This window comes from Macaca thibetana, chromosome 5 (assembly GCF_024542745.1).
Source record: "Macaca thibetana thibetana isolate TM-01 chromosome 5, ASM2454274v1, whole genome shotgun sequence".
NCBI classification, from domain to species: domain Eukaryota; kingdom Metazoa; phylum Chordata; class Mammalia; order Primates; family Cercopithecidae; genus Macaca; species Macaca thibetana.
In genome coordinates, this window is record NC_065582.1 from 24947325 (window position 1) to 25019413 (window position 72089).

Sequence of the window (72089 nt, forward strand, 5' to 3'; positions counted from 1 at the left end):
ACATCATCCTATGCATCTCTCTATATATCAAATCACCTTACATTTTTCATATTTGATATGTTCAGTTGTTCATATTTAATAACTTACCCCAATTTTTTTTTTTTTTTTTTTTTTTAGCTGGAGTTTTTCACTCTTGTCACCCAGGCTGGAGTACAATGGCACAATCTTGGCACAGTGTAGCCTCTGCCTCCCAGGTTCAAGTGATTCTCCTGCCTCAGGCTCCCAAGTAGCTGGGATTACAGGCATGCACCACCGTGCCTGGCTAATTTTTCTATTTAGTAGAGATGGGGTTTCACCATGTTGGTCAGGCTGGTCTCAAACTTCTGATCTCTGGTGATCCACCCACCTTGGCCTCCCAAAGTGCTGGGATCACAGGTGTGAGCCACCGTGCCTGGCCAACATATCCCAAATATTTTAACGGGTTAAAATGGGCTTATTGATCCAACACTACAACGGTGAAAAAAGAAAAAATACAAATTGACAGATAGCAATACCTAACAGAATTGGGTATTCATCCAATGGTAACACTTAACTAGTTACATGTACTTGGTCAAGTTAATTTCTCTGAGTTTCACTTCTCAGAAAGTAGGAAAAAATACTATATTACGTTTTAAGCATAAATGAATAAATTAAGACACCTGCCACAGTACTTGGCATTTAACACATATACAGTAAAAAGTATTATAGGCTGGGCACGGTGGCTCACACCGGTAATCCCAGCACTTTGGGAGGCCCAGGCAGGTGGATCACCTGAGGTCAGGAGTTCAAGACTAGCCTGGATAACATGGTGAAACCCTGTCTCTACTAAAAATACAAAAATCAGCTGGGCATGGGGGCAGGTGACTATAATCCCAGCTACTCAGGAGGCTGAGGCAGGAGAATCACTTCAACCTGGGAGGCGGAGGTTGCAGTGAGCTGAGATCATGCCATTGCACTCCAGCCTGGATGACAAGAGTAAAACTGTCTCAAAAATAAAAATAAATAAAAAGTATTATAAGACAATCTCAGAAAATCTCAAGAGCACATACAAATTTAGGTGAATCCATATAATTCTATTATCCCATGTTATATTTTATTACATGAAATACATATATATAGAGAGATATGTATATTTACTTGCATATAAAGCACATTTGGCCAGGCATGTTGGCTCACACCTGTAAGCCCAGCACTTTTGGAGGACAAGGCAGCAGATCACTTGAGGTCAGGAGTTCGAGACCAGCCTGGCCTCATGGTAAAACCCTGTTTCTACTGAAAATACAAAAATTAGCTGGGTATGGGTGTGGTGGCATACACCTGTAATCCCAGGTACTTGGAAGTCTGAGACAGGAGAATCACTTGAACCCAGGACGTGCAGGTTGCAGTGAGCTGAGATCATGTCACTGCACTCCAACCTGGGCAACAGAGCAAGATTCTGTTTAAAAAAAAAAAAACCCAAAGCACATTAATATTTAACCTAAAAGTTGTTATGTCTTATAAGGTTGCTAATCTTCAAATGATTGATAAAGGCAGTAACTTCCAACAGGTTCACTGTAGTAGTGGTGTGCTTCAAAAATTTTCCTATACTAATTCTGGAGTAAGACAGAAATTTCAGGATTTTAAAATATATCCTTTACTTTAAATAGTCAGCCCTCTGTATCAGCAAGTTCAGTATACACTAACACAATTGACTGTGAATACAATTGAAAATACAGTATTCCTGGGATGCAGAATCTGCATCCATTGGTCTTGAGCATTCATGGATTTTGGTATCTTCAGGGTGCCCTGGAACCAATACCCTGTGTATATCCAAGGATCAGAGTACATTTAACTTGTGAAAAATTTGAACACAGAACTACAGAAAATAAGGACAATGACCGGGCATGGTGGCTTACAATTGTCATCCCAAAACTTTGGGAGGCAAGGTGGGCAGATCCCTTGAGCCCAGGAGTTCGAGGCCAGTCCGAGCAAAATGGCAAAATCTCATCTCAACGAAAGGGAAGGGGAAGGGGAAGGGGAAAGAAAGGGGAAAGGAAAGGAAAAAAAAAAAAAAGGAAAAAGGAAAGGAAAGGAAAAGAATAAAAATTCTTTTAAAAGAATAAAAGAGAGGAGAAAGAAAGAAAATAAAGAATACTGTCTCTTATAAACCGCTCTTCCCACCATCCCACACTAAGCGAGGATATGGTAACTCCCAATTCCTAACACTTTTTTTTTTCCCCACACGGAGTCCCACTCTGTCTTCCAGGCTGAGGGGTAGTGGCACGATCTTGCCTCACTGTAACCTCCACCTCCTGGATTCAAGTGATTCTCCTGCCTCAGCCTCCCGAGTAGCTGGGATTACAGGCATGTGCCACTACACCTGGCTAAGTTTTGTATTTCTAGTAGAGGTGGAAAGGTTTCGCCATGTTGGCCAGGCTAGTCTTGAACTCCTGGCCTCAGGTGATCTACCCACCTCGGCCTCCCAAAGTGCTGGGATTACAGGTCTGAGCCACCGCACCTGGCCTGCTAAATACTTTCAAATGGGTACTTTTGAGCAGAGCAAGAAAGACAGAAAGTGCATGGGAATAGGGGTGAGGTTGCATAGGGTGTTCAGTGTCAGGCCTCTGAGCCCAACCTAAGCCATCATATCCCCAGTAACCTGCACGTATACATCCACATGGCCTGAAGCAACCGAAGAGCCACAGAAGTGAAAATAGTGCTTAACTGATGACATTCCACCATTGTGATTTGTTTCTACCCTACCCTAACTGATCAATGTTCTTTATAATCTCCCCCACCCTTGAGAAGTTTCTTTGTAATTCTCCCCACCCTTGAGAATGTACTTTGTGAGATCCACCCCCTCCCCCAGAACATTGCTCTTAACTCCACCGCCTATACCAAAACCTATAAGAACTCATGATAATCCCATTACCTTTGCTGACTCCTTTTTCGGACTCAGCCCACCTGCACCTAGGTGAAATAAACAGCCATGTTGCTCACACAAAGCCTGTTTGGTGATCTCTTCACACGGACGTGTGAAACACTCAGAGACTGGAAAAAACTGAGGCTGAAGAAATTTTAAGAATCTTGCCCAATGTCAACAGTTAGTAAACTGCAGAGCATCATTACAAAAAATTGTCAAATCAGAAGAAAAAATATATTTTTAAGAAAACATGTATAAAAAAGGACTCTAGCACGGGGCAAAGGACACGACAGGTATTCACTCCAGGTATCATTGTGCCCTCCTTTCCCCAAGCATACACACAAATCAGTCTTCTCTACTATTTAAAATCAGGACATTAAGTGAACACAACAGCTCTGCAGGCATGGTCACCACGCTCGTTTAAACCACTATGTCTCTCTCCTAGATACACAATGGTGCCTCCAATTTCTTAAGTCTGTAGCTAAATTGATCTTCTGAAATACAAATAGAATCCTTTCATCTTCCAAGTGAAAACATTCCACTGGTCTTTTATTACTTTATGGAGGCAGTTCTCAAATCTTACCTTGCATTATAATAACGTGGAGGTCTTGGTATAAGATTGCTTGGGCCACATCTCCAGCTTCTGATTCAGTAGGGCTGTTTTTTTCCTAAGTTCCCAGATGATGACGCTGGCCTGCGAACTGTACTTTGTGAACCTACGCTTTAAGGAAAACAAAGCAAAAAGATCCATTAAGATCTAGTTCGAGTTTTTTGCCTAGCTCCCCATCATGTCATATATCACCGTTATAATGTGATTTTACAGCTACTCTGCAATTCTTTACCTAACGTGTAAAAATCCCTCATCAGGCAGCAAGCTTATTGGTGGGAATATGTCTCTAGCTTGTTTAAGGAATAAATAAAACCTGTGGTAGATTCCAAGCTCTCAGTTTCAAGCGTCATCATACTGGCTGATTGTTAACATGCCTGCACCTAATGCGCCTCATCTACAAAGTAGAAGTAATAATTCGTACCTGTAAGACCCTTGTGAGGATTAACGGATGCTTACATAGGTCAAGGGTGCAGGCGATGTAGGCTGGTGGGTTCTCAACTGGCAGCTACCACTTCACTCCCTTAACTCCCGAAACCCCACTCCCAAACACGTACATTAACTCTTTGAAGAAACATGGCCACTTCATAAACCCTAACTTGGATCGTAACATTGAAAGCTTGATTGATGCAGGCCCACCACCCCCATTCTAACGCTACAATCTTGAATTTCTCACAAAAGCCTCGCCAGAGAATAAGGAGATCCAGTCGTGGGCAGGCAGCGACTCGGAGGTCTGGGCACAGAGAATGTTCAGGAAGCCCCTGCCCAGTTAAGCCTCCTGTCGAGACCCTTCTGGGCCTTTCCTCCGGCTTTCTCAGCTCACCTGAAGCACACAGATCGGTAACCCTGGCCACAGGATAGACAGGAGCCACCTAGCCGGCGAGGAAGTACTCAAACCCCAATCCCACCAAGTTCGCGGCTTCCTGCCTGGGGCTCAGCCTGCGCGGTGATTGGCGGTTCCTCCGGAAGTGGTTGGGAAGGCTCTGCGCATGCTCTGTGACCCGGGGTGCAGACACCGTGTGAAGACTATGAGAGCTGGGGGCGCCCTCCTCTGTGATGAGGGCCCAGTTGACCCCAACTAACATTTAATTCCCCTGGCTATCTTTTCAGATTTTTTTTTTTTGAGACGAGTGTAGCTCTGTCACCCAGGCTGGAGTGCAGTGGCGCGATCTCGGCTCACTGCAAGCTCCGCCTCCCGGGTTCACGCCATTCTCCTGCCTCAGCCTCCCAAGCAGCTGGGACTACAGGCGCCCGCCACCACGCCAGGCCAATTTTTTTTGCATTTTTAGTAGAGAAGGGGTTTCACTGTGTTAGCCAGGATGGTCTCGATCTCCTGACCTCGTGATCCGCCCGCCTCGGCCTCCCAAAGTGCTGGGATTACAGGCATGAGCCACTGCACCCGGCAGATCTTTTCAGATTCTTATAATTTTTGATCAAACTTGAGGGTCCAAGTAAGTCGTATCATTTTTGATCAAACTTGAGGGTCCAAGTAAGTCTGCAAGTTGATTTTAAAAGCTTCACCAGCACAGCACCCTCCCAGATGGTGAGAGAGTGGAGAGCTTTGCAGGGTCAACTGCTTCCCATAGCCTGGGGTCACAGGGTGGAGTCCTTGAGCATCCTTTACCCTTGAAAGAGGAACAAACTCCCCTTTGGATTAGTTTGCATCTCAGTGGATGAGTGGGTACATCTAGCGTGCCCTGTGGTATTGTGCCCCACCCTATGAACTCAGGTTCACCTGAGGAAGTGACGTCAGGCAGAATTTGAGGGATGAAGAGGCATTCGTTGGATCAATTCCACCGTTAGAGTTCAAGGCTGAAGGAAGAGCTAATGTGGAGCCTCTCAACTTTAAAGAATTTAGCATGGTGGCTCACACCTGTAATCCAAGCACCTTCTGAGGCAGAGGTGGGAGGATCACTTGAGGGCAGGAGTTCAGGACAATCCTGGGTAACATAGCCAGGCCTTGCCTCTACAGATGATGATTTTTAAAAACTTGGTACAAGAGGAACTGAAAGAGGCCATTTGGCTGGCACTAAAACGTAGGGAGGTGTAAGAAGTAGAAAAGATGGAAAATAGCTTTTGTGAGGCTGATGAGATGGGCGAGAATGAATGCTGCAAGGCCCTTTAGGCAAAGTTGAGGATTTTTGCTTTTATCAAATGCAAAGGAAAGCCGGTCAAGCATTTTAAACATGACGTAATAATAATTTGAATTGCGAAATAATGACTTTACAATTCGGGAAAAAGACCTGTTGATGCCTTTAATAGATCCTAGAAAGGGTGTGTGGTGGGCAGTTAAATAGAGGTGTGACCTAGAAAATCAACAGATGAAGTCTAGTTCCTAAACTTTTGAAATTCCAGTGGCTCCTGAAAAAGGAAGAAAAAGAAATACCAGTAGCAGCAGCTTCCCCCATATTACTTTGTGGTGGGGTGGGTGCATGGTATGTATGTATGTATGTATGTATGTATGTATGTATGTATGTATTTATGCCCAGGCTGGAGTGCAGTGGCGCCATCTTCGCTCACTGCAACCTCTGCCTCCTGGGTTCAGCCTCCCGGGTTCAAGTGATTCTTCCGCCTCAGCTTCCCAAGTAGCTGGGATTACAGGCCCACACCATCATGCCCAGCTAATTTTTTGTGTTTTCAGTACAGACGGGTGGTTCACTGTGTTGGACAGGCTGATCTCGAACACCTGGGCTCAAGCAATCCACCCACCTCAGGTTCCCAAAGTGCTGGGATTACTTACAGATGTGAGCCACCATGCCCAACATGTATATTATAGTATTTAAACTGAAACTGTGCACCCGGGCATGGTGATTTCTTTCCCCGCACAGTACATGGCGTTACCAATTACTTAAGATTGCTGGGCACGGTGCTCATGCGTGTAATCCCAGCACTTTGAGAGGCCGAGGTGGGCAGATCATGAGGTTAGGAGATCAAGACCATCCTGGCTAACACGGTGAAACCTCATCTGTACTAAAAATACAAAAAATTAGCCAGGTGTGGTGGTGGGCACCTGTAGTCCCAGCTACTCGGGAGGCTGAGTCAGAAGAATGGAGTGAAACCGGGAGGCGAAGCTTGCAGTGAGCCGAGATCATGCCACTGCACTCCAGCCTGGGTGACAGAGTGAGACCCCGTCTCAAAAAAAAAATTAAGATACTTAAAAGATTATAAATCATTCTACTATAGACACATACATATGTTTATTGCAGCACTATTTACAATAGCAAAGACTTGGAACCAACCCAAATGCCAGTCAATGACAGACTAGATAAAGAAAATGTGGCACATATACACCATGGAATACTATGCAGCCATAAAAATGAATGAGATCATGTCCTTTGCAGGGACGTGGATGAAGCTGGAAGCCATCATTCTCAGCAAACTAACACAGGAATGGAAAACCAAACGCTGTGTGTGTTCTCACTCATAAGTGGGAGTTGAACAGTGAGAACACATGGACAAAGGGAGGGAAACAACACACATCAGGGTCTGTTGGGGGGTAGGGGATGTGGGGAGGAATAGCATTAGGTCAAATACCTAATGCATGCTGGTCTTAAAACCCAGATGACGGGTTGATAGGTGCAGCAAACCACCATGGCACATGTATACCTATGTAACAAACCTGTACGTTCTACTTACGTATCCTGGAACATAAAGTAAAACTAAAAAAAAAAACCCAAAAAACAAAAACATCACTCAAGAGGCCAGGCATGGTGGCTCACGCCTATAATCCCAGCACTTTGGGAGGCCAAATCACTTGAGGTCAGAAGTTCCAGACCAGCCTGACCAACATGGTGAAATCCTATCTCTACTAAAAATACAAAAATTAGCCAGGCCTGGTGGTTGGTGCCTGTAATCCCAGCTACTCACTCAGGAGACTGAAGCAGGAGAATCACTTGAACCCAGGAGGCAGAGTTTACAATGAGCTGCTATGGCGCCACTGCACTCTAGCCTGGGTGACAGAGAGACTCTGTCTCAAAAAAAAAAAAAAAAAAAAAAAAAATTACTTAAGATAGAAAGAAACCCTATCAACTGGGCGTGGTGGCTCATGCCTGTAACCCTAGCACTTTGGGAGGCCGAGGCAGGCGGATCACCTGAGATCAGGAGTTCGAGACCAGCGTGGCCAACATGATGAAACCCCGTTTCTACTAAAAATACAAAAATTGGCTGGGCGCGGTGGCGGGCGCCTGTACTCCCAGCTACTGGGGAGCCTGAGGCAGGAGAATCACTTGAATCCGGGAGGCAGAGGTTGCAGTGAACCTAGATGGTGCCACTGCTTTTGTTTTTTGTTTTTGTTGTTGTGGTTGTTTTGTTTTTGAGACAGTCTCACCCTGTTGCTAGGTTGGAGTGCAATGATGCGATCTCAGCTCACTGCAACCTCTACCTCCCGGGTTCAAACGGTTCTCCTGCCTCACAGCCTCCCGAGCAGCTGGGATTACAGGCATATGCCACCATGCCCAGGTTTTTTTGTTTTGTTTTGTTTTGTTTTTTGTTTGTTTGTTTTTCAGTAGAGACAGAGGTTTTACCGTGTTGGCCAGGCTGGTCTTGAACTCTTGACCTTGTGATCCACCTGCCTTGGCCTCCCAAAGTGCTGGGATTACAGGCGTGAGCCACTGCGCCCGGCCAAGATGGCACCATCTGTACTCCAGCCTGGGTGACAGAGCAAGACTTTGTCTCAAAAAACCATCTGTACTCCAGCCTGGGTGACAGAGCAAGACTTTGTCTCAAAAAAAAAAAAAAAAAAGTGAGAACCCCATCAATATGGCACTGAATCCTCCTGCAAGGCTGACCACCCCTCATAGGGTACAGTGTAATTTAACAGGATGGGGCCCACCTGCTACATGCTAATTAACCTGAAGCAATGTGATTCATTTAATTATTCTTCTGGACCAATTGCTCTTAAGAATTATGTTCTTCCCTACAAAAAGAGGTCAGAAGCAATCTGGCTTTCACCCATACTCCTTCACTGAGACTGTTCCAAGTTTATCAATTATCTAGTTTTTCAGCCAAGGAATATTTTTCATGCCTGTTACATTCTAAGATGCTTTGTAGCCTTGCTCTGTGTCTGTTCAATCTGGATTTAGCAGATTACTCTTCCTCTTCCTGTCCATATATATATGTAAAGTTCTGGAAGGACATATGACAGACTTTTTACAGGTAGTCTGAAATATGTACGTTTGTGTATATATGTGTGCATACACATATGTGTGTCTGTGTACTTGTGCAGGTTAGAGGAAGAAAATAAAGAGTGGTGGTGAAGGCTTAACTTTAAACCAGGCTTCCAGGAGTTCAAATCCATGCTCTGTCATCTTCTACCTTGTGTGACCTTAGCAGGTTATCTTTTTCTGCCTTTCTCATCTAGTTAAAAAAAAGAAGGGATGGGGCAAAAATAGTTCAACTTACTTCTTAGATTTGTTGAGTACTAAATGAATTTTCATGAGTGAAAGCACATTGAACAGTGACTGGTGTGGTAAACGTAGTGTAAAATACACATAAAACATATTTTGTTAACATAAATACATACCAATTGTTTATAAATTCTAAAAAATTTTTCTGTTTCTCTCTGAGGGCAGAAGTAAGATTACAGAGGGAGGATATTTGTGTACCATTTTGCTCTGTATCATTTTGAGCATTTTTTAAAGTATCAAAATGTATTTTCTATTTGAAAGTAATTTTTGAAAGAAAAAAAAATCAAGTTTTTTTGATGCAATTATTTTTAGAATAGATTGAAATATTCTGCTTAAATATGGTGCTAAACAAAAGGAAAAGGAAGAGCTGTGTGTGTGTGTGTGTATGTATGTGTGTGTGTGTGTGTGTGTGTTTTTAATTGAGACAGAGTCTCACCCTGTCACCCAGGCTGGAGTGCAATGGTGTGATCTTGGCTCACTGCAACCTCTGCCTCCCGGGTTCAGGCAATTCTGCCTCAGCCTCCTGAGTAGCTGGGATTACAGGTGTATGCCACCTCGCCTGGCTAATTTTTTGTATCTTTAGTAGAGATGAGGTTTTACCATGTTGGCCAGGCTGGTCTCGAACTCCTGACCTCGTGATCTGCCCACCTCGGCTCCCAAAGTGCTGGGATTACAGGTGTGAGACACCGTGCCTGGCTAGAAGAGCTGTTTTATGTAGATACTTTTTCTTTTTAAAAGCAGTTAAAGCTGCCAGGTGAGATGGCTCATGCCTGTAATCCCAGCACTTTGGGAGGCCGAGGTGGCAGGATCGCTTGAGCTGAGGGTTTTGAGATCAGCCTGGGAACATCTCGAAACCTCATTTCATAAATATATATATATATATATACACACACAGAAGGTTTTTAAAAAAGAAAAAAGTGTTAAAACAATAATGTTTACGTTTCCTTAAAAGGGAGGGAAGGAAAGTTGAAAGGGATCGAATCCAAACTTTGTTGAATTAAGTGTGAGTCATAGACAGAGAAGTACACGGGTCTATGGCTAAACTATAATGATCACTATGCTGATGTGCCTCGTAGAGAAGTTATAAGTCTCTGTCCCAGAAAATAGCCTCCAATTTTTTAGTTGCAGGTCGCAAGACTATATTTTGTTCCATTACAAAATGTGTGACTTTAATAAATAATTTAAAGCTCCCTCTTACATCTTAGAGCTTAAGCCCACAACTTGGCAGCCACTTGGATTGGTATTCTAAGTCTACCATTATACTAACATGTGTGATTTTAGGTGACTTTTTATTTTTTATTTTTTTAAGAGACAGGGTCTCATTCTCTTGCCCAGGCTGGAGTGCAGTTGCACAATCATAGCTCACTGCAGCCGAATAACTACACCCAGACCATCCTCCTGCCTTACCCTCCCAGACAGCTAAGACTATAGGCATGGGCCACCATGCCTGGCTAATTTTTTTTTTTTTTGGTAGAGATTGGGGGCATCTCGCTATGTTGACTAACCTGGTTTTGAACTCATGGCCTCAAGCAGTCCTCTCACCTTGGCCTCCTAAATTTCTGGGAATATAGGCATAAGCCACTGTGCCTGACCACTTTTGTTTTCTAAGTTTCTATTTTCTCATTTAAAATAAGCAAAATAATTCTTAATCTCACAGTCATTGCGAAACAGCTTTGCAGGGATTGAAGCCCTTCCCTCCTCCTTCCTTCTTTTTTTTTTTTTCTTCCTTTCTAACAAGTGCAATTACTTTTTTAATTAAACAAAATATCTTAAAATTTTTCCTGAAGGGCTTAGACACTATAAAAACCTAACTCCAAAAATTCTAATATGGAGAATAAAATCTATCTTCTACAACCCCATCATCTGGAAGAGCTTCTTAACAGAAAGCGTCATTTTTACTTTTTCCTTTTTCTTTGGGGGAGAGAGGGAGTCTCACTCTGTCGCCCAAGGCTGCAGTATAGTGGTGTGATCTTACCACACTATAGCTTTGACCTCCCAGGCTCAAGTGATTCTCCCACCTCTGCCTCCCAAGTAGCTGGGACCACAGGAATGTGCCACCATGCCTGGCAATTTTTTTTTCTTTTTTGTTTTTTTTTTTTGTAGAGACAGGCTTTTGCCATGTTGCCCAGGCTGGTCTCGAACTCCTGTGTTCAAGTGATCCACCTTCCTTGGCCTCTCACAGTGCTGGAATTACAGGCATGCACCACAGTGCCCAGCCTTAACACAAAACATCCTGATTTTCTGTGAAATTGCAAGTTAATCTTCAGAGGTAGCTACAGTAGGGAAAATAAACAAGAAAAAAGTTTTTGGCTGGGCACGGTGGCTCATGCCTGTAATCTCAGCACTTTGGGAGGCCGAGGCAGGTGGATCACCTGAGGTCAGGAGTTTGAGATCCTGGCCAGTGAAACCTTGTCTATACTGAAAATACAAAACTTAGCTTGGCCTGGTGGTGCGTGCCTGTAATCCCAGCTACTCGGGAGGCTGAGGCAGGAGAATGGCTCAAACCTGGGGGCGGAGGTTGCCGTGTGCCACTGCACTCCAGCCTGGGTGACAGAGACTCCATCTCAAGAAAAGAAAAAAAGTTTCATTAAAGTTTTAAAAAGTGACAAGTTTAGAACTTTTTTCATTTTTTCAAAGCTAATATTGTTAAAAGATTTTACCAAATGCTAAAGAATTAGAAATATTTTTGCTTTTGATTTACTTGTAGTATTTGAACTCTTCATAACATTTATTATTCAGTTTATACAAGTCATATTTAGGTATGCATAACTGTTTGAGTTATGAAACACAAATGCTTTAGCCACCAAGTGGTATGTCAGTAAATTAAAAAAAAACAAAAAACAAACAATACAAAATATTTGTTTACATCACATTGGGAGAGAAAATAGTGCTGAAATAGACATACTAGCATAGCCTCCCAGGAAATGTTACATTAAAAATAGGAAAACTGAGAAATGGAGCTGGATTTGAACCTGGGCCATGGACTCAAATCCCATACTTCTAACACCAAGTTATGTCACTTTCCTTCTGGACATGAAAATAGTCATGAACCACTCTACAAATAAGAAACATATTGGCCGGGCACAGTGGCTTATGCCTGTAATCCCAGTACTTTGGGAGGCCGAGGTGGGCAGATCACCTGAGGTCAGGAGTTCGAAACCAGCCTGGCTAACATGGTGAAACCCCATTTCTACAAAAAATACAAAAAATTAGCCAGGCATGGTGGCACGCGCCTGTAATCCCAGCTACTTGGGAGGCTGAGGCAGGAGAATCACTTGAACCCGGGAGGCGGAGATTGCAGTGAGCTGAGATTGCATCATTGCACTCCAGCTAGGGCAAGAAGAGCGAAACTCAAAAAGAAGGAAAGAAAGAAAGAAAGAAAGAAAGAAAGAAAGAAAGAAAGAAAGAAAGAAAGAAAGAAAGAAAGAAAGAAAGAAAGAAAGAAAGAAAGAAAGAAAGAAAGAAAGAAAGAAGAAAGAAAGAAAGAAAGAGAAAGAAAGAGGGAGGGAGGGAGGGAGGGAGGGAGGAAGGAAGGAGGAAGGAAGGAAGGAAGGAAGGAAGGAAGGAAGGAAGGATACACATTAACAATTAGCAGTCACTGATAAGTACTATTTATTAATCAATAGTAAGACAAAAAAGTAGCAGGCAGAGTCCCTAACCCCACTCTGTGAGGCTGGGAAGGGGTCCCTGTGGTGAAGTTGGGAAGAGATGCAAGCGGGGGGAAAGGATATAGGAAGAGGTCTGTCTGGGGAAGAGAAGCAGGGGCAGTCAGCCATTCACTCCCCCACCACTTGACACTCCCATTTCTTGTCATGGCCCTTAAGAGGGGAGCACCTGGATCCCACGAGACCACAGTTGCAGGGCAGGTGGGTACCTCGGGCTAGGCCAGTGAGTGGCCCTGCTCCCCAAAAATCCCTCCTGACCCTGTTCCCACTGCAGGAGGTATCATTGCACTAAATAACACCATGGCCTGCTGTCACCTCCTGTGGCCAAGTGATCAAGTGGACAGCACTGCAGGGTGTACGGAGACCCTCTCTGTGGGAAGGGACTCACACTGGGTCCATGTGATCTCTGACAGCAGAGACAGACACCATCCATTGCTGAGCCAAGGCAATGTGTGAGCACTCTTCATGCATCAGCTCATTAATGCTCCCTAATGCCCCATGGGTTTCATGCTGTGTGACCCTGTTCATGGATGGGAACACTGAAATGGAGGCTCTGGGTCTTGTCCAAGATTTGAGCTGAGATTTGAATCCAAGTGGACATCCTCAGCTGGGGCATCAGTTGTGGCATCCCTAACAAGCCAGGCCACCACTCGCCGGTCTGTGCTGATGAAGCCTGGATAGAGCCTGGATTCAGGACGATGCACACAGGACATCACCATTTAGACGGGGCCCCTCCTGTTCCCAAATCTCTCCACTCCATCTCCACCTGCCTCATCTGGGGGATGAGGGGCACCTGCTGGCCTGCCTCTAGGAACTTCTTGGTCCCCACTATCCACACCCTCCCCTTGCTCTCCTTCCTTAGAAGCACAGGATCTAAAGCTGCCAACTCTGTACCTAATGACGCTGAGATTAAGAAGGAAACACTCAGCCTGGCCAAGACATCTTTCCGCCAGTTACCTGTCCACTGCCTCAAGACTCCAGGCATGGAGCAGAGAGAGAGGCTTAGCAGGGGCTGGGATTGTTCATGGCCCTGGGAGCCAGGAGGGAGCCAGGGCTGCCCTGGGGTCAGGGGTAGGGGCTGCACTGAGGTACAGTGAGAGAAGTCACACGAGGGGCAGGGACTTTAGAAGACTCCTGAGGAGCCAAAGCTACATGGCAGAAGTAATAACTATAGTTATACCTTAGAAAACACCTGTTGGGTACTAACACTTGGTGAGGCTCTACACACTTTTTTCTTTTTTCAGGCGGAGTTTCACTCTTGTTGCCCAGGCTGGAGTGCAATGGCATGATCTTGGCTCACTGCAACCTCTGCCTCCTGGGTTCAAGTGACTCTCCTGCCTCAGCCTCCCAAGTAGCTGGGATTACAGGCATGCACAACCATGCCTGGCTAATTTTGTATTTTTAGTAGAGATGGGATTTCACTATATTTTGGCCAGGCTGTTCTCAAATTCCTGACATCATGTGATCCACCCACCTCGGCCTCCCACAGTGCTGGGATTATAGGAGTGAGCCACCACACCTGACCTCTACACAGTTTACAAACTGTTCATATCACAGTTTAAAGCGCCATGTAGGGCGCAGGCAGCAGCAGCAGCGTCAGATTCTGCACACTCTCAACAACCCTCAACTCACAGTCCCAGGACTGCAGAGCTCTTAGGTGACTAGAGCAACACGCTGGCTTGTCTCTAAGTGTGTCTCCTCAGACACATGCCCGTCAACAACCAAGTGTAGGCTGTCTGGCCCCACTTGGTGTGACTGTAATTTGAGGTGCCACCAAAATGACAGTCTAACACCAAAGAAGGACAATCTTGGTGGAAGGAGAGGCCAACCAAGGAAATCAAGTCTACAGGCCCTTCCAGAGCAAGAATGCAGCTAGTCAGGAAAGCAGATGGGTACCCAAGACTCCTGGGGCAAGGGGACTGCCCCTGTTCTTTTCCTGGGGTGTGCCATCCCCAGCCTCGACCAGGCCTCCTCTTTTATCCCAGGAAGTTCACTCACCCTAAGTTCCACTCCCTAAGCCCAACAGCAGCTTCTAGGGCTCCTTACTGGCCATAAAGCCTCTTGGAACTGGATTCAACAAGGTTTATACCCACTCCTGGGGTGCGGAAAGAGGAACATTTTTCCAATAGAGTAGCCAGAGGTCAAAATTTCCAATCTTCCCAAAATGTCCACCCATATAGCCCTGCCCCGCAAGCCCCTTCACAACGCAGCCCACGGCTTTCTGAGGTGCCCCGTGGCCAAGATGCATATTATTCATTCACCCACCCCGGGATGTGGAGTCCTCTATACTTGCTATGAGTAGGGCCACATCAACATGGGGACCTTGCCTTTGCCACTCCCAAAATGGCACCACTGCTTCTCACATCCCCCCATGAGCTTAGTCACTCCCACATCAGCATGTCCCATAATATTCTTTTACTTTCTCCTATTGAAGACTTTTTTTTTTTTTTTTTTGAGACAAGATGTTGCTCTGTCTCCCAGGCTGGAGTGCAGTGGCACAATTATGGCTCATTGAAGCCTCAAACTCCCAGTAGCTTGGGACCATGGATGCATGTCACCACACCTGGCTATTTTTTTCTATTTTTCTATAGAGATAAGGTCTTGCTATGTTGCCCAAGCTGGTCTCGAACTCCTGGACTCAAGCGATCCTCCTGCGTCAGCCTCCCAAAGTGCTGGATTACAGGCACGAGCCACTGTGCCCAGCTTGAAGACTAGTATAAAGTCACTTACATGGCAAGTGCCACAAAACCAAGCTGATATGAGGTATTAAGGGGACACTTAAAAAAATAGGGAGTGTTGTAGTAATTCTAAAAGTGTTCAGAATCAGGAGATGGTGTGGATAGTCCTTGTGAATTCCTGATGCACAATCAGATGGCCGACTTCCAGATGGGGTTAATAATACTTTCTGCAGAGCAGTTGACAGGGGCCAGAGCCTCAAATCATCAACCTCACTTGAACTGTCTTACTCCTTGGAATCCAATAATACGATTTATAGTGAAATGAAAGCTTAGATGCAAAAGAAGCCAGGGCTAGAATCTGGTGTTCTTTCCATGAACACTTTAGCAAGTGGAAGCCAAGAATGGAAAATGGGCTACAGACACGGAGTTTGGGGAGTGAGGTCATTTTGGGAAGTGAGAGTGAAGGGAGGAAGCAGAGGGCTGAAACTCAGGCCCCAATATGCCTAGAGAAGCCTCTTGTTATTGATGAGATTCAAACGAGTGATTTTTCCTTTTGCCAAAGGCTCTAACATGGTTTAACTAATTTTCTCCTTCCTTCCTTCCTTCCTTCCTTCCTTCCTTCCTTCCTTCCTTCCTTCCTTCCTTCCTTCCTTCCTTCCTTCTCTCTCTCTTTCTTCTTTCTTTCCTTTCCGGTGTGGTGGTGGTGGTGGTGGTGTTTTTTTGAGACAAGGGTCTTGCTCTGTTGCCCAGGCCAGAGTGCAGTAGTGCAATCTGGGCTCACTGCAACCTCATCCTCCTGGGTTCAAGAGATTCTCCTGCCTCAGCCTCCTGAGTAGCTGGGATTCAGGCAGGCACCACCACACTTGGCTAATTTTTGTGTTTTCAGTAGAAACGGGGTTTCACCATGTTGGCCAGACTGGTCTCAAAAGCCTGATCTCAAGTGATCTATCTCCCTCGGCCTCCCAAAGTGCTGGGATTACAGGTGTGAGCCAACGCGCCCGGCCCTCTCTCTTCCTTTCAACAGGGTATTTCTGTTGCCCAGGCTAGAATGCAGTGGTGATCATAACTGACTGTAGCCTTCAACTCCTAAGCTCAAGTGATTCTCCCACTTCAGCCTCCCCAGTAGCTTAGACGACAGGCATTCATCACCATGCCTGGCTAATTATTTTGTTTTAGAGGTGAAGACTTGCTATGTTGCACAGGCTGGTCTCTAACTCTTTGCTTCAAGCAATCTTTCTGTCTTAGATTCCCAAAGTGCTGGGATTATACTTCGGGTGGGTGAGCCGCCACACTCATTCCTAATATCCTGTGTTTATCTAAAACTTTGATGTTTTATTCATCATGTGTTTTCCGTGGGTGTTAATTTTTTTTTTTCCCCAAAAATGGAGTTCAAATGTTAACTTGATTGCGGAGATTTTCAGCACACTCTTCAGTTTTGTGCTCACTCGTTCTAGACCTGTCCCTGAACGGAGGGTAAAATGATTCAGGATGGGACCGAAGACTTCACTGACCACTAATTTCAGTTTTTCTTTTTCCTTCTGATCAAATGTACAACAAACAATGATTTTTGTTCCTCAAAGGAAGCTGTAAGAACGGCAAAACCTGAAAGAAGGGATCAGCCTTTACAATTCTCTTTGGTCCACTACCCTCCATCTGGTCTACTCACTGACTCACCCCTGGGATCCAAATTGGGGTGACACCGTTACTACTGATCCCCTTAACCATCTTGATCAAGCTCTGTAAAAAGTCTTTTCCTTTGTGTTCTGAAAAATGTTAGAAATTACAAATAACTTTTTTTTTTTTTTGGAGACAGAGTTTCGCTCTCATTGCACAGGCTGGAGTGCAATGGCGTGATCTCGACTCACCACAACCTCTTCCTCCCAGGTTCAAGCAATTCTCCTGCCTCAGCCTCCTGAGTAGCTGGGATTACAGGCGCCCGACACCACGCCCAGCTAATTTTTGTATTTTTAGTAGAGACGGGTTTCTCCATGTTGGTCAGGCTAGTCTTGAACTCCTTACCTCAGGTGATCCACCAGCCTCAGCCTCCCAAAGTGCTGGGATTACAGGTGTGAGCCATTATGCCTGGCCACAAAAAACTTTTAATAGAAAAATAATTAGGCCAGGTGCAGTGGTGGCGGGCGCCTATAATCCCAGCTACTTGGGAGGCTGAGGCACCAGAATCGTGTGAACCTGGGAGGTAGAGTTTGCAGTGAGCTGAAAGCATGTCACTGCACTCCTGCTGGGGCAACAGAGTGAGACTCTATCTCCAAGAAAAATACTTAAAAGAATAGCAACCCATAAAAATTGTTAAGTTTAAAGAACACAGATTTGGCACCTCTCTGGTCTCATTCACCTCCCAGTGAATAAAAGATAGCTGTATATCAAGGACCTGTTCTGGTATGTAAACAAGCATATGTGCCACTGGTTATTGAGTTTTGGTAGATTTTGAGAGAATCTTTGCCCTTGCTCTGATAATCTTGAATGACGTAAAAGATCTGCAGTGGTAAGGGATGTATCGAGACTGTTCAGTCTTAAATGCCTCAATTAATATGAACAAACACTGGAAACACAGACAGGTATCCTATACTCAACACTGAACACTTCTTATACAAAGTAAGGACAGCCAGACATTCAAATCACTGAGTGTTTTATTGAACAATTAAGAAATGTATAACCATTTCATTACTTTACAATGGTAAAACCGATTTGTAACTTTTTCTGTGAATATGCGAATTTGTACTTGAAAGAGTTTAGACCTGTATTGAATGAGGTGTCTCTTGACAATCAAGTGGTTTTTTTTTTCAGTACAAAGTATACAAACAAGTACGTGTTTTAAACATAAATATAAACATAAACATAACTGAGACTAGCTTATGTTTCTACTCAAATGCACTTGCGGAAAGTACCATTCATCTGAAAAGACACTTTTAATAAGCTTTGAAAGGAAGACAAATTCCACAGTATTGTCAGATTTTCTATTTAAAATTACATATATATTAACCCCAACCTTTCATTTTAGCAAAATAAGGGTTAATGGTTTATGGTTTCTTCTACTTCATAATGTTTACAAAGTAAAACTTCTACTCCAGATATGAACTTTTGGCCCAGCATGGTGGCACGTGCCTGTAAACCCAACATTGTGGGAGGCCGAGGAGGCGGATCCCTTGAGCTCACCAGCCTGAGTTTGAGACCAACCTGGGCAACATGGCGATACCCCATCTCTACAAAACATACAAAAATTAGCCAGGCGTGGCCGTAAATGCCTGTAGTCCCAGGTACTCGGGAGGCTAAGGCGGAAGGATCGCTTGAGCCAGGGAGGTGGAGGTTGAGCCTAGATATGACACTGCACTTTAGCCTGGGTGATAGAGCCAGATCTCATCTCAAAAAAAAAAAAAAAAAAAGAAAGAAAGAAAAAAGATATAAACTTGTAAATTTCTTATCTGGAATTAACATAAAGTAAGAAAAATTCTGTGGCATTAAGCTAACAATCCTTCAATAAATACAAATTAAGAACATCTTAGCATCTGAGGAACAACTAGTTATCAACACAACTCAAATTTAGACCGGATAGTTTCTTTTTTGAGTAATCATATCCCTAAATTCCTTCTGATTTTTTATTTCCATGTCTCAGCATCTCGGGATGAACAACACCAAGACAAAGCCTAATAGGATGTTGAGCACTCATCTTTTAGATACAGATATCACCCTGAGTAGGACTTCATTGGCATAACTGTATTTTAGATGTCAACTTTAAGTAAGACTTTTTAAGAAATTATCTATACAAAATAATAGAGGACGTAACAAAATTTCAAAGGAAATCAAACATTGAGTTCTTATAATTACATGATGAGAAAGGTTAAAAAATGAATGGTTCCAGCCTGAGTTCAAGACCAACCTGGGCAACAGGGTGAAACCTCATCTCTACAAAAAATACAAGAATTAGCTGGGTGTGGTGGCACACACCTATAATCCCAGCCTATAATTGGGAGGTTAAGGGACGAGAATCACTTGAACTTGGTAGGTGGAGGTTGCAGTGAGTCAAAAGCGTGCCATTTCACTCCAGCCTGGGCAACAGAGCAAGACTCTGTCTCAAAACAAAAACAAAAACAAAAACAATGGTTTCATTTGAACATAAAATGAACTACAATTAGGATTTCAAATGGACAACATTACTCATGAAATCAAGAAATCATACTTTCATAAACCTTAAAGCCTATCATAAAATTGGCAGCAATTAATAGCTTTTCTTAGTCTTTATCTATAATCAAAGAACCAATTATTTTCTCCCTTTTGTGCGAAGCCAAATGGTCACTGCAGTTGATTTCAGGTTGAGCAGTTTTTAGAAAATCACTCAAACATATACTTTTGGAGAATTATAGGAATATGAAAGCAACATTTTAAATTATTGCACCTTTTACCGTGAGAGAGTTGTAAGACACTAAAAGGTATTTTTCTTTTTAACCCATAAGAGAATAATAATGTGCAGGAAAAGATGAGATATTTTTGTTATGTAGGCAAACAATTTGGGCTTCAGATTGGAATCCTTTTGAATTTATGTTACTTTCCCTCTAAAGAGAAGCCAAGAAGAATAAAATCCTCTGAAGCTAATAAACCATCCCAGGTGCTTTCAAATGATCCTTTTTTTGTGTAGGAACTTCTAAGCAATCACACTGTTGGCATCATGAAGTTCTTTTGGGTGGCTGGATGTCTTTTCTTCACTCCTCTTCTTCTTCTGATAGATCCAGTAAAGTTAGCTAGAGAGATCTATATCTGAGAGGCAAAGGAAAAAGAAATACATCAAAGAAATACTATCCAGCACACCGATAAACACATGCTTCATTTTTTTTTTAATAATGAGTTATGGAAGTTTACCAGTGTTTTTCAGTGCTGAAAGCATCTTTATATATTCTTACTTTTCAACAGAAATGCAGCACCTGTGTGTCTTTAAAAGGTTGAATTTAAATTTTTATTTTATTTTATTAATTTTTTGAGACAGTCTCACTCTGTTGCCCAGGCTGGAGTGCAGTGGTATAGTCTCGGCTCACTGCAACCTCTGCCTCTCAAGTTTAAGTGATTCTCATGCCTCAGCCTCTTGAGTAACTGGGATTACAGGTGTGCACCACTGGTGTCAATGTTTCCCTAGGTAGGTTCTTTTTGGCCCCCTCCCGAAGACGTGAAGGCTGCTTCTTGCTTCATTTCTGGAAGTTTCCACCTCCTTCATATTTCACTTTCACTTCACATCTCACAGTCATAGTGGGGTGCTAACTATGACTAATTTAGCAATACAAATATGCAGATGCCTCTTCTGGAATCATCTCTCTCAACTCAGATTGCCTAAATTTGAACATAAAAATGAAATGGGGCCAGGCATGATGGCTCATACCTACTGGTGAGGCTGAGGTGAGAGAAAGGCTTCAGCACAGAAGTTTAAAACCAGCCTGGAAAACATAGCAAGAGCTCATCTAGAAAAAATATGTATGTGTGGCTGGGCGTGGTGGCTGACGCCTATAATCCTAGCACTTTGGGAAGCCGAGGCAGGTGGATTGCTTAAGCCCAGGAGTCTGAGACCAGCCTGGCCAACATGGTGAAACCCAGTCTCTACCAAAAACACAAAATTTAGCCGGGCATGGTGGTGCATACTTATATTCCCAGCTACTCAGGAGGCTGAGGCACGAGAATTGCTTGAAGCTGGAAGAGGTGGCAGTGACCCCAGATTATGCCACTGTACTCCAGCCTGGGCAAGAGAGCAAGACTCTGTCTCAAAAAAAAAAAAAAAAAAAAAAAAAAAAAAAAAAGAAAGAAAGAAAAAAGAAAATAATATATATATGTGTGTGTGTTTTGTAAAAAACAGATGAAAATGAGATGGATTTTTTTTGCTTATCAAACTTACAATATATACATATTTGTTACCCAGGTTGAAGCACAGTGGCACGATCTTGGCTCTCCACAACCTTCACTTTCTGGGTTCAAGTGATTCTCCTGCCTCAGCCTCTTGAGTAGCTGGGATTACAGGCGTGCGCCAAGACACCTGGCTAATTTTTTTGTATTTGTAGTAGAGACAAATACTCTACCATGTTGGCCAGGCTAGTCTTGAACTCCTGATCTCAAGTGATCCGTCTGCCTCGGCCTCCCAAAGTCCTGAGATTATAGGTGTGAGCCACCTCTCCCAGCTGAAAAATTGTTAAATAAATTAAAATGTTATACTGCACAATATTCTTAATTTTTCTTTCCTTTTTTTTTTTTTTTTTTGTGACCAAACAACAAACCCAAGAAAATACTCATTTAATGCAGAGGAAGCAGTAGAGGAGGAAGAGAGTAACAAAAAAAGACATGAGACGTATAGAAAAGAAAAAGCAAAATTGCATAAGTAAGTTCGACCATATACATAATAAAATTAAACATGAACTTACTAAATAATCCATTCAAAAGGCAGATGGTGTCAGACTGGGTAAAAAAACAAACAAAAAACATGATCTAACCATATGTTCTTTGCAAAGGCATATTTCTGATTCAAAGCCAAAAATAGATTGAAAGTCAAAGGATGGAAAAAGAGATATCATGCAAGCAGCAAGTGTAAGAGAAAGCTGAAGTGAATATACTAATAATAATGTCATATTTTAAAAAATTAAGACAAAGCCGGGCACGGTGGCTCATGCCTGTAATCCCAGCACTTTGGGAGGCCGAGGTGGGTGGATCACCTGAGGTCAGGAGTTCTAGACTAGCCTGGCCAACACGGTGAAACCCCATCTCTACTAAAAATACAAAAATTAGCCGGGCGTGGTGGCGGGCTCCTGTAATCCCAGCTACTTAGGAGGCTGAGGCAGGAGAATCGGTTGAACCTGGGAGGCGGAGGTTGCAGTGAGCCAAGATCGTGCCACTGCACTCCAGCCTGGGCGACAGAGCAAGAATCCGCCTCAAAAAAAAAAAAAAAGAAAAAAAAAAGACAAAAATTGTTACTAGAGACAAAGAAGGACATTTATAATGCTAAAAGGGTCAATTGAGGAAGATAGAACAGTTAAGAAGATAAATATACAGAGCCCTAAAATACATGAAGCAAAATCTGGCAGAATTGAAAGGAGAAATAGATGATTCAACAATGGAATCAAATTAGAAATCAATAACAAAAGAAATCTGAGAAATTCTCAAATATATGGAAATTAACAACAGACTCCTAAACAACCAGTAACTCAAAGAAGACTCACAAGGGAAATAAGAGACTATTTTGAGATGAATGACAATGAATACTTAGGGAATACAGCTAAAGTAGCACTTGGAGAGAAATTTATACCTATAAACATCTATAGTAAAAGAGAAGAAAGATCCCAATTGAATACCTAACATTTCACTTAAGACCCTAAAAATGGAAGAGCAAACAAAACCTAAATCAGGCAGAAGCAAGGAAATAATGATGATTATGGCAGAAACGAATGAACTGGAGAATGGAAAAACCATAGCAAAAATCAACAAAATGAAAGTTGTTTCTTTGGAAATAGCAACCAAATTGATGAACCTTATTTAGACTGACCAAGAATAAAAAAGACTCAAAATACTACTCTGAAATGAAAGAGAGAACATCACTACTAACCTTACAGGAAGAAAAAATAACTATAAGAAAATAATATAAACAACTGTGTGACAACAAATTTGATAACTTAGATAAGATAGACAAATTCCTAGAAAGAGACAAATTCCTAGAAAGACACAAATTACCAAAACTGACTCAAAAAGAAATAAAAATCTGAAATAGATCTATAACAAGAAAAAAGATCGAATTAGCAATTAAGAAACTTTCCAAAAAGAACCACATGGCTTCACTGATGAATCCTATAAATCAATTAAAGAATAATTAGTATCATTTTTTCCCAAACTCTTCCAAAATTCAGAAGAGGAGAAAACACTTCCCAAGTCATTTTATGGTTACCCTGATACCAAAATCGGAAAAAGACATCATAAGAAAAGTACAGAACAATATCTCTTATGAATGTAGCTGTAAAAATTCTCAACAAAATACTAACAATCTAAATTCAGCAACATATGAAGAACGTTGTGATTTAGTGGGATTTACCTCAGAAGTACAAAGTTAATTTAACATCCAAAAATCATTTAATGTGATGCATAATATTAATAGAATAAGAGACAAAACATATAACACATGATAATATATATACATATATATGTGTGTGTGAATATATATTTGGTTTTCTGTATTTTTTTTCTTTTTTTTCTTTTGAGACAGGGTCACACTCCATTGCTCAGGCTAGAATGCAGTGGTTTGATCACAGCTCACTCAGTCTCAACTTTCTGGACCTGGGATCAGGCAATTCTTTCACTTCAGCTTCCTGAGTAGTTGGGACTGTAGGTGCATACCACCACACCTTCTTGGCTAATTCTTTGCATTTTTTGCAGAGATGGGGTTTTGCTGTGTTGCCCAGGCTGGCCTCAAACTCCCTGGCTCAAGCAATCTGCCCCCCTCAGCCTCCCAAAGTGTTGGGATTACAGGCGTGAGCCACCACACCGGGTCACACATGATAATTTAGATACAGAAAAAGAAGTTGACCAAAACAAACATCCTCCCTTCATAATAACAACATTCAGCAATCTTGCAATAGAAAAAAATTTCTCAATCCGATAAAGGTCATCTACAAAGACCCATAGCTAACGTAATACTTAATGGATGAAAGACTAAATCTGGGACCAAGAATAAGACAAACATGTTTGCTTGAACTACTTTGGAGGTTCTCATCAGGGCACTTAGGCAAGAAAAGAAAAAAGACACCCAAATTAGAAAGGAAGAAGAAACTACCTCAATTTGCAGGTGATCTTGTACGTGAGCTTGTACACAGCAAATCCTAAGGAACCTACTGAAAAACCTATGAGAATGAATCAATAATTTTATTAAGATTTCAGGATGTAAGATCAATAAAAAATCAATTGTATTCCTATGCATTAGCAATGGACAATTCAGAAATGAAATTAAGAAAATTCCATTTGCAATAGCATCAAAAGAATAAAATACTTAGGAATAAATTTAACAAAGGAAGTACGAAACTTGTACTCTGAATACTACAAAAGCAATTAAAATAGACCTGAACAAAGAGAAATACATTCCATTTCATGGATCGGAAGACTTAATTTTGTCAAGATGGCAATACTTGCTACATTGATCTATACATTTAAAACTATCCCTATCCAAATACCAGATGGCTCTTTGCAGAAATTGACAAAGTAGATGTAAATCTTTGTGACCTTCGATTAATTAAAAAAAAAAAAAAAAAATACATAATACCTAAAGAACAAGCTACCAAAGAAAACATAGACTAATTTGACGTCAATAAAATTAAAAACTTTCTTGCTCCAAGGACAACACCAAAAAAAGACATCCACAGAATGGAAGAAAATATTTGCCCATCATATTTCAGATAAGGGCTTTGTATTCAGAATATATACATATATGTGTATCTTACAGCTCAACAATATAAAGACAAATAATCCAACTGAAAAATGGGCAAAGGATTTGAATAGCCATTTCCCCAAAGAGACACAAATATCCAACAAGCACGTGAAAAGATACTCAACATTTCGGTCATTATGGAAATGCAAATCAAAACCACAGTAAGATGTCACTTCACACCCTCTAGGATAGCTATAACAACAAGTGTTTGCAAGTATGTGGAGAAATTAGAACCCACATATACTGCTGGTGGGAATGTGAAATGATGCCACTCCCATGAAAAACAGCTTGGCAGTTCCTCAATGAGTTACACATGGAATAACCATATGACCCAACAATTCCTCTCTTTTAATTCCCAGAGAACCGAAAACATATGTTCCAACAAAAACTTATATACTAATGTTCACAGCAGAATGATTCATATTAGCCAAATAGCGGGAATAACCCAAATGTTCATCAATAGTTGACAGGACAAACAAACTGTGATTTTTCCATATTATGGAATTGTATTCAGTCATAAATTGGAGTGGAGTACTGATACATGCTACTACATGGATGGGCCCTGAAAACATTAAGTAAAAAAAGCTAATTACAAAGACCATGTATCACAGGAATTCATTTATATGGAATATCTAGAATAGGGAAATCTGTAGAGACAGAAAGTAGATTAGTGGTTGTTCAGGACTGAACAACTGGGGAGAAACGGGGAGTGCCTGCTAATGGGTATGGGGTTTCTTTATGGGATGATGAAAATGTTCTAAAATTGATCATGGTGATGGTTGCACAACTTAGGAATATAGTAAAAGCCATTAAATTGTACACCTTAAATGGGTGAATTGTCTGGTGTATAAATGATATCTGAAAAAAAATTAAACATACATATCCTCATAATTCCACTTCTAGGAATATTTTGTAAGAAAATAAGTGTACATATGTTCAAATATGTATGCATGCCTGTTCACTGCAACATTGTTCAAAATAGCATAAATAAATACTACAAAACGTAAATATTGGTCAATAAAGTCAAGATAAATAAATTAAGGCTATCCATACAGTGAAATGCAATCATCCCTCAGTGTCCCTGGGAACTGGTTCTAGGACTTCCCTTGGATACCAAAATCCATGGATGCTGAAGTCCCTTATATAAAATGGTGTAGTATTTGCATATAAATTACATCCAGCCTTCCGTATACTTTAAATTGTTTCCAGATTACTTATAATACCTAATACAATATAAATGGTATGGAAATAGTTGTTATACTGTATTGTTTAGGGAATAATGACAAGGAAAAAAGTTTGAACATGTTCAGTACAGATACTACCATTCTGGTTTTTTCCCCCAAATATTTTCAATATGCCATTGGCTGATTTAATGAAAAACCCATGGATATGGAGGGCTGACTGGACTACAGTGTCATTCAAAATGACATTCTTAATACCTAGGTGACGGGTTGATAGGTGCAGCAAACCACCATGGCACACGTTTATCTATGTAACAAACCTGTGCGTTCTACACATGTATTCTGAAACTTAAAGTAAAATAAAAATAACTTACTGTTTTCATATGTACAAATAAATACATCTAAGTAAAAGACAAATCAGTAAATGGATTTCATATGTTTAAATAATGTGTATATATGTCATATTTATACACATATAAAAGTAAATTAGATTTAATGTCATTTAGATGCTAAGTAAAAGACGAAGCTATAAATGGTTTTCAAATGTGTTTAAATAATGTGTATATATGTCATATTTATGCACATAATTTTTGTATATATAAAAATGTTGCTATTAGAAAAAAATGTGAAGACAACTAGTATAAAATTGAACTAAACTCCAGCACAATTTTGACATAAATGAAATGTGATACCTAAAGAACTCCAAGCCCCCACATACCCCCCACCCTCACCCCCACTCCCTCCCCACCCTCACCAAGGTTACTTTGGCCAGTGTAATAAAAGAAGTTATTGGGAGGCTGAGGCAGGAGAATCGCTTGAACCTGGGAAGCAGAGGTTGCAGTGAGCCGAGATTACGCCATTGCACTCCAGCCTGGGCAACAAGAGGGAAACTCCGTCTTGAAAAAAAAAAGTTATATATGGTACACACACACCCACACATACATACACACTCAAGTGAAGTGACATTTAATCAAAATTTTCACTGAGTAGGAAAAAGGTGAAGAGTAGGAAAAAAGCATGTCTAGGCAGAAGAAAACAATGTGTAAAAGCCCTGAAGTGCTAAGGAACATGACATATTTGACAAACTCACAGAGAAGCGCCTTTGTGGTTGACATTCAGAGTTTTATTTCAATTGTAAGAGTAATGAGAAATCACTAAAGGACCTTAAGCAGTATAGAAGCCATAATACAAAGAATGGATAGAAGAGAAGCAAAAGTGGAGGTGTGAAGGTTGCTGCAAGGTAAACAGTAGTTGAGCTTGTGTGACGTGAACTGGTGACAAATTGGGAACTGGGAGACTGAATGTGTACAAGTGTACAATGGCCAGATCCTATATTAATGCTTTGACCCACAGACTGCAGCAATCAGCCCAGGAAGCCGAATCATAACCTCTGCAGCAGCTGATCCCAGATGGTCAAGATTTGGTCAAGAACTACTAGTGTCCTTTCTATCCCTCCTCCCCTGATTCTAACTTAGGACTAACTGAAGAAACCACATATACTCCCCAAATTAAATAGGATATCCTGCTTCTAGATAGCCTGCCTTCAGCTTTCCCAGGCCAACCATCTCCAGTCACATCACACCTAAAGCCTTCCCTGTTTCTCACAATGAAGCTTTCCAGATTCTCTGCCTGTCTTGGTCCCCTGCCGAACTCAAGTGATGCTGGCTGACTCCCTTGCTATGTAAACTCTGAATAAATAGCCCTGGCTTGATCTCATTTGAGTGGTTGTCTTCTATTTTTCTTTTTTCCCTCAGGAGTATGATAATTAAGTGTAAAGCAGTAATTGGGGCTAAAGGAATGGATGAAACAGAGCAGGAGAGAGAAGAGATACATTTTATTACACCTTGAAGGGTACAACAACCTGCTTAGGGGCAGAGGGTCAGCTGAGGATTTAGTGGAAATAAGTATGGTGCCCTGGAATTGAAGGGAAGGGACTTTTGCAGGCCAAGTAGCCAGCTGCTAAATTCTGCTGTGAAATCAGGAAGAAGACTAAAATTTGTCAATTAATTTAGAAAGATCAGACTGGGCGCAGTGGCTCAAACCTGTAATCCCAGTACTTTGGGAGGCCAAGGCAGATGGATCACCTGAGGTCAGGAGTTCAAGACCAGCCTGGCCAACATGGTGAAACCCTGTCTCTACTAAAAATACAAAAACTAGCTGGGTGTGGTGGCGCATGCCTGTGATCCCAGCTACTCAGGAGGCTGAGGCAGGAGAATCACTTGAACCCAGGAGGCAGAGGTTGTGGTGAGCTGAGATAGAATCATTGCAATCCAGCCTGGGCGACAAGAGCGAAACTCCATCTCAAAAAAAAAAAAAAAATTAGTAAGATAAGGATAATTCTAAAGGAGATGTAAGACAGATTAAAGTGGATTTAGATGTGAATGCAAAATAATGAATCGGGGACAATGAGTACAGAAAAATCATGAGTATTGACAGAGGGGTGTGTGGATGTGTATATGTGTGTCTTGTTTGTTTTAATATATAGGCTTATCACCATTTAAACTTTCAATTTGACATGATGATCCAGAGAAGTAAAGGTGTAAGTGGCAGCTTGAAATTCCTAAGAAATCTTAGGGAGAGAATGGGACCCACAGCACATATGAAGGACTGGCCATGCCTTCCGTGATACCAAGAAGGAAGAGGAAGATGGGGGTGGGTAAGGGGGGGAATGGATTAGATGGGATTTATGCTAAAAAGAAATTTTAGATTCCTGAACAACATGGTAGAGAGCAGCTAGTTTAGCTAACTATGGAAAGAATTGTTACACATTTTGTAAGGAGAAATCAGTTTTTGAAATGAAGAAAACTGGCCGGGCGTGGTGGCTCACGCCTTTAATCCCAGCATTTTAGGAGGCCGAGGCGGGCAGATCACCTGAGGTCAAGAGTTCGAGACCCGCCTGGCCAACATGGTGAAATCCCATCTCTACTAAAAATACAAAAAAATTAGACGGGCGTGGTGGTATGCACCTGTAATCCCAGCTACTTGGGAGGCCGAGCCAGAATTGCTTGAAACTGGGAGGCAGAGGTTGCAGTGAGCCGAGATCGTGCCACTGTACTACACTCCAGCCTAGGCAACAAGAGTGAAACTCTGTCTCAAAAGAAAAGAAAAGAAAAGAAAAGAAAAGAAAAGAAAACTTTGAAACTCTAGAACATTGTATACATACTTTGTTCAGACGAATATACAATTATCTTAATAAATGTTTATAATATAAACATCACTATATTTATGTATTTGATATATAAATGTATAAGTAAATATATTTATCATTAAGGCACCATAATCTTTTTTTTTTTTTAAGGCGGTGTCTCACTCTGTCTCTCAGGCTGGAGTGCAGTGGTGTGATCACAGCTCACTGCAGCCTCAACTGCTCGGTTCAAGCAATCCTCCCACCTCAGCCTCCTGAGTAGCTGGAACTACAGATATGCACCACCATGCCAGCTAATGTATTTTTTGTAGAGACAGTGTCTTGCAATGTTGCTCAGGCTGTTCTCAAACTCCTGGTCTTAAAAGATCCTCCCACCTCAGACTCCCAAAGTGCTGGGTTTACAAGTGTGAGCCACTGTGGCCGGCTGGCATCATAATCTTTACAGAAAAGTTTTATCTCATCAGTAAATTAGGGACATTAGGGATTTCCTCCAAGCATGACCTTTGGACACTGGGCTGTGATTAATTTAGAAAAGAGTAATTTTCTGTATTTCATTTAGCTTTATGCAATACGTCCTGCAGATATTTCAGCCCTCACAGGAATGTCCCATATTTAAGGCAGTTCTTGGGCCATTCATATTAAGCAAAGGTTTGTACCTTAAGCTTTAGGGGCTACATCTTGTCTTCAAGGAGCTCATATTTCAATACTGACAAAAATCTAAAGAAACAAAGTCGAATGTGATAAATGGCTTTAAAAGCTTACTGCTAAAAGTGCTGTGACTGTTAGGAGGATTGAAGATTATTTTAAACTAACTGAATTCAGGTGGGCCTCATGAGGAAAATGGGATTTATGAGAACTCTCAAGGAGGCAGAGAGTTTGGACTTGATGAGAGAAGGAATTCCTAGAAGAGGAAATATCTCCACCACAGAGATAGAAAATCATAGTTCCATCCTAGAAATATTAGAAAATAAATCTGAAAATGTGTGTATGTGTCTAGTGAGAACAAGTATTAAATTTATTATATTAAATTAAAAGATAATAAGTAAAAGCTTCATTTCATTTCATCTTTCTTTTTTGTTTTTCTTTTTTTTTGAGACATGGTCTCGCTCTGTCACCCAGGCTGGAGTGCAATGGCGTGATCTTGGCTCACTGCAACCTTTGCCTCCTGGGTTCAAGTGATTCTCCTGCCTCAGCTTCCTGAGCAGCTGGGATTACAGGTGCCTGCCACAACATCTGGCTAATTTTTGTATTTTCAGTAGAGATGGCATTTCACCGTGTTGGTCAGGCTGGTCTCGAACTCCCAACCTCAAGCCATCTGCCCGCCTTGACCTCCCAAAGTGCTGGGATTATAGGCGTGAGCCACCACTCCCAGCCTATTTTACTTCTTTTAGCAACATTATGAGGCTGGGCATGATGGATCACGCCTGTAACCCTAGCACTTTGGGAGGCCGAGGCAGGCATATCACTTGAAGTCAGGAGTTCGAGACCAGTCTGGCCAACATGGCGAAAACCTGTCTCTACTAAAACTACACAAATTAGTTGGGTGTGGTGGCGCAAACCTGTAATGCCAGCTACTTGGGAGGCTGAGGCAGGAGAATTGCTTGAGCCCAAAAGGCAGAGGCTGCAGTGAGCTGAGATTGCACCACTGCCCTCTAGCCTGGGCGACAGAGCAAGACTCCATCTCAAAAACAAAACAAAACAAAGCAAACAAACAAACAAACAAAAACACTTATGAAGTACCTGCTGTATTGCAGGCACTTTTTTTGGCGGAAGATACAAAGATAAGTAAAACCTACCCTCGGGCTTCAGGGAATTGACAGCATGCAGAGGGAAGAGGGGAGGACTGCAGTCTGTTAACACTTTCTAATGCCAGGCGTTAAGGATTTTAACAGAAGTATGTAAATAGTGCTCTGAGAGCAAAAGTGGGCATATCTCTTGTAATTAGTAGGGGTATTAAAATCAGAGAAGGTTTCCTAAAGGATGAATGATACTGAGAGCAAAAGTGAAAAAATTTTCCTTTTAGGTAAAAGCATAGCTTGAAGAACAGCTAAGAGGTGAAGAATGGACCGATTTTAAAGTAATAATAAGTCTAACTACTATTTATTTAGCACTTACTATGCGCCAAGTATTGTTATCATAGGGTAAGGGCCATAACACGTTGCATCTTATAGATCTGGAAGTGGAGGGAAGCTCAGAGAGAATAAAGGACTTACCAACAATGATCACAGAGAGTGAGCTATGTGGCCAGAGCTTGAATCCAGTTGGTCCAAACACAGTCTTAACTCTTATGCCCTCTGGGGCAGGCAAGGGGGAAAGAATCAGGAAACAGATGAAACTGGAAAGGCATATGTTGTAAGGTGTTGTTTGTCAAATTATTGTTATTATTTTGTGTTCCATTTGACCTACAGCGGGATAACTGAGATCAGGACTGAAACACATTCACTGGATTAAGAAGGAGGAAGTCATAATGAACCTTCCCCAGAAAGAAAAAGGGGAGAATGTGTTGAAAATAGTTGGGAGGAAAGAAAACAGCTGTCTTTTCCAAAAATGTGGCTTTGAAGAGATGAAGAGAACATGGGTTGGTCACTTGAGAGCACTATGGAGTCAATGGTGGAACTCTTTTCTTTCTTTCCTTCTCTTCCTCCCTCTTTTTCTTTCTTCTCTCCCTCTCTGTTTCTTTCTTCTCTCCTTCTTTCTTTCTCTTCCCTTTCCTTCCTTCCTCCCTCCCTCCCTTTCTCTCTCTCTTTCTCTTTCTTTCTTTTCTTTTCTCTTTCTCTCTCTTTCTTTCCCTGTTTCTCTTTCCTTCTTTCTTTCCTTTTTTCTTCCCTTCTCTTTCTTCTTTCCCTCTCTCTCTTTTCTTCCTTTCTTTTTCCTTTCTCTCTCTTTCTTTCCCTGTTTCTCTTTCCTTCTTTCTTTCCTTTTTTCTTCCCTTCTCTTTCTTCTTTCCCTCTCTCTTTGTTTCTTCTTCTCTCCTTTCTTTTCTCCTTTCTTTCTCTTTCTTTCCCTGTTTCTCTCTTTCTTTCCTTTTTTCTTCCCTTCTCTCTCTTCTCTTCCTCTCTTTCTGTCTTCTTTCTTTCTTTGTTTCATTTCTTCTCTTTCTCTTTCTTTCTGTCTTTGTCTCTTTCATCTGTCTTTTTTTTTTTTTTTAAAGATAAAATAGATCAGTGTTGACATATTGAACATTCTGGGGGAGCAAGGGAGTATAATTGCTAGATCAAGGTACTTGAGGTTAGGGAGATTACCCATATCCAAGAGAGGTATCTTTTATTGAAAGACTAGGGTCCACATACAGTGGCTCATGCCTATAATCCCAGCACTTTGGGAGGCCAAGGTCGGAGGATTGCTTGAGCCCAGAAGGTCAAGACCAGACTGGCAACAAAGTTAGACCCTGTCTCTACAAAAAATCTTAAAATTAGCCAAGCATGGTGTCATACACCTATACTTTCACATACTTGGAAGGCTGAGGCAGGAGGATAAACTGAGCCCAAGACTTTGAGGCTACAATGAACTATGATCACACCACGGCACCCAGCCTGGGTGACAGAATGAGATCCTGTCTCAAAAAAAAAAAAAAAAAAAAGACTAGGAAGGGAACACAAAAGAAGCATTGTGGATGTAGATGTCTGTAGCTTCAGGGTAAGGTTGGATTTCCAGGCTTAATGACCTCCTATTTCACCATGAAGAGGAGTTATCTTTTGCTGTGAGTTGAAACAGGAGATTAAGAAGTGTAAAGAAACTAGAGGTTATTAGTTTGAAATAATAGTTGAATAGGAATATGAAGTGCGGAAGAGTTCTTCCCAGAGAACCCAGCTAAAGTTGGAGATGAAGTGCTCCACGAAGGTAGAGATTCTATGCTGAAAGCAGAGTTGGGTTTCAGTTAAACTCAAGAGGTGGAGAAAATGGAGTGAGAAGGATGAAGATGCTAGGATAATTGCAGGAAGAGTTGGGAAGCAGGGCAGGTTTGGTTAAGGGGTTCAGATGCTCATGACTGAAAGGGGGTAAGAATAAGGCAGAAAATAGGAAACTAGAAGTAAAGTTTGAATAGCAAGTGAGGGTGACAAGAGAGTGTTAGCTGGACTTAATTAAAAATAATGTATTAAAAGATACTTTTTCCAAAAATCTTTTCATAGTCATTACCTCTGGAACATGAAAATGGGCAATAGGGTAGGATGGGGAACTTGTACTTTTGACTTTACATTCTATGCTGTTAGAAATATATTCTACACCATGAACATGTGTTACAATTGTTATTAAAAAGCTAGCTAGACCGGGCGCGGTGGCTCACACCTGTAATCCCAGCACTTTGGGAGACCGAGACGGGCAGATCACCTGAGGTCAGGAGTTCGAGACCAATTTGACCAACATGGAGAAACTCTATCTCTACTAAAAATACAAAATTAGCCGGGTATGGTGGTGCATGCCTGTAATCCCAGCTACTCGGGAGGCTGAGGCAGGAGAATCATTTGAACCCGGAAGGTGGAGGCTATGGTGAGCCGAGATGGCACTATCGCACTCCAGCCTGGGCAACGAGAATGAAAACTCCGCCTCAAAAAATAAAAATTAAAAAAAAAAAAAAGTGAGTAGAGTATATATTGATGGGGTATGTAGTTATCTAGAGTACATATTAATTAAGTAATTTTTTAGAGATAGGGTCTAGACTGGAGTGCACAATCATAGCTCACTGCAGCCTCAAACTCCTGGGCTCAAATGATCCTCCCTGGAGGCCTCAGCTCCCCAAACAGCTAGGACTAGAGGGACACGCCACCATGCCGTGCTAATTTTTTTTTTTTTTTTTTGGTAGAGACAAGATTTAATCATGTTGTCCAGACTGGTCTTGAACTTCTGCACTCAAGCAATCCACCTATCTCCGCCTCCCAAAGTGCTAAGATTATAGGCATGAGCCACTGGACCTGGCCTTAGAGTACATACTTATAGATAAAAGCATTGATGTGGTGAGATTTTACTATTGGAAGGCAGAAGTCATTCCAGTCTTAAGTCGCGACCTCATTTTCCACTCTAGGGCCCTCACATTAACCTGTAGACTTGCATTTCCTGACACCCCTTCTCTTGCTCTCCTTCACTCTAAATCACTTAGGACTGAAGGTGATGCCAAAATGTTTTTAAGAAAAAAATCAAGGAAATGAACTGCATACAGCATGGATTTTTCTGCGTAATTAATTCAGTTGCGTAGGCTGGGATCATTGAGGATGACCCTAGGAGGTGGAAAAATTGACTGAGTAAAGATAATATGACATTCCTATTAAATGAGCTAAAGGTCTGAACACTCTAATAAAGGGTTCATCTGGAAAACTTTCAAAGTCAATTGTTTACCTTACCTATCCTTTTACGAAGTCTTACTTGATCCTAACTGATCAAATAACCACATGTGATTTTATCTAAAGCATCCAAAAAATTAGAGGGGGAGAAATGAAATGGGTGTTTTGCCTTAGAGTCCACTACCTAGGTTTACAGTACATTGACCCAGTTACCAAAGTGCCTTTGTTGCAAAACATATAAAAAATGGGAAAATATTTAGGACAGTGAGAATTATGTTATCAGATCTGAAGGTAGCACTTGTTATTATAGTGCTGGTTGAGCAAGGTCTTGAAAAATCATCTAATGTTTATCTTACATTAACTCTTACAGTAGATTCCAACAGGTGACTTTTAAGCATTCTTCAAAGAACTGTAGCTGGAATGTAGAACTAGTCTAAAACTGAGAAAATGGATGCTGTAACCCAAGCAGTTTTATAAGTTATCAGTCAACTTTTGTAAAGGGTTGCTATTATTAAGTAGTTTGCAAAGCTTTAATTACATTTCCTTTTGGTTTACAAACTTGATTTATAAGTCAAAATTTCCCTCAACTTTAAAAATTCAAATTTCACTACTCATGCTTACTTGTAACACTGGTTTTTATGGTATGTGATTTGAGGATAATCTGTGGTTATCTAAAGACTTGTGTTTATATTTTGAAAGGTGTCTTTCTTTGTATATGCAGGAATTCTCTTGCTATTGTGAAATGTGTCCTCTCCTCTTTGTTATTTATGAAGGAGTGCTGGAAAAATCTGGGGTGTCTCTATTCCTCTTAAGCACAGATTTTTACCATTGTTTTATACACGACACTGAAATGCCCTGCTGGAAACATTATCAACACACACCAAAGGATATTTTAACACAGAAAATCTTTTTAAAGCATGTTTCAATCACCATTAATTGGCTTCTCAGTAAACCTCCTACTGTATCTTCCTGGATTCCTCCACCAAAGCTATTTTTTGTATTTTGATAACAAAGATTAATTTGTTACAGATATAGGCATAGAGAACTTGACATTTTTTGTCTCAGTCCTTTTGATAAATGTTTCTTACTAAATTGCTCCTCCTTCATTTAATTTTCTACTACAGGGCTTTCCCTGGCTTTGAAAAGCATGCATTAAACAATAGACATAGCAACTGTTCTTTCCACTGAATGAATGGAACCATAAAAGCTACTCTACAGGCCAACTGAATAAGCTAATTTAGCCATTGCCTGTGTATGTTAACCAGATGAGGGATATTTCTGTGACATTTTTTAAGGAAGATATATCTTTAATGAATTAATGAGCTTGAAATACTTACAATAGAATGCCAAACTGTGTATTTTTTAGTATGAAGTAACTTAAACTTGGACAGTGTTTGAAGTTAGCTGATTCAAGCAGTATTACCGGTAATCGTGGTGGTGTAAAAGTATTTAGCAAGTGTAAAAACAAGAAAAGGGAGGTGCAAAACTCTACCAGAATTTATCCTTAAGATGTGACTATCAAGGTCACTACTATTGGTGAGACTGGAAAGCTGCCATTTCATTAGTGTTAAGTTTACTTTATCTATTAAAGGAAATATTTTCGGAAAAAAATAAACCCTGAGGGCTGGGTGTGGTGGCTCACATCTGAAATCCCAGCACTTTGGAAGGCCAAGGCAGGTGGATCACTTGAGGCTAGGAGTTCGAGACCAGCCTGCGCAACATGGGGAACCCTCATCTCTACAAAAAATACAAAAATTACCCAAGAGTGGTGGCACACACCTGTAGTCCCAGCTACTTGGGGGGCTGAGGTGGGAGGATCACTTGAGCCCGGGAGGATGGGTCTGCAATGAGCTGAGATCACATCATTGCACTCCAGCCTGGGTGACAGAGCAAGACCCTGGGGGAGAGGGGAGAGTGGAGAGGAGACAGGAGTTGAGGGAGGGGGAGGAGAGGAGGAGAGGAGGAGAGGAGAAGAGGAAAAGAAAACCCTGAAGTATTGATGGTAGTTCATTGATGGTATGATGTTGGGTGAATACGTCCAAATGCTTTCATACACACTGGGCTTAATAGGGGAATCGGCTTATTCTGCATAACATCCACAATAATATTAGCCCCCATATAGCTGTTACTCAGATTCAACAGTTATCAAGATTTTCCTACATTGTCCTCGTCTGTCTAATTTTCTTCCTTAGCTATTAAAGTAATTCTCAAAAGTCATGTCATTCATTTCACTCTTTCATTTATTGGTATGCATCTCTAAAGTCTTGACATCGCCATAAGCCATTATCACATGTTACAAACTGTGAAGAAACATTCTCTGGTATATCTAATTTGGAACATCGCCTAAGTGTAGCAAAACTATTTTTGGTCAGAAATACCTCAGGGGAAGGGTACTCGTGAATGGAGAGGTATACATCTCCTCTGAAGGCAATTGTGTTTGCGCAATTTTCTTCTCATGGTCAAATTAACTGAAGGAAAAAGAGAGAAACATTAAGAGCATTTTTCAGAGGCTTAATTGTTGTTTAATCTAGACAATTCAAACATATTTTGGAGCCAAACTAGACTGTGGTTATTTGCAATTTGTTCAAATGTGATTATAAAATTAAAAATCAATGTGATGCATATACAAAAGGGGTGTTCCTAACAGTTAATGTTAATAGCAAGATCTTCTTTTACTCTTATTTATTTTTCTATTAACATCGTTAAGCAATATAGCAACATCTTAATAGTAATATCCTCCTCCTTTTACATGATTTTTTCCTAAATACTCCTAGATCTTTTTTTATGTAGTAAATTAATCACAAATATTTTGTAAGAACATTGTCCAAGCTACTCTGTATTTCCGAAAAGTATAAATGGTTTGAATACTGACTGCCATAAACAATGAGAAGGGATCAAGCTGCTTTCTCAGAGTTGCTGACTTGGAACTTTTTCTTATTTATGTAAAAGAACAGATCGGGGACATCATTTGAAATAAACTCACAGTGATCAAACTTCTAATTCACTAAAAAGCAAAGTCTGAATTTTTAACAAGTAATGCATCACTTTCTTTTCTAACTGAAGAAGTATATTATCAAGTGAATAATCTAACATATTTGGATGTAAATATTACCATCTTTTTATTTAAAGTTGGGTTTGTGGTTTTCCTGAGTCAGAAAACTTTAACTTTCTAATTTTTTTTTCCTGTTCTTTTCTTCCTTTTTTCCTTCCCTCTTTTCTCTCTCTCTTTCTTTCTTTCTTTTTAACTTACCAATTCTTTGAAATCTTAGCTATTTCAAAGAAAGGTTTTGAAGTAAATGTACATTAGAATACTTTTGTGTACTAAATTTCTGTTAAGTACAATACAGTTGATATCATCTTTGAAAATGTGTCAAGTAAATTAATATTATGTATCTTTACCATACATATTTTTGATGCTTTTTAGCTCTATAAGCATAATAATAATAAAAACTGCACTTGTTTTAAGTGACATTCCTAGTTACATAATTAGAAATAACAGCTATTGAAATTTTAAAATTTCATCTGCATTTTGTTGCATTATGCTTTTTGTATGTTAATTCAGTCCCTACTCCGGGCAGCAACATACTTTTTAAATAAACTGCTTTGGAGTTTGCATTTTACCTAAAAATCTATAGATTTATTTACCTTTATAATGAATAGACGAACATTTCTGTTTCATTTTACTTGTAAAGACAACATCATCTGCAATAGCTTAGAGATCTATTTTCTTTGCATTTAGAAAAAATAGTGGTAAAATACTTATCATTTCGAAGTTTGGCTGTTAATATTGAAATAATACACCAGGCCGGGCGCGGTGGCTCATGCCTGTAATCCCAGCACTTTGGGAGGCCGAGGCGGGCGGATCACAAGGTCAGGAGATCGAGACCACGGTGAAACCCCGTCTCTACTAAAAATACAAAAAATTAGCCGGGTGCTGTTGTGGGCACCTGTAGTCCCAGCTACTCGGGAGGCTGAGGCAGGAGAATGGCGTGAACTCGGGAGGCGGAGCTTGCAGTGAGCCGAGATCGCGCCACTGCACTCCAGCCTGGGCGACAGAGCGAGACTCCGTCTCAAAAAAAAAAAAAAAAAGAAATAATACACCCAACAGGATAGACAGCATACTTTCAAAATCCTACACATTTATCCCCAATACTACTAACTGCAAGCACAAAGTGGTTTTCAGATAAACACAATCACGCTCAGAGACCCAGGGATGCAAAGAGGCAAAACAAGTTACTTGTACAAATACATCAAAGACCTACCTGGTCTGTGTCCGCTGATAAGGAGAAGACTCATAATAAAAATACAAAATGCAAAAAGGAATTGCTGAAATTTCATTTTCCTACCGCACAGAAGTGGAGCAATGACTCTCAATGTAAACCGAACGATCTGTAAGTAGTCTGTGCAATATCCGTGTGGCTGTCTTCACATTCTAATGCCAAACCTCAGAGAACTGCCAGCTGTGTTTTGCAGGAAGGTTAATGATCACATCAGACAAGGTTGCCGGTGCTCGGTGCTGTGGTCAGAGCCTCCCTCAGCCTCAAACCCCTCCTCCATTCCTCTTCTCCTTTCCCCTCGGCCACTCCCCTTTATTTCCATAAGCAAATATCGGTGAAATAAACCATTCAAGCATGCTCTAACTTTAGTGGTAGTGTACTCTGAAAGCTCCAAGAAGAGAATGACTTAAATCCAATCTGGATATGAAGAAATACGTAAAACAAGACGTGACACTGCCTCCTCCCCTTACCATTTACATCTGTTTAAACTTTACCCATATTGGTCCCACGTGCAGAAACCAGTGGAAATGACAGGAAGTCTCTCTTTTGTCTTCTTCGGAAGGAATTCTGAAGCTCTAACATAAGAGTCCCAAACGCTTTGTGGCACAACATGTGCTGAAATGCTTTATCTTTACCAAACTTACTACAAAGTGGTGCCTGTTTACACTAACTCTCCAAATTGCCTCATTCATGTGGGTTTGTATCAGATTTTGGGAATTTAGAATGTTTTGAAATAAATCTGCAAAACACTTACATTTATATGAATATTTTGTAAAGTGCAATTTTAAAAGTAACAGAGATTATTTTCATCTGCAAATGTCCGGATTTTAAAAAAGGAAGTTAAGGCAAGCCACAAACTCATGAAATCTGTGTTTGGTTAAAAATGTATATGTGGTGGAATACCAGGCTAACATACCACAGTCACAGAAATTGGAGATGGAGAAAAAAAGCCTTAGTTCATCTCCCAATGAATTCAGAAAACACAAAAACAGTCTAGCCTTGTCTTTTGCACACATGCACCAAGATCTCTTTTTGTTTCAAGAGCTCCCTTATATGTCAGATATAGCTGTTATAAATGGAAATGACTATACTTATTATGTAAGTATAATAAATTCCATTTATAACAGTTATATCGAACATATTTTAGGTAAAATGCAAAATGCCAAAAGAATAGTGTAGATATGCCCTGAAACACAAGGACAGCCAAAGTACTAACTCTAAAGCATGTGTAATTTGTTTTGAACTGTTAGGAATTTTGTTGTATTTGGCTTCTTTCCACTTGGGTAGTTGATACATAACCTTGGGCTTCCTGAGGTTTGCATTTAATGTACAATTTATCTTGATTTTATAAGTCAATCTGTAAATTTCCCTGCCTGTCTAGTTAGGCATGGAGTTTATAGTAGGTAATGGCATACAAAAATTCTTAAAATCTCTTTATTGAAGTCTTGAGAATATATTGACCTGTTTGGGAACTAGAAGCATAGTGTTAAAGTGTCCTACTTTACCATGCTGTACATCGTTTCATAAAATCAATGGAATATAATAGAGTTTGAACTCATGATATAAAACTGACTTATGAATGGCAAAGAGTTTATTCAGATTTTTAAATCCCTCCCCCTTTCCCGCCCCAGTCTTCTTAGTACAGCACTCAGGAAAACAGCATGCTAACAAAGTTGAATGTTAAATCAATAAGAGATCAATATAGATTTTGGCACTATATTTTCAGGCCAACTTTCAAGTCTATTCAAAGGTGTAGTAGTGAATCTTCTTTATAGATAAGATAGAGACCGACCACAGACAGCAAATATTGACTAACATTTTTATATTTCATTACCAGGTGATCAACAATGAATTCCTAGAATGTCAGTAATATACACTGGGGCTGTGGAAGACACAAATCTCCACTGATCAGGACAGAGCACACTGTTATACTTAAGTCATGTAACCACATAGAACATCATTTTTCTCACTAAAAAAATAGATACGATAAAATACCTGGATTTCTACCTGAAAGAGTGATTATGTATTAAACTCATAAAAATTTAGACATGATTTATTTACATGTTTTAAAATTATTCTTTCCAAAAAACAAAGAAAAAGATGTTGCTTAACTAGTTGACTTTTGGAGTATAGTAATAACATGATTATACAGTCAATGGGCAAACTGAAATGTTAGACATGGAGGTGTAATGAAAAGTGATCCAGCATTTCTGTGGAATGTGAGTCAACAATAGCAATAAATCATTCATCTTAGTACTGAATAACTAGGTGTGGAGAAATATTGGTAGGAAAATGTCAGAACAATGCAACTGGCTCTGCAAACAGCACTTTTAGCCTGCAAGTATAAGAGAACAAGGAATCTTCTTTGTTTACATGAACACAAACCTAGACTTCCACCCTACAGACAGCTTTTGTGAGGGAGGCAAGCACTGTGCCCAGGGCCAAATCCTATGTTAAGTGTGTTGCATATGTTACTTCGCATAATCCTCCCAAAAAACACTCTGAAGTATCATGCCTCCCTGTTTACTAGATGAGAAAACTGACAGCTGAAGAGGTGTAGCCTCAAAGGGCTAGATGACTGGAAGAGGAATAGATGGGATCCAAATTCCATAATCTCAGCCCTCAAACATTTTGCTATCCTCCCGTTTAAGGCCCAAATCCTGGTTCTTATTAAAAAAAAAAAAAAAAAAAAAAAAGCTATTGAAGCTATTATAAAACAAAAGATAAGTTAACAATATATTTCTTGTACAAGGTTGAATATTGTGCCCCGTAAAATTTATGTCCATCTGGAACCCAAAATGTGGCCTTATTTTGAAATAGGGTCATTGCAAATGTAATCAGTTAAGACTGAAGTCATACTGGAGTAGGGTGGGTCCGAAATCCAATATGGCAGCTGTCCTTATAGGAAAAGGAAGAGACAGAGACACAGAGGGAATGGTGGGGAGGAGCTCTGTGATGATAGAGGCAAAGATGAGAGTTATGCTGCCATGAGCCAAGGAACCAATGCCAAGGATAGCCAGCAACCACCAGAAGTTAGGGGAGAGGCATGGAACAAAATAATCCTCTGAGTTTCCAAAAATCAACACTACTGACACTTTGATTTTGGACTTCTAGCCTCCTGAATTTGAAAGAACAAATTTATGTTGTTTTAAGCCACTCAATTTGTGGCTCTCTAACAGCCCTAGAAAATCAACACATTTCTGTATCTACATATATTCTATAAGGATATAAATATTCTCTATATAATACAATAAAAATACATTTATTTTATAGTAGTATACTATATATGCCAGCTATTTAACAAATGTTATTTTGTTTACACATCATAATTTTATGATGTAAGCTCTGTCTCCATTTTACAGAAAAGGCAGCAAACTCAGAGGATTAAGTGATTTGACCCAAATAAAATCGCTTATAGCAAAGTCAATATGAGGCCCGTGTCTTTCAGTCTTGGGCCTGTTATCCCTTTGATTTGGATCTTGTGCCCCAACTTTTCCTAGGAGATCCTTCCCAATTGATCTCATCTTTGCCACTTGCATCTTCAGTCTTTCCTTCTTTACTGCATCCCACTCTCCCTGTAAAAATACTCTTTCCAACCTAAAATTTCTCTCCCGTTGCCCATTATCATTCATTCAGCTAGATGTCTGAAATAGAGTCCAAGCATTAAACTAACCTTCCTTCCCCCCTTCCTCCCTTCCTCCTTTCTCCCTTCTTTCCCTTTTTCCTTCCTGGCCAGGCTGGTCTCGAACTCCTGACCTCAGGTGATCCACCTGCCTTGACCTCCCAAAGTGCTAGGATTACAGGCATGAGCCATCATGTCCGGCCTAAACTTTCAAATATGACTTTTTCTGTGGACACTTCACTGCAGCCAAATTAGATTACTCTCTGCTCACCTTTTTCTCTTTTCTTGTTTTGTCATGCTTTGTGTTTCTTTTCTTTTTTCTTTTTATTTTTTTGAGATGGAGTCTGGCTCTGTCACCCAGGCTGGAGTGCAGGGGAACAATTTTGGCTCACTGTAACCTCTGCCTCCTTGGTTAAAGCATTCTCCTGCCTCAGCCTCCCGAGTAGCTGGGATTACAGGCATGTGCCACCACGCCCAGCTAATTTTTCTAATTTTAGTAGAGATGGGGTTTCATCATGTTGGCCAGGCTGGTCTTGAACTCCTGACCTCAGGTGATCTGCCTGTCTCAGCCTCCCAAAGTGCTGGGAATACAGACATGAGTCACTGTGCCCGGCCTTGTGTTTCTTTTCTTTAGAAAAAAATCTGCTGGGTTTGTTCTAATTTTCCTTAATTAAAGTCCTACTTGTTCTACAGGGTTTAATCAATCATTCCAGATCAGTTCAACAAATATTTGTTGAGTACTTAAAGTACTTTTGTGTCCCAGACTTTGTTGTGCATACTAGGGATAAAATCAGGAATCAGACATGCATGTCACTACTCTTGAATATAATGCTTATGCATTAAATTTAATTAGCTAAATTTTCTTATAAATTAATTGAATTTTCTCTATAAGCATTTCCTGATTCCTACCAACTGAAGTGATTTTAGTCATGTTTCAGGGATCTGGAAATTTTCCTGTTATCATAGCCTTTTCATCACCATAGCATTTAATGCCTCCCTTGTGGGCCATAATGCATTCATCCTGGTCTGACAGTTTCTTGAGCACATATGGAATCCTGCAGAAATAAAAACTCCTTGAATGAAGAAACTTGTTCTTTCCCATTTTAGTGTCTTCTCCAGAGTCTACAAATATTGAATCATATTCAATTAAGTATGAAAATCATAATATTAAAAAGAATGCATGGGTGAGAACTTAAAACCACTATGGCTCCAGAAACGAAAACTGTAATGACGAAAAAGAATATGTGAAAAATATTTACCTGGAAAAGTGAAAAAGATAAAAAACGAGGTGATTTCAGGAATTAATTACAGCAAGTAATAAGATGGCAGTTTATGGAGCTTGACCTAAGTTAAGGGTAGAAACTAGGTTACCTTTCAAGTCTGAAAAGCTGTGTTCTATAACTACACTCTCTAATCTGGGATTTGTCTAACTCTACAGAATGTAAACTTCATGAGGGTAGGAAGTTTTAACTGCTTTCTTCACTGCTATATTTTCAATATCCTACTTGATGAATCAGTAAAATTTCACGCTAACCACACTAGTGTAGTAAAGAAGATCTTAATCTTATCAGGATCCGCTCGTGATTCCTGGTTAGCACACCTGTCTCTATTTGTGGTGGGATTAGCTTCTGCCCTCAGATGGAAGCATTTAAAGCTAATCCTCGTGGAGATAGAATGTGGCTCAATTTAGAGTGTATCTTCTCAAGTGTGTTTCCTATTCGATTCCCGATTGTTTGGATGGTGTTCACTACCCCTTCCCAAAGCTTTGTTTTAACTTCAGGTATCTGCCTGTGGCCTTCTTTGTTTCTGGCTTCCTATTTCTTCCATTTATCTGCTTTCTGACCCTTGCTGGATTTCAGACGACTATGTTTTTCTGCTTTCTGACTCGTGCTGGACTGACCTGGCTTTGGTATGCATTTTTCTTTTGATCCTTTGTTCCATTTTGACCACTTCTTGGTATAGACCAAATAATGCTTTTTAGTTTTCATTCTCTACATTAGTTCTTTTAGGCCTTCCTTCATTCTCCAATTAATTAACTAATCCTTTACTTAATTTTATTATCTAATTAATTCTTAATTAGTTCTCCTAGGCCTACCTAATCTACTGCCATTCTTGGAACTCAAATAGCACCAAGTGAAAAGTTAACAGCCAAAGTTACAGAAAATAGAATCATAGTAAATAAAAAAAGTCGTTAGTTTTGAAAACTTGTGTGAACAAAATTGGCATTCTCCTTGCTTAGAGGAAATTATGGATTAGATGTGTTGGAGGTATCAAATATATAAAATTCAAATACTGAGTGTGGTAAAACATTTATTCAGTACAATGATCATTCAAAAATTTTCCCAGGATCTCCTTGGGCACATGTGCTGGTTGAAAAAACATTACTGATCATAAATGCTGCATCAGCCTAATATCCGAGCCAAAACATACATTTTTGCAAGAAATCATAAGTCCAAAAAAGGCATATACTTTTGAGAGTTTGAATACCTTCCTAACCCTCATATGTCTGGCAAACCTGAGAAAAATAACATAGGAATACTAGTAATAGATTCTTTATATTGTGTACAAAAATAACAGAGGTAGCAACATACGTGGACTTTCAGACATCCCTACATTGTGGTGATTCTTACCCAGGCTACTTGACTAAAGTGATTGACCAAATGGCGTGAAGAAGACCTTCTGGTATTGTGAGAAAATAAAAGGGATAATGGTGATCTTTAGATGGTTTTCTAATGAAGAACAACTTAGATATAAATAATTCAATTGAATAAAAGAGATCCTAATTAACAATACTTCTCTTTAAATAAAAAATGTGAGACACATTTGGGTTTATCCTCTCCATCTCCACTGTTAACCTTGTTTATGTGCTTATTTAATCAAAAACAATCTCAGGAATTTTCATAATAAACCCAAGTGACTCCTAAGCAACAATTATTGTTTACTGGATAAATTATATAAAATATAAAACTGTGAGTAAACTCTGGGCTGGAATTCTTTAAGTGCATATTTAAGACTTTGAAATACATGAAATTTTGAATCTTTTTTGAACTACACTGTTTGAATGGCCTAGTGTTTAGCATTAAACAAATAAATCAGAAATTTTGTATTTGAATATTAGGCTTGGTGATTTGGTTCGTGAACAAAAGTGAAGGTAGTTTAGTATAATGGAAATAGGATGACTTTAGAGGTCACACAACTTGACTGTTTAGTCCTGGCTTCTGTCACTAAATCATTTGGCTTTAGTCAAATTATTTTTATCAGATTCTTTATTTAAAAAGTGAGGCATTTAGACTTTACAGATCTTTTTTTTTTTTTTTTTTTTGAGACAAACTCTTACTCTGTTGCCCAGGCTGGAGTGCAGTGGTGCGGTCTTGGCTCACTGCAACCTCTGCCTCCCGGATTCAAGCGATTCTCCTTCCTCAGCCTCCCAAGTAGCTGGGATTACAGGTGTGCACCACCACACCAGGCTGATTTTTGTATATTTTTTTGTTGAGATGTGATTTCTCCATATTGGCCAGGCTGGTCTCAAACTCCTGACTTCAGGTGATCCACCCACCTCAACCTCCCAAAGTGTTGGAATTACAGGCATGCTGCACCAGGTGTTTTTTTTTTTTTTTTTTTTTTTTAATGAGACGGAGTGCCACTCTGTTGTCCAGACTAGAGTGCAGTGGCGTGATCTCTGCTCACTGCAACCTCCGACTACCAGGTTCAAGCGATTCTCTTGCCTCAGCCTCCTATGTAGCTGGGATTACAGGTGTCCACCACCACACCTGGGTAATTTTTTGTATGTTTTTAGTAGAGATGGGGTTTCTCCATCTTGGCTGGGCTGGTCTCGAACTCCTGACCTCAGGTGATCCACCTGCCTCGGCCTCCCAAAGTGCTGGGATTACAGGCATGAGCCACCACGCCCAGCCTTGGCTGACTATTTAAGAGGGCTCATAAATTTATTTAATCAAAATGAAATGAATACTTAGGGTATGCAGGGATTTTGTTGCACTTTACGAGAAAGAAAAATATAATACCAAAACATTATGTACCAAACACATGAGGGTAACAGCATGCCAATTAATGTGTGATTAACAAAGTACAGAAAACCTCATTGAGCAATATTCGAGACTTTCATTCTTTCTTTTTGGACCCTAATTTCACTCTCTAGTGAGATCCTGCAAAAACATAATTTCTCTTTTCCAGAGAATCTAGTCCAATTAATGTTATCCTGGGATACTCAGCCTGGTTGTCTAGCACTGCCATGCTTTGCCTGACTTTCATCCTGATAACTAGTCAAGAACGATTGCCAACTCTCCTTTTTTACAGTGAGTACCCACACAGGCTACTTTATAAGAATATTGGATACAGTTCTCTGTTGTGCCTCCTGACCTGGCTAGAAGGTGTATTTTATTATTATTCATTATCCTATTACCTCTGCATTCCCCAAACTTGGTACCTAAACAAGAAATGTTTGTGATTAGTTACTCAATGACTATGAGGATTTTAGATTTGTTGAGCCCATATCACACACAACAATATTTAAACTATTTTGTGTACTTTTGAAGTTCAGTAAGGTCATAGAAAATATATATTATATACATGTATACATTATATATGTATATATGTGTGTATATTATACATGTATTCTCTCTCTCTCTGTCTCTCTCTCTCTCTCTCTCTCTCGGAGGAATGTTAAAAATGAAGTCCAGGCAAGGCGTGGTGGCTCAAGCCTGTAATCCTAGCACTTTGGGAGGTGGAGGCAGATGGATCACTTGAGGTCAGGAGTTCGAAACCAGCCTGGCCAACATGGTGAAACCCTGTCTCTACTAAAAATACAAAAAAGTTAGCTGGGTGTGGTGGTGGACACCTGTAATCCCAGCTACTTGGGAGGCTGAGGCAGGAGAATAGCTTGACCCCAGGAGGTGGAGGTCAAGTGAGCAGAGATCACGCCACTGCACTCCAGCCTGGGTGACGGAGTGAGACTTCATCTCCAAAAAAAAAAAAAAAGAAAAAAAAGAAAGAAATGAAGTCCAATCTGCATCCGTTTTACAAATGAGAAAACTGGCATTAAGTGACTCATTGAAGTCCAAAGCAAGTTAGTGATAGAACAAAATGTGCTCCAGTAATGGGTTTTGTTAAAAGCAACCTTAATATGAAAGATCATCTCTATATCACCTATTCTGTACCAGGAATTGTTGTAGGAACTTTGTTTGAATTGTCTCATTTAATCCTCATAACATCCTCTTGTGCCTGTTTTACAAATTAGGAAACTGGGGTATAGAGAAGAGAGATTTTTCCAAGGTTACGTATCTAGGAAACAACAGAACTAGGATTTGAAACCAGTGAGATCCTAGAGTTCTTGCTGTTAGTTGCTACCTCTTCACCGCTGCAGATAGAAAACAATCCTTATTGTATTTTAAGCCTTGTGTTGTTTTCTTTAATATTTATAGTGAACATTATTTTATATTTTTATTGAAGCTTTATTTAAATTTCAAATTGTGTTGGTAGTTTTGTCTTCAAATATACATATCACATTGGATTTCTGACTCGGCTGAACTAGTCAAATCCTATTTTGCAGAAATATAGTAGTTACAGAGTTGTAAAATATGTATGCACTAAATGAAAATTATCTAGGTTAGAATATTATTTTCTTATAAATAGGTTCAAAACATGCAGTTACTCTATAACACAAGGTCAAACATGTATGGATACAAAATCTCCATTAAAGATTGGAGTACTTGTTCTGTGAGTTACTAGGAAAAAAAAAAAAAAAAAAAAAAAAAAAAAAAAAAGTGGTACAATAACTTGCCAAGAAGTAAATTAAATAAATAATTGTAGGTATGTGCTTTTACTTCTGTACCCTTTCTTACTAAAATCAGAGCTACACATTGAAGTTACTTCCTTTTTAAAAGTGTGTAAACCAGCACATATGGATCCAATTACTTAATTTTCTGGAGTCTAATGACAGTTACTTCTACCAATTTCAGCCAGTCTGCCAGAACTTTGTATGCAAACTGAAGGATGGCTCCTCTAACTGACCCTTTGTCCTTTCAGAAGAAGCCAATCAGTAGCAGATGCAGTGGGGTGAGTGGTGCATGGTGTGTGTGTGTGTGTGTGTGTGTGTGTGTGTGTGTGTTTTGTGTGTGCATGTGAAGAAAAATGTCTATGGTAATCAACTCATTTGAAAAGAAAAAGAATAGAGTGGGAAGTAAAAAAAGGAAAAATGGCAAGATGTAGAAAGAGAATGAGAAGTGGAGGGAGCAAGACAAAGGGAAAGCTATAAAGGGGGAGCTTGGGTGAGAAGGAATTTCAATGACTTCTTTTATTTGTTTACTTTTAGGAAGCTCTGTTTTGCAAATTTAATTCCCACACAACAAAATTGCTCCTGGTAAAATGTAACACTAAAGTAATACTAATTTAAATGCATTTAAGGAAGTTGTAATGCTAGAATGACAATCTCAAGGGAATAATCGAAATTTTGAAAATACTTTGCTAGTCATTTCATCACACCTCAGCATGAGAGGCAAAGAAGGTGTTTAACATATCAATCTTTCTTCATGATTATAGCAAAGGACAACGGAATGTTATTTTTCTTTAAATCTCACCTTAAAGTTGACAAAGGAGATCAACCTCTTCCCTTGACGTTTTCTATTGGATCTCTGCTCTCCTTCTGATTCCTTTTTAGTCTCATTTTTTTTTTTTTCATCTGATGCAGCATAATTTATATTAGAAAAGAGAATGGAAGGAAAACTTCAACACAAACCTACTAAGGAAATGGCTGTATTCTCTACCCCTTTGGAGATGATATTCTTTTATTTTTGATAATATTTCAATGTTACATACAGGTTGAAGAAACTTTTCCTAAATTAGCAACGAAGCTCTATAACAACATAATTGTAATCAGAGAGGAGGTGCCCAAAGTGAGAAAAAGAACGTGTACTCTACCTTAAGAATAAGATCAGAGGGAACCACATACTTATACTCTCTGAGGAGCATTTTTATGAGTTAAGCAAGCACTAGAATTTTATAGTCGAAACCTGCAACATCGTAACATTATCCTAACAGATTGTCTATAACCTCGAAGTGTTTAGTTTGTATAGATTCTTACAGGAAGTTATATGGCATAATGGGTGCATTTGATTATAGGGATAGGACAAACAATCTATTTTTATAGAGGCAAGTTTAGTAAGTAGAGTCCGCATTTCACAGAAGTAGTTTTATTACACATATTTAAAATTCAAGCTTAAAATCCTTTCCACAGTCACAAGCATCTTTTCAGCACTTGACTGTTTCCTGTGAAATGTATTTACCCTCATAATAGTTCTAGTAAACAGACCCTGTGATTTGGGTGGCTTGAGCCCGTACTGGCTCTTGAACCCAGATGACAAATTTATAAATCTATTTTAATTACATCATCATTTGGCGAATGTTTTATTTCTGTATCTAAATTTACATGCCTACCTGAATCTAAGATTTTATATTTATCACGGTTATGGAAAGAACATCTCTTCCTAAATTGTAAGCAAGTGATCCTAGAAGAATAAAGTGCTTGCTAAGGACCTGCCATGACTTACACTTCTGATGAGAGTAAAAGAGCTGATTTGGTTTCAAGTTATTCACTAAGGTGCCATTTTTATTCTAGGTAGTCACCTTTGTTTACCTTAATAAATGTGAACGTATGGTGCACATAGTGGGTTTATAATTTGATCTCTTTTTTGGAATGGGTCAGACATAGTTTTTTGTTTGTTTGTTTTTGTTTTTGAGATGGAGTCAGCCTATTGCCCAGGCTGAGGCACAGTGGTATGAACGTGGCTCACTGCAACTTCCACCTCCAGGGTGCAATTCTCCTGCCTCAGCCTCCCAAGTAACTGGGATTACAGGGGCCCACCACAGCGCCTCACCAATTTTTGTATTTTTAGTAAAGACAAGGTTTCACCATGTTGGCCAGACTAGTCTTGAACTCCTGACCCCTAGTGATCCACCCTTCTCGGTCTCCCAAAGTGCTAGGATTACAGGGATGAGACACTGCATCGGACCTAGACATAGTTCTTAATGTTCCATTTAACACCTCTTTAACCTGGAAAGAATTTTGGCCAGGTGCAGTGGCTCATGCCTGTAATCTCAGCACTTTGGGAGGCCGAGATGGGAGAATCACTTGAACTCAAGAAGTTGAAACCAGCCTAGGCAACATGTTGAGACCTCATCTCTATTTAGATTAAAATAAAATTAAAAGAGAGAGAGAGAGAGAGAAAGAGAAAGACCTCATCTCTATAAAAAAAATTAAAAAAATAAAAAATAGCCGGGTGTTGTGCCTTGTGCTTATAGTCCCAGCTACTCAGGAGGCTGAGGCAGGAGGACGGCTTGAGCCCAGGAGGCAGAGGTTGCGGTGAGCCATGAACACGCCACTGTACCACAGCCTGGGTGACAGAGCAAGACCCTGTCTCCAAAAAAAAAAAAAAAAGTTTTCATTCTTGCTGTATGCATTGTGATGAATACCACAAACATTAAAGAGCACTTTTTGTTTGTCACTGTGGTTATTGTTTTTGGTGTGCTCCAAGTTATTTTTGGTAGCCTAAAGTGGATGAAGATTCTTAGATAGATCTCTTTTTTTTCTCTCACAACTCTATTTCAGGTTTAAATTGTTCATTTCAGTGTCAAGTATAAGTCACTAATGAGGGAGAGAAAGTGATTGAAATTTGGATTGCTCTAAAAGAATGTTATTTAAATAAAAATCTTTCTTTCATACATATTCAAGTGATTTATGGGAGGCCGAGACGGGCGGATCACGAGGTCAAGAGATCGAGAGACGATCCCGGCTAACACGGTGAAACCCCGTCTCTACTAAAAAAAAAAATACAAAAAAATAGCCGGGCGAGGTGGTGGGCGCCTGTAGTCCCAGCTACTCGGGATGCTGAGGCAGGAGAATGGCGTAAACCCGGGAGGCGGAGCTTGCAGTGAGCTGAGATCCGGCCACTGCACTCCAGCCTGGGTGACAGAGCAAGACTCCGTCTCAAAAAAAAAAAAAAAAAAAAAATAGGTAATCTTTTCAAGGCCAGTTTGCTTAAAATATTTCATAGCCCTCATAACGTTTACTTTTCTGCCATTTTACCACCTGGATTTGTTTTTTTCCATTACTTGAACTACCCTCTAAGTAGCATGGTAAATATTCTACTTTCCATTTTTCTTCTTCTTCTTCCTCTTCCTCTTCCTCTTCCTCTTCCTCTCCTCTCCCCCTCCCCCTCCCCCTCCCCCTCCCCCTCCCCTCCCCTTCCCCCTCCTCCTCCTCCTTCTTCTTCTTCTTCTTCTTCTTCTTCTTCTTCTTCTTCTTCTTCTTCTTCTTCTTCTTCTTCTTCTTCTTCTTCTTCTTCTTCTTCTTCTCCTCCTTCTTCTTCTTTTTGAGATGGAATCTTGCTCTGTCACCCAGGCTGGCGTGCAGTGGTGCCATCTCAGCTCACTGCAACCTCTACCTCCCAGGTTCAAGGGATTCTTCTGCCTTAGCCTCCCAAGTAGCTGGGACTAAAGCTGTGCGCCACCACGCCCTGCTAATTTTGGTATTTTTAGTAGAGACAGGGTTTCACCATACTGTCCAGACTTGTCTTGAACTCCTGACCTCGTGATCCTCCGGCCTTGGCCTCCCAAAGTGCTGGGATTACAGGTACGAGCCACCATACCTGGCCATACATTCCATTTTTCTAACTGGTGATTAAGATTAGGTCTCCCTGGCCGGGCACGGTGGCTCACGCCTATAATTCCAGCACTTTGGGAGGCTGAGGTGGGCAGATCACCTGAGGTCAGGAATTTAAGGCCATTCTGACCAACATGCTGAAACCCTGTCTCTACTAAAAATACAAAGTTAGCTGGGTGTCGTGGCGTGTGCCTCTAATCCCAGCTACTCTGGAGGCTGAGGCAGGAGAATTGCTTGAACCTGGGAGGTGGAGGTTGCGGTGAGCTGAGATTGTGCCATTGCACTCCAGCCTGGGCAACAAGAGCAAAACTCTGTCTCAAAAAAAAAAAAAAAAAGAAAAAAAAGATTAGGTCTCCCTAATGCCAAACATATGGATGAACACTGGAATTTTAATTTAAAAACAACCAGACATTTTATAGCTCTTAAAAGAACAGAGCAAACCTACTTCCTCTGTGAATCTAGATACTGGCTTTCGCATTGTTTCAGACCATGACTGGCCTCATTAGTTTCTTTTCATAGAATTATATACAACTGCAGAATATTCTGCCACCTTTATATTTATTTATTTATTATTTTTTCTTATTTATTTATTTTGAGACTGAGTCTTGGTCTGTCGCCCAGGCTGGAGTGCAGTGGCACGATCTCAGCTCACTGCAACCTCCGACTCCCTGGTTCAAGTGATTCTCCTGCCTCAGCCTCCTGAGTAGCTGGGATTACCGGCATACACTACCACGCCCAGTTAATTTTTGTATTTTTAGGAGAGACAGGGCTTCACCATGTTGGCCAGGATGATCTCAATCCCCTGACCTCATGATCCGCCCCCCTTCGGCCTCCCAAAGTGCTGGGATTACAGGCGTGAGCCATTGCTCCTGGCCTATTTATTTATTTTTGAGGTGGAGTTTCACTCTTGTTGCCCAGGCTGGAGTGCAATGGCACAATCTCAGCTCACTGCAACCTCTACCTCCCTGGTGGAAGCGACTCTCCTGCCTCAGTCTCCAGGGTAGCTGGGATTACAGGCGCCTGCCTCCATGCCCGACAATTTTGTATTTTCAGTATAGATGGGGTTTCACCAAGTTGGTCAGGCAGGTCTTTAACTTTTTTTTTTTTTTTTTTTTTGAGACAGTCTCCCTCTGTCACCTAGGCTGGAGTGCAGTGGCAGATCTTGGCTCACTGCAACCTCTGTCTCTCAGGTGCAAGTGATTCTCCTGCTTCAGCCTCCCAAGTAGCTGGGGTTACAGGAACACACCACCATGCCCAGCTAATTTTTTTTGTATTTTTAATAGTGATGGAGTTTCACCATGTTGGTCAGGCTGATCTTGAACTCCTGACCTCAGGTCATCCACACTCCTCGGCCTCCCAAAGTGCTGGGATTACAGGCTTGAGCCACCGTGCCCGGCCCAGCCTTGAAGTCTTGACCTCAGGTGATCAGCCTGCCTCAGCCTCCTGAAATGCTGGGATTACAGGCCTGAGTCACTGTGCCCAGCCTATCCTGCCACCTGTAGAGCCTCTTCCTCCTGAACAGTTCAGAAAAGGAAGAGGCAAGTTGGGGAGGGCATTAAGATTGAGGGTAGTATATTCATATTCACGATGTTAATGTTACACATACCTTATGCTTCTTTATAATAAGGAGATTTTAGACATTCTATTTGCAATCTTTGCTTTTGTTTTTACAGATTAAAATGTTTTACATCTTAAAAGTTTGAATTTGGTCTATCATGTGAAATTCTAGTCTCTGCTTTCAGAAGACTGTATGTTTAAAGGGACATGAAAAATTGCTAGTGAAAAAGTGGGCACTCTATCATTTAATATGATGACATTTAGAATTTTTTTCTGTTGAGACAGGGTATCTCCTTGTCACTCAGGCTGGAATGCAGTGGCATGATCACGGCTCACTGCAGCCTAGACCTCCTGGGTTCAAGCAATCCTCCTGCCTCCGCCTACAGAGTAGCTAGGACTACAGGTACACACCACCACACACCTAGCTAATTTTTATTTTATTTTATTTTATTTTTTTGAGACGGAGTCTTGCTCTGTTGCCCAGGCTGGAGTGCAGTGGCGTGATCTCGGCTCACTGCAGGCTCCGCTCCCCGGATTCACGCCACTCTCCTGCCTCAGTCTCCCGAGTAGCGGGGACTATAGGCACATGCCGCCATGCCCGGCTAAGTTTTTGTATTTTTAGTAGAGATGGGGTTTCACTGTGTTAGCCAGGATGGTCTCGATCTCCTGAACTTGTGATCTGCCTGCCTCAGCCTCCCAAAGTGCTGGGATTACAGACATGAGCCACTGTGCCCGACCACACCTAGCTAATTTTTAAATTTTTTGTAGAAATGAGGTTTCACTACACTGCCTAGGCTGGTCTTGAACTCCTGAGCTCAAGTGATCCTCCTGCCTCTGCCTCCCAAAGGGCTGGAATTACAGGTGTGAACTACCGCATCTGGCCACATTTAGAAAAATAAACTTATGGCCGGGTACGGTGGCTCATGCCGGTAATCCCAACACTTTGGGAGGCCAAGGTGGGCGGATCACGAGGTCAGGAGTTCGAGACCAGCCTGACCAACATGATGAAGCCCTATCTCTACTAAAAATACAAAAATTAACTGGGCGTGGTGGCGTGTGCCTGTAATCACAGCTACTCAGGAGGTTGAGGCAGGAGAATCGCTTGAACCCAGGAGGTAGAGATTGCAGTGAGCTGAGATTGTGCCACTGCACTCCAGCCTGGGTGACAGAGCAAGACTCTGTCTCAAAAAAATAAAATAAAAAAAAGAAAGAAAATTCAACTTATGAGACAACAGGAAAAATTACTGAGGAGTCTGAAGTGCTCTCAATAAGATAGCAATTATTTACATTTTCCAGGATTTCTTTTTAAGCTTTCAAATAAATAAGTGACAAAAAATAACTTACTTGCTGTATATATACACACACACACACACACATATACACACACACATATATGTGTATATATACATACGTGTGTGTGTGTTTGTGTGTGTGTGTATATCTTTTTTTTTAGATGGAGTCTTGCCCTGTCGCTGATTATGGCTCACTGCAACCTCCACCTCCTAGGTTCAAGCGATTCTCCTGCCTCAGCCTCCCTAATAGCTGGGAATACAGGTGCCTGCCACCACACCTGGCTAATTTTTGTATTTTTAGGAGAGACAGGGTTTCACTATGTTGGCCAGGCTGGTCTTGAACTCCTGACCTCGTGATCCACCCATCTCAGCCTCCCAAAGTGCTGGGATCACAGGCATGAGCCACTGCGCTCGGCCTCTTGCTTTATATTAATGAAATATTTTGCATCACTAAGGTTATCTAAACTAACTCAAAGTTGAATATATTACTTTCTAAAATAATTTTCTAATTAGTGATCATATTCTAACAGTATTTTTATATTACAGATAGTGGAATCGTATTAAGACATGCAGAGGAAGGCCATGAAAAACTCTTAATACTGTTAGAGAATTGTAAAATTTTGAACTCTAAAGATTGATAGGGACCTGACAGGTTTCTAGATAAACATTCTTCTGATACTTTCATCTCATTACTAAGTAGTTTAGAAAACTGATCTCTTGCTATTCTACATAGAATGTTATACACATTGAGATTGGTTGTGAAACCTTTTAACCACTCGAAATTATAAAAGTCTAAATTAAATATTTTTATTTATGATTTTTACAAAGCTAAAACCTGGTCTTATTTGTATCATGAATACTCAAATGTTTTATTTCAATTATAACTCTAATTACATTTAAGTTAATATATTATTTAAAAGCAAATTTAATTTCCGTCAGTCTATCAGAATTTCAGTTTCAGATTTAGTCAATATTTAGCCAATGAACAGAGATAATACTTTCATACCGATGATTTTAAAATTTCCGTAAATATTTCTTTTGATAAATTTAGTTTACTTTTTTTTTTTTTTGAGACGGAGTCTCACTCTGTTGCCCAGGCTGGAGTGCAGTGGCACAGTCTCGATTCACTGCAACCTCCACCTCCTTGGTTCCAGCAATTCTCCTGCCTCAGCCTCCTGAGCAGCTGGTATTACCAGTGCCCGCCACCATGCTTGGCTAATTTCTTTTGTATTTTTAGTAGATGCGCGGTTTCACCATGTTGGCCAGGCTATTCTTGAACTTCTGACCTGAAGTGATTGCCTGCCTCGGCCTCCCAAAGTGCTGGGATTACATGCGTGAGCCATCTCTCCCGGCCTAGTTTACCTATCTGTTTTAAAGAGTAGTTCAAGGATAACCAGTTTGCGAAAGTACTACTGTCTACCCCTGCAGAGCCAAATAGGAATAACTGTTATCTGACTACTTCCACTACTAATACAATTTGCAAAAATCACTATTCTGCATTCCTTCCCCAGATTTTATATATATATATAAAAATATATATACAAGATATAAAACTATATATATATATAAAACTACATATATATATAGTTTGTTTGTTTGTTTTTGAGATGGAGTTTTGCTGTAGTTGCCCAGGTTGGAGTGCAATGGCGCGATCTCGGCTCACCGCAACCTCTGCCTCCCAGGTTCAAGTGATTCTCCTGCCTCAGCCTCCTGAGTACCTGGGATTACAGGCATGTGCCACCACGCCCGGCTAATTTTTTTACTTTTAGTAGAGATGGGGTTTCTCCATGTTGGTCAGGCTGGTCTTGAACTTCTGACCTCAGGTGATCTGCCCACCTCGGCCTCCCAAAGTGCTGGGATTACAGGCATGAGTCAGCGTGCCCGGCCTCCGCAAATATATTTAAGTGGACTTGTGCTAATACAATTAGTAATGTGCCAAGAACAGGGCATTGTCTCAGGTTAGGAGTGAAGCTCAGATGATTGCTAGGTGCGGCCCAGATGACTGTTTCCCAAGTTCTCATATAGGTGGGCGGTAGCAAGACTCTTCCTACTCTCAAATGCCCACAACTGTTGATTAATGAAAGGTGATAACTTTTATCTCCATACCAATGATTTTTCCATCTCCCTTCTGGGAGTGCAAATAGATCAAATACTAAGTAGTCCTTCTTGAACACAGATTAAGACCTAGTATTTTCAACATCAATATACTATTAGTAAATGCTGCTCTTCAAGTGGGATATTCCATAGGATATATTGATTGATAAATACAAATGCCAACATAACATTATGGACTGACAGCAACCAAGGGCTTAACAAGCAAATGTGCTTTCTGAATTATACAGTTATAAGACAATGACTTACCAAAGATGCCACAGCTTTTTGGGCAGTTAAAGCAATATCCTAGATATTATTTGGAGGGAAAATACACTTCATTGGTAACAAACATTGTAATTTAAAACATGGCAACCATTTATCAAGTCCATGGTATGTGAGAACACCTTGAAGGCATATATTCTTCTACAATATCCACCACATTAGGAGGTAGAAACTATCGTTGCTCCATTTTACTGGAGGAACAGTGCAGTTGAACCACAGAAAGGTTAATAACTTGGCTGTCCTCAGAGGGATGAGTCAGAGTCAGAATTAGAACCTGGATTCCACATTGCTATCCACTGTACTAACCTGCGGTTCCCAACTATGCGGGTGGTTTACCATAGGAACATTATTCTCAGCACACTTCTGCTATGCTAGACATGTACAAACAATGAATAAACATTGGAAATATCAAAATTTTAAAATAAATGTGTCATGAGTTCAGATAAAATGGGGAATTCCTCAGGAGGTGGAAGGGTAAAGAAGAAAAAATGGCTTAAAGATTGCTTAAGCAAGGTGAAAAAACGGCACATACAGCATGAACTCAATTTGGTAACAAAAACAAGAAACAAACAAAGACTCTTTATGTATTTATATATATTCTTTTTTTGTTGTTGTTTTGAGACAGAGTCACCTTACCTAGCCCTATACATTCTTAAAAATTGGAAGGAGACGTACTATTTTACTGTATTTATCGGTGGTTATCTCTATGGAGTTGAATTCTAAGTGCTGTTTCTTCTTCGAGATTTTTGTGTTACCTGCAGACAGCATATATTGCTTTTGTGATTTAAAATAATTAGTGGAGACTGGGTGCAGTGGCTCATGCCTATAATCCCAGCACTTCAGGAGGGAGGTGGGTGGATCACCTGAGGTCAGGAGTTCGAGACCAGCTTGACCAATATGGTGAAACCCCATTTCTACCAACAATACAAAAATTCGCTGGGTGTGGTGGCGGCACCTGTAATCCCAGCTACTCGGGAGCTGAGGCAGGAGGTTCACTTGAACCTGGGTGGCAGAGGTTGCAGTGAGCGGAGATCGTGCCACTGCACTCCAGCCTGGGTGATAGAGCAAGACTTTGTCTCAGAAAAAAAAAAAAAAAAAATTAGCGTATCCTTGTTGAAACTTGGGATTTGTTATACTAAACTTTCTGTTTGTTTATTTCTAAAACACCCTTATTAGTTTTGAAATAATTCTAGATGATACAAATTATTTGAAACACAGACCAAAACTCTGTATAGCTGGGGCTTGTTGTGGGATAAGTGTGGCAGAGTGAGCAGCAGGAATATGCTTACAGAAAAGACTCTTCTAGAGAAAAGATTCTATGGAGTCCCAGAAGCAAAGTCTTAAATGATGGGAGGTATTTTGGATAGATTTCCCACTCAAAGTCAAATATGGCACAAATTCTTCCGAGTTCTTTGTAGTCTGTCTTTTGCCTATCTGTCTGTTGTAACCTCCTACTCCTCCTCTTCCTTTGCTATGTTCCAGTCTTGTGAAACCCACACATAGGGTATTTGCACCTGTTCTTCCCCCCTCATGGAATTCTCTTCTCCAAATCTTCACATGGATAGATTTTCCTTCTGGTCTCAGCCACTCTTTCTTGTTACATTCTCACATATTATTGTTTTCTTCTTCTCATTTTGAGATGGAGTTTCACTCTTCTTGCCCAGGCTGGAGTGCAATGGTGTGATCTTGGCTCACTGCAACCTCTGTCTCCTGGGTTCAAGCAATTCTCCTGCCTCAGCCTCCCAAGTAGCTGGGACTACAGGCATGTGCCACCACATCCGGCTAATTTTGTATTTTTAGTAAAGATGGGGTTTCTCCATGTTGGTCAGGCTGGTCTCGAACTCCCGACCTCTGGTGATCCTCCCGCCTCAGCCTCCCAAAGTGCTGGGATTACAGGTATGAGCCACCGTGCCCAGCTGATATTACTGTTTTCTTATCTTGGGAACATTTAATGCAGGCTACAATTCTTTGTATGTGTTTAATGTTGGTGGTCTCTCTCCATTAGAATATAAACTCTGTGAAAGTAGAGATGTTGGCTGGGCGTGGTGGCTCACGCCTCTAATCCCAGCACTTTGGGAGGCCTTGGCAGGCAGATCATCAAAGGTCAGGAGTTCGACACCAGCCTGGCCAACATGGTGAAATCTGGTCTCTACTAAAAATACAAAAATTAGCCACATGTGGTGGCAGGCGCCTATAACCCCAGCTGCTTGGGAGGCTGAGGCAGGAGAATTGCTTGAACCTGGGAGGCAGAGGTTGCAGTAAGCCAAGATAGCACTATTGCACTCCAGCCTGGGTGTTGCAGCAAGACTGTTTCTAAAACAAAACAAAACAAAACAAAACAAAAACAACAGTGGAGATGTTGTCTCTTGTGCTCGTCACTCTATCCATAGACTCTAGAATACTGCCTGATACATAGCAAGCAGTCAAGAAATACTTGATAAATAACTGAATGAATGTGAAGATAGTCTCTGCATGAGCTGAAGGACTTCAAAATGCATCTGAGTGTGAAGATATGTGTTTGAAGACTTAGCTATCACTCAGGAAACCCTCCTACTTTTGCTATAATATTGAATGATAATACTTTACCCTTTGCTCATAATTACTAACCTTTGTAAGTTCAAAAAGCCTAACTCCAAATAACAGAATATAAAGAAGTTATAGATGCATATGAAGGAACTAATGAACTTTTAGTAGTCATAAGGCAAAGAAATGTTGAAGGACAAAGAACAAATGGAAGATAATTTAATGTTTCTGCAAAAACAGCTAATGTTTAGGAGTCCTTACCATACTAGAAAATGATATTTTCCGGAATAACTTCAATCTGACTTGTATATGCTTCTATATTTTGACTACCCATGCTACAAACCATTTTTATGGCTCAACTACATTAAGTTCGGGGTGTTTATATTGTAATGTGGTTGGGAAGTTATTTTTCTTATTTTATAAAATAATCTAATTTGCACAGCCTCCAGACAAAGGTAAGAGTTAAATTCCAAGAGGACACTGTCACTGTCCACACAGAACCGAAAATGCAGCCCAGGGCTGACTGGTAGGGAAGACCTGCCTGGTGGGTCACAAAATACCACACAGAGGGAGCCATTCAAATGTCTTGTTTGCTCCCTTTGTGTCCAGAGAACCAGAAAACAACCACCAACTGGCAAAGTTCACCTCTAGATTAATGACTGGTAGGTTTAATTTATGCAAATATATAAGCTTCAATCTATGTGCTTTACAAATTAGATTAATAGTATCTATTTTGGAGATTTTGTAAATTCTGGGAAATTAAAACACCTTGGTCTGAAGGCATCAATTATTACTTTGAGTTAAAAACTATATCCAGGTTTTCAAGATAATAAACTCACAAAAGGGGTATTGAAAAGGCCACCTCTTACACATTATTTTTATTTTCTTCAAAGTCTTAAACAGGAGGAAGGGTTTTAATTCAATTACAGTTGGCCCTTAGAATCCCTGGGTTTCACATCTCCAGTTCAACCAATGGAAATATATGGAAAAAAATTACAAAATAACAATAAAAGATACTAATAATACAATATGACAATTATTTACACAGACTTTACATTGTATTAGGTATTATAAGTAATCTGGAGATGATGTAAAGCATACAGGGGGGTGTGCACAGGTTATATGCAAATACTACATCAATTTTTCTATATTGCCTAGGTTGGACTTGAACTCTTGGGCTCAGCAATCCTTTCTCCTCAGCCTTCCAAACATCTGGAACTATGGGCCTGGCCCACCATGCCCAGCTTACTACCTCATTTTATATAAGAAACTTGAGGATCCACAGATTTTGATATCTGTGGGGGTACTGGAACCAATTCCCCATGGATACCAAGGGACCATTGTATTATTTTGTCATGTTGGCAAAACTGCCTGTATTATCTTCCACAAAAGTTGCCTGAACCAAAAGAATTGTCAAATATGTGATGTATGACAGTTACTTACCTTAATAGTTTGGCATTACCACCCCCAACCAAGATCACTTGAGTCTTTTTTTAGATCTGGAAATTTTGAACCGTAGATCCTTCCTTTTCTCTTTCCTTTCCTCCCTCCCTCCTTTTCTTCCTTCCCTCCTTTCCTCCTTCCCTCCTTCCCTCCTTCCCTCCTTCCCTCCTTCCCTCCTTCCTTCCCTCCTTCCTTCCCTCCTTCCTTCCCTCCTTCCTTCCCTCCTTCCTTCCCTCCTTCCTTCCCTTCCTTCCTTCCTTCCTTCCTTCCTTCCTTCCTTCCTTCCTTCCTTCCTTCCTTCCTTCCTTCCTTCCTTCCTTCCTTCCTTCTTTCCTTCCATTTTTTCAAGATAGGATCTCACTCTGTTGCCCAGGCTGGAGTGCAGTGGTGGTATCTTGGCTCATTGCAACCTCTGTCTCCCAGGCTTAAGTGATGCTCCCACCTGAGCCTCCCAAGTAGCTGGAATTACTGGTGTGCACTATAATGCCCAACTAATTTTTGTTTTTTTTTTTTTTTTTTTGTAGAGATGGGGTTTCATTATGTTTCCCAGGCTGGTCCTGAACTCCTGGGCTCAAGTGATTCACCCGCCTCGGCTTCCGAAAGTGCTGGGATTACAGGTGTGAGCCACCACAGCCAGCCAACCATAGATCTTTCTGCACCCATTCCAAATTTGAGTCTCATGTAGAAGTATGAGGAAGAAGAAAAAGTGACTCATAATCCCACCACTTAAAGACAGCTACCGTAATTTTTTTTGTTTTGTTTTGAGACAAAGTTTCGCTCTTGTTGCCGAGGCTGGAGTGCAATGGCTCGATCTCTGCTCACTGAAACCTCCGCCTCCCGGGTTCAAGCCATTCTCTTATCTCTGCCTCCCGAGTAGCTGGGATTACAGGTGCCCACCACCACACTTGGCTAATTTTTGTATTTTTAGTAGAGACAGGATTTCATCATGTTGGTCAGGCTGGTCTCAAACTCCTGACCTCAGGTGATCTGCCTGCGTTGGCCTCCCAAAGTGCTGGGATTACAGGCATGAGCCACTGCGCCCAACCATAAATATTCTATTGACTATCCCTTCTCTTCTTTAAAAATATTTTCTCCCATTCTTCTCATTCTAATGTTGCCCTTTATCTTCTAATAAAAATACCTCTCTACACACTTTATGATTGATGTGTTAATCTATCATTTTATACATTAGAATGGTGTCAGGCATGAGAATGTAGACATGAGACTCCGTCTCAGCAGGGGGTGGGGAAGACTGAAAAATAAAGTGAAAGTAAGAAAATAACAACTAAATACAAGTGGAAAAAAGAATTAGGGAAGTACCACTAATAAAAATATTTTTAAAAATTGTGCCTAGTTTCTGGATGCTTCTCTTTTTTAAAATCATCAGTCAGAATTAATTTATAAAGTAAATATTCTTCTATGGAATTGTATACTCCAAATTAGGGCAACATGTCATATTCCTCTCTAGAGAGAGATACAAAAACTTGGGAAAGGTAAAAATATTCCCCCTAATTAATGGACTTGCTTTGGGAAGTAATCCACATTTTGTGCACACTATATGGTAAAGGAATTAGGAAAGGACATTTAATGGTTTCCAGCTAATCAAAAGTGGCACTTAGATTTATTATAGAGGACGGGTGTTCAACTTTTTACCAACTTTCACTTGTGTATAAAAATAGAAGCTGCAGCCGGGTGCAGTTGCTCATGCCTGTAATTCCAGCACTTTGGGAGACCGAGGAGGGCGGATCACCTGAAGTCAGGAGTTTGAGACCAGCCTGGCCAACATGGTGAAACCCCATGTCTACTAAAAATACAAAAATTAGCCGGGTTTGGTGTGCACCTGTAATCCCAGCTACTCAGGAGGCTGAGACAAGAGATTGCTCGAACCCGGGAGGCGGAGGTTGCAGTGAGCCAAGATCGAGCCACTGCACTCCAGCCTGGGTGACAGAGCGAGACTCCGTCTCAAAAAAAAAAAAAAAAAAAAAATATATATATATATATATGTATATGTATATATATGTGTGTGTGTAAGTTGTGCATGAAACCGTACATCATGGAACATGAGTCTATGAGATTTGCCTTACTTAGCTCCACATCTTGTTTGATTGCAAAGCTATTTCTAGTTTTCTTTGTCCTATCATATCCTAAGATAAATGTAAGTGGCTTTTGGTGTTGTTGGTGTTAGTTTCATCCCTTATCAAAGAAAAATTTTGACCCTCATCTTTTATCAGAATATGTTGACTACCCAGTAAGAATGGACAAGTCAAGAGGGCTTAGGCAGTGTGTGTGTGCATGGATGTGTGTATGAATTTGTGTGTACAAGTATGTTTGTGTGAGTGTGCATGTGATTGTGTGTGAGTTTCGTGTGTGTGTGTGTGTGTGTGCTGCGAATGGGTATGGGAGGGGACAAATTAAGATTTCACAGAATTGTAGGCCTCTTTCTTTGACCATCACCCTCCTCAGCCATTTCCCTATATGGAATTCACAGATGAAATATTGAGTTAATTTGTAATTTAGAGAATTTTTAAATTATAAGGTACTTATTTTTAAGGACTAAGATAGATTTCTAGAGATGTAAGAAAAAGAAGAACCAATATCATTATTGTAAAAGAAGAACCAATATCTGTATGTTAAGGGACAAGGAAATGACAATGAAATGAAATGGTTCCACCATCACCTCTTGAATTACTATGGGGAAGGAGACGTAGTCAAGACCTTTATTGGAGAAGGGAAGTTTATTCCCCACTGTCATTCACCCCAGAGAATGTTAAAATTACATATCAGGCAAAGATCTGTTTTTAAAGGCGTTTTCATATTGAAGTCCTTATGACTTTTTCAGTGTTTTCGTGGCTGTACTTAAACTTATAGATTTGTAATTTCTCTTTTTTTTCCTTTTCTTTCCTTTTTTTTTTTTTTTTTTGAGACAGAGTCTCACTCAGTCTCCCAGGCTAGAGTACAGTGGTGTGATTTCAGCTCACCGCAATCTCCGCCTCCCTGGTTCAAGCAATTCTCCTGCCTCAGGTTACTGAGTAGCTGGGATTACAGGCACACACCACGACACCCAGCTAATTTTTGTATTTTTAGTAGAGACAGGGTTTTGCCATGTTAGCCAGGCTGATCTCAAACTCCTGACCTCAAGCAATCCACCTGCCTCGGCCTCCCAAAGTGCTGAGATTACAGGCGTGAGCCACCATGCCTGGGCTAATTTCTCTTTTAAAAGGCTCTTTAAATGAAATTAAGTAAAGCATTTGAAATAGACTTAGGTATTGTCAGAGTAGCCAACAAACATACTGACTTTAAAAATAATTCAAGAGGCCGGGCGCGGTGGCTCAAGCCTGTAATCCCAGCACTTTGGGAGGCCGAGACGGGCGGATCACGAGGTCAGGAGATCGAGACCATCCTGGCTAACCCGGTGAAACCCCATCTCTACTAAAAATACAAAAAACAAACTAGCCGGGCCAGGTGGCAGGCGCCTGTAGTCCCAGCTACTCGGGAGGCTGAGGCAGGAGAATGGTGTGAACCCGGGAGGCGGAGCTTGCAGTGAGCCGAGATCTGGCCACTGCACTCCAGCCTGGGCAACAGACCGAGACTCCGTCTCAAAAAAAAAAATAAAAAAATAATTCAACAAATAACTTTATACATCTCTTAATTATTAAAATGCTTATTAAGGCCACCAACACTGTTTTGGCATCAGATGCTTTCAAGAAGCTCAACTCTTCTAAAAGCACTAGCATTTCATGACTTAGAATAATCCACACAAATTTAGCCATCCATTTGTGATTTTATTTCCTAAAGTTTTCCATTTGATCGAATGGGCTTTAACAATCAATCTAGAAGTAGCTCATTACACAATGGTAGTGGTCAAACTAAAGATTAGACACAAAACCACTTTTACTTTTGCAGACAATAAGGCCTTCTCTTTCTTTCTCTGCCATGGAATCAAATAATTCTTGCCAAGGAAGATTCTTATGCCCCATAAGTATCCTTTAAACAGTAGCACTTTTCAGCTTTGGAATGTTGCTAATGATATAAACTGATTTTCTCCCAAGAGGACGAAGCCCATACGTCTTTATTCCTTCTATGTACATTACATATTTTAACTCCTGCCACTAAATCAAAAAGAATTAAAACATTGAGATTTGCAGTGACATGACAGATATTTATTTTACCATGGCTATCAGGTCACAGGAGAGCAGTAAAGACTCTTCATCCTCTCCAAACTATCTGTGGTAGCTGGTCCCAGGCGGGCACCCCATTTACCCAACTGCGCAGCATGTATGCAGTATAGAAAATGCTTTATTGATGTTATTTACAGTGACATTTTGAATGTGTCACAGGAAACATCATCTGCATGTTTCACATGGGAATGGAATTTGCCTTTTTGAAGGAATTTGGGCGACATCGCCTCATGCATTTCTTTCCGTTTTGATTTCCCTCTTTCTTTTCATTTATATCAATTTTTAGGCATCTCATTGTATTTCAATAAAGACAGTATAATGCAGTAGTTAAGAGCCCTATATTCTGGAATCAGAAAGATCTGGGTGCAAATTTTAGCTCTTTACATGTTGACTGTGTCCTTTAATTTCTTCTCTGCAAATGGGAATAAAGCCTGATTGGAGAAGGGTGAGGAAAGAGTGAGAATGCATGTAAAGCACTCAGTGCTGGGCCTGTGAGCTAAACGCTTGCATTGATTATCAATGGCAGCCCTGCTGCACTTAGAATTACATTCAGGTTGAGACAACAATAGCTGGTGAATGACATACTCAGTAGAGTGTGATCATGCAGCATATCCAGTTTCTTTATTTTTAATAATGTGGCTCCTTAGTCTCATTTCCTGCTGCCTGCTTCACCTGTCCTGGTGTAGGGTGTGTGGGGAAGAACATTAGATTTGACTACAAGAACAGGGAACAAAACAGTGGAATTTTTATTTGGTGGCAGAAGTTAGAGAGGCATGACATCACACGCTGAATTGGGTACCTTTAAACTTTTCATGATTTGTGGGGTCCTTAACAGCCTTAGTGCTTTGACTGTACATTTTAATGATTACCTTTGAAAGCTCTGACTTGAGTCCTCTACCAGAAATGCAGTGTGTTGGAGCATAGTGAAATCTCTCTGAAACTCTGTAGTGTGACTTCTGTTTCCTCTATCTTCTGTTCTCACAAACACTCAGGTTCTCTTGTTGCTTCCTAAAGTGACGGATTTTAATGTCTACCTTCACCATTTAGCAGGGATTTGACTTTGCAACAGCAAGCAGCATCTTAGCGCCTACATTTATTTTTTTACTTACAATTTTTTTAAGTTAAACAAATTTACTTTTTGGAAACAGGGTCTCACTCTACCACCCAGGCTAGATTGGAATGACACCATCATAGCTTACTCTTGCCTTGAGCTTTTGGGCTCAAGCGATCCTTCCACTTCAGCCTCTTGAGTAGATAGGACTACAGATGCATGCCACCACGTCCATCTAAGTTTTAATTTTTTTGTACAGATGGAATCTTGCTATGTTGCCCAGGTTTGTCTATGAACTCCTGGCCTCTAGCAATCTACCTGCCTCAGCCTCCCAAAAGGCTGGGATTACAGACATGAGCCACTGCACCCAGCCTATGTTTTTGATGAATCAGTAAGATGTGGAGACGTCTTAAATGCAAGGAAAGAGTGTGGTTGAACGTAAGAGACTACACTCACCTACTTCTCCTGTTGTATTTTAACATGCCTGGCTGGCTGGATTAGACCGTCATGAATGCCTCATTGAATGCAAGGCAGTTGTGGACTCCTGCCTCTCTCTCTGCTGTTACAACCAAACCTCCGGGTTCTAACAACTTGCTGTTACACAAAAACCAAACCTCTCGCTTAGTCGCCCCTGGGGTTCTAGCTCACTGCAAACTTGCTGATGATATACATTCCAGGGCACACAAACCCACACTTTTTATAATGGGTTTCAGGCCCATTACTGGTAATAATTTTAAATTGTTTGAATTCATGGCCCAAGAGAGAACTTGCTGCTTTTCATTAAATGTCGCCGAACAGGTGCTGAGCTCTGCAGTCTTTAATGTCTTCCAGTCTCTGCTAAGTCACACTTAAAAATAAAATATTTGAGCTTCTCTCAAATTTCAATAGTCACTCTAGTGAAAGAGTTCAGATGAGTACACATTTTGCAACCTCTATTTTGCATCATTTGGTTTGGATTTGAAGGACAAAATTATCTTCTGATGGAATAGTGAGCGGAGATAAAAGGTTGGAAAAAATTACAAACTTGTCTGTATGACATATTTGGTTGCACAAAAGTTCTGGGAACACAATCTTTTCTTTTCTTTTTAACCACACCAAGATGTATTGAAAGGAAAGCTGCTCTCCTGGGAAATGTTTGAAGTAGATAAATTTGTGCCTAGGAGATGGGAGGTAATTACAAGACAAATGACTCGCGTATCCGGTAGATTCACGGAGGGTTAAACTAAATATTTCAAGCTGTTATTTGGTCTGTTTACTCATGTTTATATGAGGCTAACAACTTCCACTGCAGCCTTTCAGGCAGTTGTTCCCAGGTGTCTCCTGTTTAGCTGTTGGGTTCATTTGAATTACTTTATGAGGAATATTTAGAAGAGAGAGAGACGGGATGATCAAGGGTGACGAGAGCTTCTCACCACCTAGGGAGAATTCCCTGGTTCTACTGATCTTCACTACAGCTGTGGTGTGAAGTGCGGGGAATAAGACTGCCAGTGGCAAAGTAAATTTCTTTTTTTAATGATCTGTATAGATTGTTACAGCCTTGCTAGAAAATTTAAATGAAGAATTGAATCACTGAAAGCCATCTTCTTTGATTTTGGATACTAACAGACTGATTTATTTTAACATTTTTATTGGTACATATTTGTTCATATTTGTGGGGTACATGTCATATTTTATTACATACATAGAATGTGTAAAGATCGAGTCAGGGCACTGAGCATATCCATCACCATGAGCATGTATCATTTCTATGTGTTGAGAACATTGCAAGTCCTTACTTCTAGCCATTTTTAAATGTACAATACATTGTTGTTAACTATAGTCACCCTACTCTACTATCAAATATTAGTATGTATTCCTTCTGTGTAACTGTATGTTTTTACCCATCTAAATGCTTTAGGTGGGTGCAAAGTTTTTAGTGAGACAATCAAAAACTTCTCTACATTCGGTGTAGATGATATTTGGGCAGGTGATGACTTTGTAGTTATGCATGAGAATGTCTTGATTCTTAGGAGATGCATGTTGAGTGGCATGATGTCTAAAACATATTTTGAAAAGTTCCAGCCAAAAACATGGAGATAAAGGAAATAGGATAAATTGTTAAAATGTTGTTAAATCTAATTGTTTGGTAAGTGTGTGTTCCATGTACTTTTCTTTTAATCTTTTCTGTATTTGCAATTTTTTTTTTTTTTTTGAGACGGAGTTTAGCTCTTGTTGCCCAGGCTGGAGTGCAATGGCATGATATCAGCTCACCACAACCTCTGCCTCCTGGGTTCAAGTGACTCTCCTGCCTTAGCCTCCCAAGTAGCTGGGATTATAGGCATGCGCCACCATGCCCAGCTAATTCTTGTATTTTTAGTAGAGACAGGATTTCTTCATGTTGGTCAGGCTGGTTTCAAACCCCTGACCTCAGGTGATCCGCCCACCTCAGCCTCCCAAAGTGTTGTAATTGCAGGCGTGAGCCACCGCTCCTGGCTACAAACTTTTATAATAAAAAGTTGAAAATAGGCCAGGTGTGGTGGCTCATGCCTGTAATACCGGCACTTTGGGAGGCTGAAGCAGGTGGATCGCTTGAGGCCAGGTGTTTTTTTTTTGTTGCTTGTTTGTTGTGTTTTTTTTTTTTTTTTTTGGAGACAGAGTCTAGCTCTGTCACCAGGCTGGAGTGCAGTGGCAAGATCCCAGCTCACTACATCGTCCGCCTCCCTAGTTCAAGAGATTCTCCTACCTTAGCCTCCCGAGTAGCTGGGATCACAGGCATGTGCCACCATGCCCAGCTAATTTTTGTATTTTTAGTAGAGACAGGGTTTCACCATGTTGGCCGGGATGGTCTCAATCTCTTGACCTCGTGATCCTCCCACCTCGGCCTCCCAAAGTGCTGGGATTACAGGCGTGAGTCACCACACCCGGCTGAGGCCAGGAGTTTGAGACCAGCCTGGGCAACATGGCGAAACCCCATCTCTACTAAAAATACAAAAAAATAGCTGGATGTGATAGCACACATCTGTAATCCTAGCTACTCAGGAGGCTGAGGCAGGAGGATTGTTTGAGCCCAGGAGGTGGAGGTTGCAGTGACCCATGATTTTACCACTGCACTCCAACCTGGCTGACAAAACGAGACCTTGTCTCAAAAATAAATAAATAAATAAACTTAAGGTTATAGACACACGCTCAAGTCTTTTTCTTCCCCCCCCCCCAAAAAAAACGCAAGACTGAAACCAAACAAACAGAAAAACCCTAGCAAAAATCTTCTCTGGATTCTGTTTCCTTCTTCAACAAATCATTTACCTTTTCTTTTTGAAATAATTAAGCCAACTCTTACCAACTTTAAGTCCTTCTCTCCTGTTTGCTCTTCAATCTCCTGCAATATCATTGCTGTTTGAAATCAACCTGGGAAAGCTCTCTTATTAACACATCAAATAGCCTTTTCTGACTTTTCCACTTATATCCCTTTTTTAACTCAGTTAACTGACGTAGTCAAGTAAGACATCCTTGGGCTTTTTCCTTCCGTAGCATCTCATTTTTTTCTGATTCCATTTATTACCCTTCTATTTCAGTTTCCTTTGTTGCTCTGTGTGGTGAGTTGATAATGGCCCTCAGATAAATTCACATCCTAATCCGCAGAACCTGTGAATGTTACTTTCTATGGCAAAAGAAACTTTGCAGATGTGATTAAATTAACACTCTTCAGAGGGGGAGATTATTTTGGATTAACTAGTAGAGAAGTTGCAATCACAGTGGCCTTTATAAGGGGGCTGCAGCAGTCATCAGAGTTGGAGTAGGAGAGGGTAATATGACAGCATAGGCAGAAAGTGGAGTAGGTGGTTTGAAGTTGAAGGCGGGGCCACAAACTGAGGAATACAGGTGTAGCCACTAGAAGCTGGAAAGGGCAAAGACATGACTGTCTCTTCAGAACCTCCAGAAGGAACAGGCTTTTTCCATACCTTGACTTTAGCCCGTAATGCTCATTTTGGATTTCTGACCTACAGAACAGTAAGAGAATACATATTTATTTATTTATTTATTCTTTCTTTTTTTTTTTTTTAGATGGAGTCTTGCTCTATCGCCCAGGCTGGAGTGCAGTGGTACAATCTTGGCTCACTGCAACCTCTGCCTCCCAGGTTCAAGTGATTCTCCTGCCTCAGCATCCTGAGTAGCTGGGATTACAGGCGTGCACCACCACGCCTGGCTAATTTTTGTAGTTTCAGTAGAGATGGGATTTCACCATGTTGGCCAGGTTGGTCTCAAACTCCTGACCTCAGATGATCCACCCGTTTTGGCCTCCCAAAATGCTGGGATTACAGGCATGCGCCACCGTGCCCAGCTGATACTTATTATTTTTAGCCACTTAATTTGTGTAATTTGTAATAGCAGCAGTAGGAAACTAACATACTGTACCTTTATCAGTTCTATCCTAAACCCTTGTTTTACCCCAAAGCTCCACATGGGACCCTCTTTTCTCCTTTCTCTACATTTTCTCGCTTGGAGATTTCACCTTCTCTCAAGGTTTCAACCATGACCAGTGATTCCCAGGGCTATCTTTTTTTTTTTTTTTTTTTTTTTTGAGAGGGAGTCTCGCTCTGTCGCCCAGGCTGGAGTGCAGTGGCCGGATCTCAGCTCACTGCAAGCTCCGCCTCCCGGGTTTACGCCATTCTCCTGCTTCAGCCTCCCGAGTAGCTGGGACTACAGGCGCCCACAACCGCGCCCGGCTAGTTTTTTTTTGTATTTTTTTTTAGTAAAGACGGGGTTTCACCGTGTTCGCCAGGATGGTCTCGATCGCCTGACCTCGTGATCCGTCCGTCTCGGCCTCCCAAAGTGCTGGGATTACAGGCTTGAGCCACCGCGCCCGGCCTGCAGGGCTATCTTTCACAGTCTACAGACTCACAACTTCAACTCTCCACATTACACTCTTCTTTGGTGTCTTGCAAGCAACTCAAACTCATTATCCTATAGGCTATGCAAAGGAGGAGTCACCAGGAAGCTGATGAAGCTTAAGGTCTCTTCACTTGCACAGGGCTTTTTTAAGATTCTGGGAGGGTCCTAGGAATTTGCATTTGTGATTTTAAAATTATTTTTCTTTTCTTTTTTTCTTTTTTGAGATGGAGTCCCACTCTGCCGCCCAGGCTGGAGTGCAGTTGCGCAATCTTGGCTCACTGCAACCTCCGCCTCCTGGGTTCAAGTGATTCTCTTGCCTTAGCCTCCCAAATAGCTGGGATTACAGGCATACGCTACCATGCCCAGCTAATTGTTTTGTATTTTTGGTAGAGATGGGATTTTGCCATGTTGCCAGGCTGGTCTTGAACTCCTGACCTCAGGTGATCCACCTTCCTTGGCTTCCCAAAGTGTTGGAATTACAGGCATGAGCCATCGCACCTGGCCTTAAAATTATTTTTCATAGTAAAATTGCCCATGGTCATAAAGGCAGTAAGGTGCATTTTACTCCGTAATCCCAGAGACAAAACTAGCATTTGGGTATCCTGAAGTTTGTACCTGACATGCAGTAGGTTGTCAATAAATCCTAGTAATGTTATCTTCAGGTGCTGCATTTTGGTTAATAGCATTACAATCTTGCTTTACAAAAGCTAGTGACCTCACAGTAATCCTTGATGCTTCCCATATCCATTTCCTACATCCAAGCCAGAAAGTCCTATTGACTTTACCTTTCTCAATTTCCTTAATTTTGGTGTCACCATATCTTGTCACTTCAATCTTTGATTTTATCCAGGTTTTCATCATTTCTTGACGTATTCTAATAGTCATCTCTTTTGTTTCTGTGCTCCTCTACTTCATCCAGTGTAATCTGCTGCTGACAAA

The 72089-nt window shown here is 40.7% G+C and overlaps 1 protein-coding gene and 1 pseudogene across 1 annotated transcript; both read right to left on the reverse strand.

Moving 5' to 3' along the window:
• Positions 1-50, reverse strand: part of LOC126954373 (tripartite motif-containing protein 60-like) — a 2249-nt pseudogene extending 2199 nt beyond the window's left edge.
• Positions 51-17870: 17820 nt separating this feature from the next.
• Positions 17871-38816, reverse strand: APELA (apelin receptor early endogenous ligand). Its single transcript, XM_050791844.1, has 3 exons — positions 38552-38816; positions 36668-36757; positions 17871-20006 (listed from the first exon to the last, which is right to left on the reverse strand). The coding sequence occupies exons 1-2, from the start codon at positions 38625-38627 to the stop codon at positions 36669-36671; spliced, it is 165 nt and encodes a 54-aa protein (XP_050647801.1). The 5' UTR covers positions 38628-38816; the 3' UTR covers positions 17871-20006; position 36668.
• Positions 38817-72089: the final 33273 nt, after the last annotated feature.

Coding starts and splice junctions, on each gene's coding strand:
- APELA (XM_050791844.1), bottom strand. CDS start 38,627: ATGAAATTTCAGCAATTCCTTTTTGCATTTTGTATTTTTATTATGAGT. Junction 36,758..38,551: donor TATCAGCGGACACAGACCAG/GTAGGTCTTTGA, acceptor TTTTTCCTTCAG/TTAATTTGACCATGAGAAGA.